Raw genomic sequence first — 72,089 nt, 5'->3', positions numbered from 1 at the left:
AGAATTTCGCAATTAGTCACACACAAGAGCCAATGTGTGTCACCAATGTCAAAGCTGTCATAACGCTTGTTAAGTCGGTAATTAAATGTTTCACAATTTAATGTTGAAATGTACGTGGGTTACTGCGGATGTGAACGCTGATTAAGTAAATGACTGAGTAAATGATAAGAGAATTTTCAAATAATTTAATAAAAAGATTTGGCCATTGTTTAATCATTGGAATCCTCCAAAATAAGTTGAATACTAAACTGCCTGGCCCAAAAAGATTGGCATACTGTAATATTTTGTTGGACTGACTTAAGCTTTGGCGCATTCGTTGTGGTCATTTTTGGCCGAGATCTTGTTTTGATGATGGCAGAGTCAAACCACTCCGTAAAGTCTTCTCCAGCACATCTCAAATACTTTCAATGGGGTTAAGGTCAGGAATCTGTGGTGGTCAATTCATGTGTGAAATTGATTCCTCATGTTTCCTGAACCACTGTTTCACAATTTGAGCCTGATGAATCTTGAGATTGTCATTCTGGAATATGCCCGTGCCGTCAGGGAAGACACAATCCATTGATGGGATAACCTGGTCATTCAGTACATTCAGATTGTCAGCTGACTTCATTTTATTGCTCCATAATGTTGCTGAACCTAGACCTGACCAACTGAAACAACCCCAGATCATAACACTGCCTCCAGAGGCTTGTACAGTGGGCACTATGCATGACGGTGCATCCTATCATGCGCGTCCCTTCTTACCCTGACACGCCTGACAATTGGGTAAATCTGGACTCATCAGACTAAATTACCTTTTTCCATTGCTCCACATCTTTGTGCTCCTTGGCAAATTGAAGTCGTTTTTGGTTTTTAGATTAGCCGCAATAACAAGTGCTCTTACATTCACTATTAAACATAGCCGTGAGTTCTACTGTCGATTTTTTACGATGTGACTTCACCAAGTGTTTTAGTGACAATTTCTGGTGCATCATCCAATCTGCATTGTCCCTCTAAAAATGAGCATTCTGCAGGGGAAAGTGTCATAAACTGCAGCAATCATATCAATGAAAGATCTTTCAATGTATCAATCAAACTCACTCAGAATGATGTCAATTTCTGACACAGTTTTCCACACATAATGTTTTTTTTACATCTATGTATGAGTTTCAGTTAACTGATATAGAACAGGGAAATTGATGACAATATTCACTTCCCCTCTATCTTCCCAACACTCGGCTCCATTATCTCACAAGAGACAGATGACGTGAGCTCCACTGTCTTCTCTCATTGGTATCTCATCAAAGTGTGTTATCGCTCTGTATTTGCATAAAGTTAGACTGTTGTCAACTTTGTCGCATCTCTTCTTTTCGCTGTCGCTTATGTCGCCAGAAGTGGCAGGTGGTCTTTAAAATGAATGGTCTTCTGACCTGTGACAAGATCACTGACCGTGTGAACGGGGGTTTAGTGTGAACGTGGCCGTAGTGGTGCAGGCAAAGAGTCACCCCAGTGATGTTTCCTAATGAGTCTGTGTTGTGCAATCAGTTACTTAACATGAAAGAACCAATGGCGTTTGGCATCAATGACATACTAATGCAATATCAAGGAAACGTACATGAATCTCGATGAAAGCGCAAATGTGATTTCAGAACTTAATGAATAAAAACTTAAATTGTCGTCTGTTCTTCACAAAAAGCTATCATGTGACTTTAGAAGACTTAAAAGGAATATAGGATACAAATCATGTTGATGGTTGTTGATGGTAGTTTCATGAATTTCAACAATTCATGTTGATGGTTTATACTTATAGATAAAGCAGATGCTTTATCTATAAGCGACTCACAAAATAAGGAAGGATACAACATAAGCGATTCACCTTAAGTAGACAGTAACATGAAAAACATTTGCTGCATTACAAAGTTTCAATTGCATTAGAAAAGTGTATTAGCCATGACAAAGATTAGAGTGCAAATCTGGTTGCTGTCCTTTTCTGCATATCGCTGCACCCTTCCACATATCGTGGCGCCATTTAGTGGCTCGTTCTGCATAACGCAGCAGCCCATTTCAGCCTGTTTCGTTTCCGGCCCATCGGGAAAAGTCCAGATTCTCCCGATGACCAGTACGCCCCTGTGCCATGGCAATTACTTTGACCGGCTGTTGGGGAAATCTCCCGATTCTCCCGACGGCCAGTCCGACCCTGGAGTACAACAACATTTTTATTTTTGTGTGTGTATGATCAACTGATCACAAAAAAGTTGACTCTTTATCCAATTTTTGATGACAGAGAGGGAATCTGCATCATGGATGAAGTTGGCAAGGTCGTTCCTCCAACGAGGAATAGTGAAGCCAAAATTGAAAGTGATTTGGTACCTATTTGTGTTGGTTCAACAAGGCGCCAATCATTTGTAGACTGCAAGCTTCTGGTGGGAACGTAGCTCTGCAGGAATGATTTTAGGTAAGCTGATGCAGACTCAGTGACTGTTCTGTATGCCAACATCAGAGCCTTGAACTTGATACGTGCAGCAACAGGGAGCCAGTATACAGAGAGAAGAAGGGGTTATGGGCTCTCTTGTGCTGCTGCATTCTGGATCATTTGCAGAGGCCTAATAGCACATGCAGGAAGGCCGGTTAAGAGAGCATTACAGTAGTCCTGTCTAGAAATGACAAGCAACTGAACAAGGAGTTGTGTGGCATGTTCAGAGAGGAAGGCTCTTATCGTTCTGATGTTGTAGAGTGTAAATCTACATGATCAGGCGCTTTTTGAGATGTTGTTGGTGAAATTGAGTTGGTTGTCGGTGGTTAGATTTCTGACCATTTTGGATAGTGTTACTGTAGATGAACATAGCTGAATGGTAATGTGCTCAATAAAAAAAAAAAAAAGACGAGGAGCTCAGTCTTTGCTAGGTTATCATTTGTTTCCCATTTTGTAGCCTGACAGATGTGAATCGTTAAAAGAATGGTTGAAATTGTTTAAATAATGAATTGTTTTTGTATGAAAAAGAGCAGGACAAAAACTCTTTACGTTTTCTCCTTTTGTTTTTCAGGCACAAAATAGCATCCGTATTCAACTTGTTGGTGAGTAAATAATAACATAATTTTCATTTTGTTGTGAACTAGTCTTTTAAATTAGTTAAAATGACCATTTTCCTAAAGAGTCTGTCATTTTTATTGGCACTAAAGTAGGAAGAGAATTCGGGTTTAGCATGTAAAAGATGTACACGAAGTTCACTTAGCGCCAAACTCACCTTGTGTGAGAAAATTATTAATGTATGGATGGATGCATGAAGCAGGAGAGATCGATGGAGGGGCAGGTACACCAATAGAGGAGAAAACAGACACATCGGCATGGAAAATAGCTATAATCTACTGTTATTATCTACCCCAGTGGTATTACATTAAAGATTGGTTTCTAATGTTATTCAACCATCACAAATGGTTGGCTGTTGCCTCTAGCACAGATCTGTGAAATGTTGTATTGAAGTGCTTGTTCACAGAGGATGTACCCACGTGCTCTGCAGGAGTTGTGCTCCATCCCAGCAGCCCGTCACAGCCAACAGACCTGTTGTAAAATGAAAATACTGGTCTTCTCTGTGGGGGAGCCATGTCCAATTTTACTGTGAATGAGTGTTTGTGTGTGTGATTTATTTTCCGCCACCTCCGTGCACTCTGTCGGAGGGTGAAAGGGGAAACAGATAACTTCAAACCAAATATGAGAAAACACATTCCACAGAGGCAGTTTGAAGAGTTTGTGAAAAGGTCAAGGACAAAGTTCAGGAAATGGACACACTCAAGGGAGAAGGACTGAGAGAGTGAGTTTTGTTTGACTCTTTAATTAATGTTTGTGTGTTTTAGTTGAATATTTGGTCACTATGCGCCTCTCTGCTGTGATAAGCATGTGGGGAAAGCTTTTTTCAATGGTCACATCCTGAGAAAGAAAGAAAAGAAAAAGATTATTATTAGAAATAAATAAAATATACATATATATATATATATATATATATATATATATATATATATATATATTACGTGGCTTGTTGTATCACAGAAGTTTCCAGGTGAAATGAACACTAGAGGTGCTACAACAACAATTACTTTATTCACACAAATCACAAGTAAATCAGCAGATTATTGGTTCATAAACACTTTTCATTGTTTCGATCTTATGACATCTAAAGAAAATGTTATAGTGCATGACTTGTAAGGTACATTTGAATGTTTGCATTACATAACCAACTACATTTACACAAGCTTGTTCAAATGTGATCAAATTTCGTGGTAGTTCAATTGAAAAGCGTTGCTTTTGTGATGTAAAGGAAAGCAAGGTCGGGTAAATTACTCAAAAAAGTAATCTATTACAAACTACTAATACGATCGCTATAATTGTAATCCAAATACTTATTACCTTATTGAAAAAGTAATCACATTAATACATATTTGGATTTTTAAGTTACTTTCTAAAACCCTTCACAGAAAAGTTTGAGTTTTTCTGCTCAGTTAAAACAATGTCTATATTTCCTCCTTGTCATTGTCGCATGCAAGTCATACACTCTTTTCATCCTTACAATGACTTGTTATGCCTCATACACACTACACGGCTTTCAAAGATGTCGGATTGTGGTACCGTTCATATTACACAACTGTCTGTCTTTTCATGGAAGTCGTAGGGTTTTCAAATTACATGAGGATTCGGCCACGGGTGAACACATTACAAAACATTTCACTATTGACGAATCCCCGATGACTCTGCATGGACTCCAAATTACGTTTCACAACAGAGTACACGCGAGAAGTGATATGAGATATGAAAACAAATGCATGATCATATGTGATACATTTCAGAATATGATGTGTACTGTATATCACCTTTACATAATGTGTAAAAGCATCATAGCCTATATTTTATTGGTTACAATATGAAGTACCTCCTACTGAAAAATCGACCTATTTGCTTAACTGACTGTCCATTAGAATTGGCCATTTCTCTCCAACTCTTCTCTTTCTCCACTGGTACAGTTCTGATGAAACATCAAATAGGCGCTGGTGCTCCTGCCAATGTTCCACTAATTTTTCCTCCACTTCTTTGGTCCAATGAGACTTTCTTGATACCGCAGACATTCTAGTTGATGTTCTGTTGCAGGTACATCAGGACTCCTCCCACTGAATCTTCCCGCGCCCCATTTCTTGCTCTCTCATTGGCTGTAGGTCAACGCTGCAGTTGCATTCAGTCAAAACATATTTCACATTGCGCGATTTGGAATCGCAGACAGGTCCAGATATTTAACATGCAAGATATCTCGCTGACATCTGCAACGTGTCTGCACTTCTCTCAGATCGCTTTTTTGATCATTCATACAATGCGTTCATCGCGCACGGGAGCGAGCTCTGATTTGCCTATAATTTCAGGCTTTTGTCTGCGATCTCCGCAATCTGTCGGCGAGTGAAAATTGGGCCTAAAATCGTGTAGTGTAAACTCAGCACGCCCTTCAACAGTCACAGAAATGCAAACAGATGTACATATGAATATTAATTATGTTTTAATTGAATTCTACATAAATAATAATATTTTATAAATATTTATACGCCAGTAATGTACTAAAAAGTAATTAAGGCTACATCCACATTAATCCGAATGCATTTTAAAAAGCCATTTTTAAACGCTCTCCGTCCACACTGCCATTTGGAAGCATTGTCCACCAGTTGCTTGTCCACACAAAAAATTACAAAACGCCAAAATCCCCTTACTGTGCATGTGAAAATTTGCGTTGCATATATGAGCTGAAATGCAATTGTCCTTGTGTTTTGTCGCTGGACAGCAATTCCAAGTAAATCTCCCATGGCCTGTGAAGGAATGCAATGTGAAGGTTGAACAAAGTAACATTTATCTTTAACAATGCTCTCAAAGTGAATAACTGGCACAAAAATGCTGCCACAACATAGGCCGCCATCTTAATTATTTTAAGTTGAATGGATCACATGACTGCGTTACTTGACAGCAAACACCTCCTCATTTTCAGATATCTACATTTTCAAATGTATCCACTTGGGAGCGTTTTCGAAAAGCTCAGTTTTTGCTGTCAAAAATGCTGTCTCACTGTAGACGGAGGGTTAAAACGTAGAGAAAGTGTTTGCAGACTGCTGCGTTTTACACACCGAGTTCCTGTTATCCTCTGCTGCATGCTGTTGGATTCTACAGTGCACAGCAGCGGCTTTCTCCTGTTTGCACGGCTGTGCACTCCCTGCCCCTGAGCGCATCGACAGTTGCAGATAAGAAAGATCTCTCACGAGTTCTTTCATTCATAAAAGAGTGATTTTATTTAAAAGAGTAATTTCCTCTAAAAGAGCAAAAACACAGCGGCCTTGAACGTCCTTTTAAGGACGCGTCTTTATAAAGATGACTTTCCGCCCCTGTGTTGTTCCTGGATGCGGTAGAGTACTCTCCGCTTCCGACGGCCACAGGCGTTGTCTCGTGTGTCTGGGCAGCGATCACACTGAGGCTGCGTTTGTGGATGGTTCATGTTCTCATTGCGAGAACATGACCATGACAACGTTGCGTTCGCGGCTTGCTTACAACCGTAAGCAGGCCACTCCAGCCGCCTCGCCGCTCCTTCTTCCCACGGGATTGAGGACGATGCGGCTGGCGATGGAGGCGATTCGGGGATGGCAGCGGGTGCAGCTCCGCCGGGTACGCCCCCTCGGACCACCCACGCCCCGGCACGCTCGTTGACTCGCCTCACAGCCAGTCTGCCTACCCTCTTGCGATGGAAGCAGATGAGTTCGCCGCGACATCGGAGGGCGTGGGCTCTGATGCTGAGGGCTCCTCTGGGCTGCCGCCTTCGGGCTTGCACGCCCAGGAGGAGGCCGACGCACAGATGGCCGATATGCTTTCCCAGGCAGCCAACAGCGTGGGTCTGGATTGGAACCCTCCATCCTCCCCACAGCCATCACAGCTGGACGATTGGTTCTTGGGCGTTGGGCACCACTCACAGCCTCGCCCCGGTTCCTTTCTTCCCGGAGGTGCATGATGAGCTGACGCCTCGTGGAGAGCACCCCTCTCCACTCGCCGCACCGCCACCTGCTCATCCGCCCTCGCCACCCTCGACGGCGGAGCGCCACGGGTACACGGAGATCCCCAGGTGGATAGAGCTGTTGCGCTCCACTTATGTCCCGAAGCACTACCACCTGGCGGGCCGCCCTGTACTCCCTTCCCGGTCCTGTAGATCAACATCCTAGCTCACCGCGAAGGCCTACAGCGCTACCGGACGCGCCGCTTCCGCCCTGCATGCCATGGCTCTCCTGCAGGTCCACCAAGCAAAGGCACTTCGCAACATGCACGGGGGTGGCCCTGATCCCGACACGCTGCAGGAACTGCTCTCAGCGGCCGACCTCGCCCTGAGAGTGATGAAGGTCACAGCGCAGGCACTCGGGCAGGCGATGGCCACTCTGGTGGTCCAGGAACGTCAGCAATGGCTGGAATTGGTTGAGATGCGTGAAGCTGACAAGACTCGCTTCCTCAACGCCCCTGTCTCCCAGTTCTGCCTCTTCAGCGACACCGTTGAGGACTTTGCCTAGCAGTTCTCCCTGGTGAAGAAGCAGACGGAGGCCATTTCGCACACCATGCCGCGCCGCAAGCTTGCCGCCATGGCCCAGGCCCCACCTGCTCGCCGAGGACGTCCTCCCACGGCCAGAAGACCTTCTGCTCCGCCCCAACCTGGGCCCAGCTCTCAGCCCCGGCGTCTAGCAAACCGCAGGAAGCGTACGCCCCCTGCCTCACGGACCCCTTCGAGGAACCGGAAGGCTCCCAAGCGTCCCTGAGACAGCGGACCCAGAGGAGCGGGCATACGCATACTCAATTACCTCGACGATTGGCTCATTTTGGCCTCCTCGCAGGAATTACTATGCGCACACAGAGACCAGGTGCTCGAACACCTCGGCCGTATAGGGTTTCAGGTCAACTGGGAAAAGAGCAAGCTCACCCCGGTCCAGAGCATCTCTTTTCTCGGTTTGGAGTTAGACTCAGTCTCAATGACAGCACGTCTCTCCAACGAGCATGTTCAGTCAGTGCTGGAATGCCTTGCTTCTTTCGAACCAGGCACCGTGGTCCCTTTGAAACGTTTCCAACGGCTCCTGGGGCATATGGCATTCTCCGCGGCGGCCGCGCCACTGGGGTTGATGCATATGAGACCACTTCAGCATTGGCTCCAGACTCGAGTCCCGAGACGAGCATGGCGCCACGGCACGCACGGCGTGGGAGTTACCCCTGCCTGCCGCCAAACCTTCAAACCATGGACAGACCTCTGCTTTCTACGGGCAGGAGTACCCTTGCAGCAGTTGTCCCGTCGCGTTCTGGTTACAACCGATGCCTCCAAATTGGGTTGGGGCGCCGTGTGCAACGGGCGCGCAGCCGCAGGCCGGTGGAACCGAGGCCCGCTGCGCTGGCACATCAACTGCCTAGAGCTGCTGGCCATTTTTCTTGCCCTGAAGAAATTTCTTCCGCTGATTCGGGGCAAGCACGCCCTAGTCAGGACAGACAGCACCACGGTGGTGGCCTACATAAACTGCCAAGGCGGAGTACGCTCCCTCCACATGTCACAGCTCGCCTGCCGCCTCCTCCTTTGGAGTCAGCAGCGACTGGAGTCACTGCGCGCCACTCACATCCCCGCAACCTCAATGTGATAGCGGACGCGCTGTCAAGACAAAACTTGCCCGGGCGGAGAGTGGAGGCTCCACCCCCAATCGGGTCCAGCTGATTTGGGACAGGTTTGGCAAGGCCCAGGTAGACCTGTTTGCCTCCCAGGAAACCTCCCACTGTCCGCTCTGGTATGCCCTCACAGAGGCTCCCCTTGGGACAGATGCTCTGGCACACAGCTGGCCGCTGGGCTGCGCAAGCACGCTTTTCCCCAGTGAGCCTTCTTGCACAGGTGCTATGCAAGGTCAGGGAGGACAAGGAGCAAGTCACTCTGGTGGCCCCCTACTGGCCCAACCGGACGTGGTATTCGGATCTCACGCTCTTCATGACAGCCCCTCCCTGGCTGAATTCCCCTGAGGAAGGACCTTCTTTCTCAGGGACGGGCACGCTCTGGCATCCGCGATCCAGACCTCTGGAATTTCCACGCCTGGTCCCTGGACGGACGCTGAGGATCTAGCCGCCTACCTTCGGCCGCCATAGACACTATTAACCAAGCCAGAGCCCCTTCGACCAGGCATCTTTACGCCCTGAAGTGGCGCCTGTTCATGGACTGGTGTTCTTCCCGAGCCGAAGACCTGCAGAAGTGTGCAGTTAGGTCAGTGCTCGTGTTTCTTCAGGAGAGGCTGGAGAGGAGGCTGTCCCCTCCACCCTCAAGGTGTATGTTGCCGCTATCGCGCCCACCACCACACGGTAGACGGCAAGTCTCTTGGTAAGCACGGCTTAATCGCCAGGTTCCTAAAAGGTGCCCGGAGGATGACTCCCTCCCGCCTAACCTGTTTCCCTCCTGGGATCTCTCGGTCGCCCTTATGGGACTCCGGAGACCCCCTTCGAGCCGCTTGACTCAGTTGGACTCAGGGCCCTCTCTCTCAAGCCCTGCTGATCGCGCCGCTTCCATCAAGAGGGTCGGGACCTGCATGCGTTCTCTGTTAGTGACGCTTGCCTGGAGTTCGGTCCGGCGGACACTTCGTGATCCTAAGACCGCCGACCGGCTACGTGCCCAAGGTTCCTACCACACCCTTCAGGGATCAGGTGGTGAACCTGCAAGCGCTGCCCCGGGAGGAGGCAGACCCAGCCCTTTCACTGCTGTGTCCAGTACGTGCCTTACGTATTTACCTGGACCACTCACACAGCACCAGACGCTCTGAGCAGCTCTTCGTCTGCTTTGGGGGACAGCAGAAAGGGAATGCTGTCTCCAAGCAGAGACTTGCCCACTGGGTTGTCGACGCCATTTCCCTGGCTTATCACACCAAGGCCGTGCTCCCCCTTTGCGGGTCCGAGCCCACTCCACCAGGAGTGTTAGCGCCCTCGTGGGCACTGGCTAGGGGCACTGCCCTAGCAGACATTTGTAGAGCAGCGGGCTGGGCAACACCTAACACTTTTGCGAGATTCTACAATCTTCGAAGTTGAGTCAGTATCGCCCCGTGTTCTCTCAGGTACCGAGCCCGTGAGAACTCGGGTGGCACGCCCACGATCTGACCGGGTGAATCGCTTGCACCCAGCTCTTCCCCTAACCAGGGGAAACACTGCGCCTTCATTCCCAGGAGATCCCAGGTTTGGGACACTGGTTGACTCCTCCCTTGCTCCTCGTGGGTCGCAGTTCTCGCGGAGGAACTCGCCGATCCAAACCACTTCGGTACCGCAAGCTACCCTGTACTGGTATAGGTGCCCCACAGGTAAGGCCTCCTGTTCGACTCCCCTGTGTGTAAAACCACGGTTCTGTCCCCTCACAAGTTGACTCCGTGTTTCCCTTAGGCAGTTACAGCTGCCTCGGTTGCCGTGCTGTATGCTTCCCCTCTGCGAGGCTGAATCTACCACTCAAGACTACTTTTCCAAGCATAAGACCTAAGTATAGGCCATGCGATGTAATTGCCACTCAAAATTTGCCTCTCCTCCCGGTAGGTGTGGCCTCCGCGAGGGTCTTCTCCGCCCTAATAAGGGCTAAGACCCCCTTCCCTCAATGCGTGTAAGGGCCCCGGCCGTAGTTGCTCTATGCGCTAAACATAGAGAGAAAAGAGGCCCAGCCAGGCTGGCCCGTTCCCATGTTGGCGGCCATCACCTTGTTCCCCCCTCCAGGGTAAAGATAAGGAATCCTGATGGCTTAAACTGGGCATTGGGGAAGGGTACGTGCAGCCTGATACAGTTGGTCGTTCTGCACGTAGGAATACCTGCTCGCTCCTGTATCAGCAGATCACGTACACGGCTCAGCGCATGGCTCTTTTTAAGTGGACCCCTAGTGTCGCTTCTCTGACACAACGTGGAGAGAGCGACAGAAGGGGAACGTCTAGGTTACGTATGTAACCTCCGCTCCCCGATGGAGGAATGAGACGCTGTGTCTCCCCTGCCACGCCGCTGAGCCGAGCCCCTGTTGTGGCCGGACCATTTCCGCTCCTCAGAAAAATCCTGAATGAACTCCCGTATTTGCGCCGCTTAAATACCCGTGATGTCCGGGGCGGACATGCAAATACTGGTTGCCAACTCTCATTGGCCTTTTTTCATAGTTCAGAGGTGAATATCGGCGCTCTAGAGAGACCCCTAGTGTCGCTTCTCTGACACAACGTCTCGTTCCCTCAATCGGGGAACGGAGGTTACATACGTAACCTAGACGTTTTCAAACTAAAATGTCACCAAAGTCATGTTATTTTCATGAGATCACATACATTTTTGGTCATTTTTGGAGCTTGACAGCCCCAATCCCCATTTACTTTTATTAAAAGGATGAGAGCGCTTTGAACATTGTCCAAAACAAAGCGAGATTTGATGGTACTGTCAGATAGCACTCTGAATTGTTGCACTGCGGTGCTCACGTGGTCAACATGGGTTTGAGCCTGGCTTGCCTAATTTACCAGTTCTGATCCACGCTTTTATTTTTCCTTTTTTAAATTTTTTAAATTTCCTTTTTCCTAAATAAAATAATAAAACAGATATACTTCTATTTTTCTGTTTCATCTCATATCCTACACTTTGCTTACAGACCTTAAATGAATGATTACAGACACGTCTTCATCAAAGCAGTGAGCCACAAACACGGCAAGGAGTCTTTCGAGACAGACTTTCATTTCACTCGTCTCTGATGATCCCTCCTCTTATTATACTTCTCCTCATACCTCTCTTCTGCTTCTTCTTGTTTTTACAGCAAATTACATCTGATAATTGAGTCTGTGTTCCCTGTGTAGAATAAGATTGAAATAGAATTGAGAGATTTTTTAAGATACCCAAATCGAGAGATATGGCTATTGAAGTGGAACAGAGGTCGTTTTACACACAAAACCACACACTCACTCAGCCCAGTGTATATGTTATGGCTAGTGTAGACTGCTTCTAACTATAGATTATCTGTCAGATTGAGCTGATAAATGTGTGTACACATCAACCACGAACACACACAGCGGTGCACCACTGGGCGACATATTACTCACTAAAAGCAATTTGAAAACTTCCTCATTGGTCCTCAAATAGTAAAGACAAATGCAAATCATGTCTTGTGAAGTCACAATGAGAACATTTTCTGCTTTGAGATAGAAATGCAACAATAACCCACACGTGTACCTCTGACGGTACATCTGTGTATGTAGGAGACCAAAAATAGACTGTTGTCATGATGTGGTAGCAATTGGGTGAAGACTAACAAACATATAAATATTCTTTTCTTTTTTACCTCATGTTCTGTTTGGGATCACAGAGACCTCACAACTTATTACAGTTTTTCTAATTGTTTATATATATTATATTTTTTCCTCCAAACTATGTCAACAACAATAAATTATCTTTAACAACGCTCTCTCAGTGAATAACTGGCACAAAAACGCTGCCACAACATAGGCCGCCATCTTGATTGTTTTGGGTTGAATGGATCACATGACTGCATCACATGACAGCAAATACCTCCTCATTTTCAGATATAAAATTTTTCAAAAGTATCCACTTGGGAGAGCGTTTTCGAAAAGCTCAGATTTTGCTGTCAAAAATGCTGTCTCACTGTAGATGGAGGGATAAATCGTAGAGGAAAAACATATCTGAAATGCGTGTAGGGCTCTAACGCTGCTGAGTTCTTGCCATGTGCTCGTCTATACATTCAGTCTATTTTGTGTTTCTATGCACCTTTCCCAATGTTTCGTCTAATATCTCGGCCTCTGAGTGGACTAGACTATACTACTAGACTAAACTAGATGATGTTGGAAAGCTGAGATCCTCATAATATTCAAACATTTACCAAGGCAAGTTTAGACAAGAAGAAAATAGCTCATTTTAAAGAGAACAGGCTAAGGTAAGAGCGGATAGTTTTGTAGCTACATGGGGCTTACAGAAGCAGTGATCGGAGCAGACTCGAGACGTTTGTCTTTGTTGTAATACAGAGATCATATTTCACTTTGTGCTTCTTTTGATAATCTTTCCAACTTTATGGCAAAAAAAATAGTTGCATTTCTGAGAATGAGATTTTTCACTTGATATGTGACTTGTCTATTTTAGTGCTATTTACAAACAGAAATTATATCAATGCTATTATTTCTACATCTTTAGCACAGGGTGGAACTCATTTACAAGGTTTTAAGGTCTTATTTTTTTCAAGGTTGCGGGTGGGAAGAGGATGAGGACTCAAAAGCAGAAAGCAATATGGGCTTTATTAACACAAAAATAAACAAAAACAATGAAAACTACTCAGAAGGGGAAAAAACCCCAGTCTCAGGACAGGATGGTAGTCAACTGGCTGGGCTGGAGAGGGAAAACTCAAAGACAGGAACCGGCAGGGAAACAGAAATGAATCTTTGAACAGGAAGCGACAAACAGACTAACTGGAAACACAGACAAACAGGGAGGACACCAAACCAACACTTAAACTGTTTGAACACCCACAACAAACTGGCACATAAGGGATAAAAATACAAGTATGGGTTTATGCGGAACAATAATGGGACTTTTAAAATCTGTGGCCATTTTCAAATCGGAATAAGCATTTTAATTATTCAATGAAAGTAGGGAATCTTAATGGTTTGAAAATGCACACTTGGTAAAAGCCCAGGTTTGTTCTGCAGAGACATGAGTCTCGAAAAATAGGAAAAATGGGAAGGCATGTGAGGCAAATTAACTAATAACAAGGTAACAAGGGGGCAGGGCCTAGACATGAGACTGGCAGAAGCACACATTGCAAACGAACACCATAATAAGACATGTGCTCGAACAAAAAAACAGTACATGAGTGTCAGGATCCGGTCACCACACAATAAACATGACTGACCAAAGTGACAGGATCCTGACACTTTAATGTAACATAAATGAAAAAGTGAAGGTTAAAGCGTTAACACGATCTGCCTTCTAGGATTTGATTAGGACAGAGAAATATATAAAAACAATGAAGTCTCTGGGACCCCAAAGATAAAGACACTAAAGTCAATCTCAACGGGAAAATGAGGGTTAAAAAGGTGCAGTAAAAAATGATTATTGCACTGCAGGGGCTTTTGAGAGTGCTTTTGTAATAATGTCGCTTTGGATAAAAGTGTCTGCCAAATGAATAAATGTAAAATATAATGTAATAAACAGTTCTCAACGCTGATCACATTGGGTTGGTTGACAGATAGACTTGCTGGTTTTACTGCTTAAAACGTGTACATAAGTGTGCTTCTCACTTTCCAACTCCTGAAATCTAAATGTCTATACATGATCAATTTTCCAATTACTGAAAGAAAATTGAGGCCCATTAAATCTAGACACACTCATTTAAGTGTTTCCAGTCAACACTTGTACTAGTGTTTCACAATCCTGTTTCCTGAGGCCCCCAACCCCTCACTTTTATTATGTTTATACTACCGTGCTACTCATAACATTTTTGGTGTGTATGCAGTATTTTCACACTATGCACATATTCTGTATACCATACATGGAATACCCAGATGACCACCTACATTTATCAAAATGTGCAGTATACAGCCACGGTTTGAAACAAGGGGTCAATGTTTGGCTGGTTAGTATGGCACAGTTAGCCCCTGCTGGTAGTTGCTGTAACTACATCATTATGTGGGCAAAATCTTTTTTGAGAAATGGCATTTCTATCTAAAAAAACAATCTACATTATGTTTATTTCTACATTATATTCAGTACTGGCTAGATTACTTAAGGTTTAAGCTACATGGATTACAAATTCCATGACTAAAACTGCATTCAATAACGTAATGTCTTGGATTATATATTTTAGTTAATATAATCAGATTATTTTTGGATAAACTCTTGTTTATTTGACATACATTTAAGTAGGATACTCTATACTATTCTGACATAATCTTGCTTAACTTAATGAATCAAAATATGAGAACTGATATGAGATTTTTTTTGTGTTTTCTTTGTCCAGACTCCCAGAATCAATAATACGTGAATTTCACTAGATATGATGTTGATAAGATGTGTCCCAAATGACGCACTATACACTATACACTATGCACTTACACAACACACTGTGCACTCAGCCATGTAGTGTATGGATTTTTTCAAAATGTTATATCATCCCAAATTGAACACTTAATTTTTTTTCAACAGCATTCGCTGTTGAACAGCTGTTTGAAGTGGCATTTCAAAAACATGCCATATGTTGCTGCTAGCTTTAGCGTGTTAGCCAACTTCAGTTCATTATCTCAATGTACATATTCACACAGTGTGCAACAGGGATGTGTCATCCATATAAGCAAGGTAAGCAGTGCTTACCTAACAGAAGGTTGAAAATATTTTTTTTTTAATATGAAATATTTAAATATAATTGTTAATGTATACTGCTATTTTTAATCAAATACATGTACATTTATTCAAAGTGAATCACGCCCACCACTACTACAAATGGCCAAGGTAAGCATGCTTACCAAAATGAGAGAGACAATCAGAAGGTAGGCTAGATTTGACTTTTGTGTCAACACATTCAAGTTCATGGAACTAATGTGTTATAAGCGCTAAAATGGATATCTGCAGCGTAAGAATCAGCGTAAGCATCAACAACCTATGTGGATTTTGCAAGTTAATTTCAATGGAATCGAGAAAGAAAGGCTATTGAAACTACTAATTATAAACACTCTGTGTTATTGATACAAGGTAATAGATACTTGTAGGTCATTGTTTCTGGTTAGTCTGAGGCTATCCAGTATCAGGCAATCATGTCATTCTTGTGTAATGTCTGTTTTATAGTTCTAACGTTATGGTGCAGTGGGGCAAATAAAAAATACCCATTCAAATCCTAAAACTGTGCATTCAAATACAAAATAGACTGAATGTATAGACGAGCACATGGCAAGAACTCAGCAGCGTTAGAGCGCCACACGCATTTCAGATATGTTTTTCCTCTACGATTTAACCCTCCATCTACAGTGAGACAGCATTTTTGACAGCAAAATCTTAGCTTTTCGAAAACGCTCTCATTTAAACAGAAAGCAGGTGTATCAAGATGCTTTTTAAAGTTATTTTTAATTAGAAAAAGCATCTAAAAAAACTGCATCCCAGCACGAGATGCTGAATAAACATAAACACAGCGAAACAAAGACGTTTGTCTAGCGCACATTTACAAAGAAATACAATGGATAGTTGCAAATGTGTTCGGTGTGAACAGCCCCTTACAGATGGTGGAGGTCTTTGGCTGTTGCGTTTTGCTCTCTTATATGCATTTCTCAGATTAAGCAATGAGGTTTTTAAATGCTTTGTCAGGAAAGATGTTTAACTTGGAAATGTTTGTCTTGATATCCGCGCATTCAGTTCTATTCTGTTGTGTTCTGTCTGATTGAACAACCCCTGGCATGTGCTCATAGACTGAGCCGCTTCACCACCGAGTTCAGCCGAATACCACTGCTATCTGTGAATATTGCTACTATAATTAAAACTGTACTGAATAAAAAACAATGTGGTATTTCGCTGTTATTATAGCATTTGAGAATATGGAACGACTAAAACTTTTTATTTATTTATTTTATGCACATTAACATTTATGCACATTTTGAGTCACTCAAAATAGCCAAACAGGAAGTCGACACGAGTGAAGTAAAGATTTGCGTCATCCAAGTTTGTCTCTGGATAAAGCTTGCAAATGAAAAGCTAGATCATTTTTGACTGATGGGTCATTTAGCTACTGAAAAAATTTAAACAACGATATTAGGGTTGTTGATGCTGATGCAAATGTTCAGAGTGGAAAATAGTGGACTGTGTTTGTGCTTTTACACACTGTGTACAGTTACTTCCAAACCGTCGACAAAGAACTCAGCTTTTGGACCCTTGATCTGATCCACCCTCCTCAGCTTCAGTCACCATTTACATTTACATTTATGCATTTGACAGACGCTTTCATCCAAAGCAACTTACAGTGCACTTATTACAGGGACAATCCCCCTGGAGCAACCTGGAGTTAAGTGCCTTGCTCAAGGACACAATGGCAGTGGCTGTGGGGATCGAACCAACAACGTTCTGCTTTACAGTTTAGTGCTTTATCCCACTACGCCACCACCACTCACTGAGGGTTTGGAGAACACATGCTCCCGACTGCATATTTTCATCAAACCCCGTTCAACAGCACATCCAGGGGGCTCTTGCATGTCATTCAAGCTGAGATGAGCCACCCTCCCCAGCTTCTCTCACCGTGAGTTAGACCCTGGAGCACATGCATCCCCAATGCATTTTTCCACTTCTTTTCGTTCAATTTGCATTGGGAGCAGGTGTGCTCCAGGCTTCACTGATGGTGATCGAAGGGTGAATGGCAGAGCAAAAGCTCTGAAAAAGTGAGACGCTCCAACAAGCCCTTGGACAAGACCTCATAATAAATCTCGGACTGACTGACAAGTTCAATTGCAAAATGGATTGCTGTGAACTGTAGGCCAATGATTGGCTTATGTTCAATAATATGCAAATAAACAATACATTGGATTCTAAAGCCACTTTTTGTATTGATTTTATACCACGGGTCAGTTGAATGCTTGATTCTGATTGGTTGACGGACGTTCTAAGGTGTGCAATTACTTTTCAAGGAAACGCATGGCTATGAAGTAGTTCCAGGTCTTGACCACATAACAGTTCCATATCATTTCGACAAATTATTTCAGTTATTTCAAAAAGCCATACAGGCTACCACAACAAAAGAACCAAATAAAACTAAAACATTGGTTTAGTACATCACATAAGAATGACAAACAATCTCTATAATATCCTAAATTTATTTCAATTTTGATTGAAAAGTGTAATTGTGATTCTTCTCTTTCTTTCTCGTTCACTCTTGTCTCAAAGACCAACCCACCCACGCACCCACATCCACACACACCGCACATGCTACCAAAGCAAAATAACCATTGGTTAAAGTAAATCGGTTAAGAACGTCAAACAATGTCCTACATTTATTTAAATTTTGATTGAAAAGCTCCCTCATCTCCCCCGCACTTACACACACTCACACGCATGCACACACACACACACACACACACACTGAGACTCGTGTTGTGACCAAAAAAATAGAGCCTGCCACTTGATCAATACAACGGTTTCTATTATCTGAAATAACATTTAATATGCGAAAAATTTCAATGTATTTCGCCCTATCAGCCTCACATAGCTTTAATGGAAAGCATCACGCTACCCCTCGCCTTCTCTTAAGGCTTGAGCTGTATCAAAGATAGATACACTTAATCAATACATCAGTTTCTATATTATCTGAAATATCTGTGGGAAACACCCTTGTGCTCCCCCTCTCTTAAGCTCTCTCTCACACACACGTGAACACACAAACATATACACATTACACACACTCTTAATCGAGAGTGAGAAATAGAGCCGTTATGTCAGTCACCGGCATCTCAGTAGGGTTAAAAACAGTTGTTAAGGTTTACTTCGGAAATATGGCGACACTTGCTGCTGCTGAGAAGTGCTTAAACTTACATATTGGTGATTTGAAGCATTGTTACTTTTGACAAGAGCTGCAACAAATAAAGGTAATCCCACGGGCGATCTCTCTTAGTTTCTGAGCTTCTCTCTTTCGATCCCTCAAAAACAAAACTCATACACAAACTCTGTCACGCACGCACGCACACACACACACAAACACACTAACTTATTACTCCAGTAAGAGCTCTAGTAAAGCAGCGCAAGCCTCGCTATCCTCCATTGCTAGTTCTGAAGTGATGTTTTCGAACTAGTAATGAAGGCTTGGACTGTATTAAAGCAAGACACTGAATCCGGAGGAAGAAAGTAGTTACACTCACAAGAGCAATTTAGGGACAAAAACCAGAAAATGTCTTGAGATAAAACCCTGAACGATGTTTTAAGGTGTGGTAACCGGGGTATAAGCATTATAAATTACATATATATAATTATAAATTACATGTAATCCATCACTACCCAGCACTGAATATATTATAACAAATGTTTTACTAGTGCCCGCTATCAAGTTTACAATTTCCTTTTTCCCCGACCATTTCTGGTCTGTTCTGCTGGTTTTAGAGATGTTTTAAGCACATTTCAGCTGGTCAGGCTGGGAGACCGGTTTAAAGCCACTAAAACCAGCAAATTGCCCTAGGCCTTTTTAGCTGTTTTATTCAGCAGTGATGCTATTTAAAAAAAATAGATGTGGTATAAATCAGAGAACCGCTTGATTACATTTTTACAAAGGAACAATGATACATTCTTAACTGATTTTACAACCAGATTATAGCTGTTGCCTCACAGACACCAGTCCAGTTTTTATCAAAGCGGAGACTTCAAAAGATAACAGCCCACCTCATTCTCAACACACTCTCTGTTTAATGGCTGATGCTTACAGCGGGCAGACTGCTGGACTCGGACCCTGAGAGTGAGTGATGGATGAAGGAAGATGATGATGAGAAGGAAGATGATGATGTAAGGAACACAGACACTTAAAAATGAAGAAAGGGGACATTTTGTGCTTTTGCGTGTTCTCGTTTAATCTCTTAAAGGGAGGGATGTCAGTGATAGTGAGAGAAAAAAGAGAGAAAGTGTCTGAGTTGAAGTATATGTACAGCGCAAAAGAGGCAGAGAGGAGGGAAGTGGGAGGATCATTTTGGATTTTGCTGAGAGAAGTGCTGAGATTTCAGTAATAAGAAATGAAAGTATGTGGCTAAATAAAGAACTCCCCTTATGTCATTTGAGGACATCCTAATATGGAAAATATATATATTTATTTGGTGGTCAAAAGTTTGGAATAATGGACAGATTTTGCTCTTATGCAAGAAAAGCAGTTCCTAGATGTGGAAGAGGAAAAGAGTACCAATGCACAACGCACAATCTCAACCTGGTGCTATTCATTCTCAACAGTAAGTGGTGCCATGCGATCGGGTGTTGACTGCTGAAGACCAAAGCTACAGGTAGAGAGAACAGCCGTGTATGTTTTGATAGTTTGTTTTTAAATTTGGCAAAGAAATGAGCAGAAATAAAAAACTAAAATGAGAAAATGTCATTAAAATAATATATTACAATAAAAATAATACATGAATGAATAAAACATTTACTAGGCCTAAATCAATAAACAATAGGCCTGCCTTTGTGCACGAGTTGGTACAAAGTGGCAGCATGATATAGTATTAAATTAAGAAGGAATGATGTCGATGTTATACTGTATTTACGTAAAAATTGTCTATCTTGGTGCTTCTTCCAATACACCTCCTCTTTACAAATTCTCATTTTCCTCTTTGACACCAAAGGGCGCTGTCATGCACACATTGTTATGTATTGATGATCAGTTAAATTTATGCATTTGGCAGACTCTTTTATCCAAAGCAACTTACAGAGCACTTATTACAGGGACAATCCCCCCAGAGCAACCTGGAGTTAAGTGCCTTACTCAAGGGCCCAACAGTGGCATCTTGGTGGTGCTGGGGCTTGAACCCCCGACCTTCTGGTCAGTAACCATGAGCCTCAACCACTGAGCCACACACAATGCGTTTGGGTGCAAAGGGGCAGTTTGGGTGCAAAGGGGCAGTTTGGGTGCAAAGCGCAGATCTCCGCTTAATCAGTTAATGTTTGTACATTTACCCAATGTTAGTGCTTCCACTGACCTATTGTGCACATAAAATTGGCCTGCCAAGACGTAAACCTATTTATACTTTTAATATAGTCTTCACAGCCAGTCTTCATCTGTTTTACCTTATCTGAAGGAGACACTTAAACAATTAAGATGCAGTTGACCACAGGTTTTAAACTGGGCTCACTTTGTTTCTTTAACTGTTGCAGTTCATATAGTAGTTAAATAAAATCAGCAGATAGTCAGTTAAATAATAGAAGTCAGCTGAATCATAATCGGTTGTTACATGAGATAAGCAAATTATAAAATAAAAATGACACTTGTGTCTGTCTTTGATTTGCCTTTGAGAAAACCTGATGCAAATTTTGTGCATTTATTTTTATTTGTTGTTTATAATTTCAAAGAATAATCTTTGGGTGTGGTTTCCCCATGCTACAAAAACTCATTGAAAAGACAACTTTGCTTGACGTCTCAACAACATTGATATTTGGTTGAAAAGTGAAAGGTGAAAAGCTGTCTTTTTCAGGTCATTGAAAAGACGTCTATAAAAAGACGTCCCTCTACATCTAAAAGATGTCTTTTTCAGGCTGTTTCAACGACTTGAATTCAATATAATTTCAAGCATTAATTCATGATTATATTCATTATATTATTATATCATCATATTTTATTCATAATTACTCTCAAAATAAGACAATTGACAAAAAAGTTAAATTATCAATAAAACCTTTATTGACACATGTCAGATCCATCCGCCAGACCGTCCAGGGGCATGTTATTATATGTACAATAAAAATTCAAATTCTATTTGATATATTCTATTCAAAATATTCTCTGAGCATGTCTCGAGTAGTAACAGTCAGGAAATGAACCCAACAGCGATTTAAAATGAGAAGTGGAGTGTCTTCTATCACTTCCATGGCATGATTGGTGAATGGAAAAGTTGGAGCACTCCATTATAGAGCTAGACTGCCCTGTAACACCAAGGGACAGAGGAAAATGCTTAGATTGATAATGTCCATTCAAATGGACCAACTTCACACTACAAACCCAGCTGCCTCAGAAATCTACTTTAACTACAATGTGCTAGCTAGGCTAACATGGATCTAGCTGTGTAAAGGGGTTAATGGAAAGGAGGAGGGGAGAACCGGCTTGACGATATTAATAATAGTTTAATATAAAACATAACCAAAAAGACAAACACACACACAGGTGACGGACAGCTGCCCGTAACTCTCTCTCGGTCGCACTGCAGCTTCCAGTTGGCCTTTATCCTTCTTTGGCCTTTGACCAATCAGCCATTCTGTACTGCTATCACCTAAAATTCATATCCTGTGTGTGAATGCATGTGTGTCACATTTTATATTTCATAACGACACTCCACATGTCATAATACATTTTATATTAAAGAGCAGTAACGTCTTTTCACAAACAGCTATACAGTATAACACACTACATGAAAGCTAATACTTGAAAAATATACATCATTTAGAAAAAAAAACCATAATAGGTGCTCTTTAATATTTAGTCCTTTCAGATGGAAAACATTTATGCATATAAATGATGCAATCCAAAGTACATTTGAACAGCGGTGAAACACTTTCTCACGATGTGTTACATTCATACAAGCAGAAGACGGAGAAGTAAGGTTGGAGCAGAAGAAACAGAAATAAATTGTCAGCTTTACGCTAAGCTAAAATGCTATTTCTAGCCATTTCACATGCACATGTTACCAGACACGATCATATTTTTTTATCAAGAAAATCCATGTTGGATCATAACTTCTTTTTTCTAGTAAGATCTTTGAAATTAGGGTGAAAATCATATTCTTGATAATAATCTTTGTATTGTTTTCCTGTAAACATATCTAAAAATCCTTCAAACAAGATCAATTTGCTTGATCTTGTTTTAGAAACAACACTGCATAAGATATTTAGGTTTTTCAGAGAATCTATTTTTAGCATATGTATTTTGTCTTACTGTACTGGTAGAGTATTTATAGTCAAAACAAGGGGAAAAAAAATCGACCAGTGCTGCAGAAGTAATCCATTTAGAACATGTTACTGACCTTGAATAATCTAACGGAATACGTTATAAATTACATTTTACAGCATGTATTTTATAATCTGTAGTGGAATACATCTCAAAAGTAACCCTCCCAACCATGGCTATATATGGTCAGAAACAGATACCCATCTTGGGATAAATTTGGAACAAATCAGACAAAGCCCAATTTATTACGACTATTTTTAGGCTAATTTAAGGCCATGATGGGCTGACCAGATTATGATACATTTTGCAGTTTAATTTAACCTGGCAGTTCTACTTCCACTAATATGCTCCCAAGCCCTGGCTTTCAGATAATATCGCTTTATGAGATGTTTGAAGGATCATGTAGTTCGGGAATTGTAATAAAACTTTTTTCCATGTTTTCAGCAATCAGAAATGAGCTCATTGTATGATTGGCTGTGAATAATAAACCTTTCAATGACTGCTGCAGCGGCTCAGAAAAAGATAAAATATTTTGACCTCTCGCTGCACCTGTCGCGAAGAGCCGTGCTTGTGAAAGGGGCAGGATATTGAGTGCACGAGCACCATTTGTGCACCGCCTCCGTGCCTCTAGCAAAACTGCCTGTGATTTGCCACTTTCCACGTGCCTCACATTGAAAATGAATAAGATACTCACGTTTGCCGCATCTTGTGTATAACGGCCAAGGCCGTAGCTGGGTATTCTGGAGCCCCTGGCTGTATATTGCATTGGGCCCCTTTCCTTTTAAAAAATACAGTTTATTTTGTTGTGGGTTCCCCCCTGGATCTGTGGGCCCCTAGAATCATTACCACCTTTCACCGCTCTAGCTACAGCCCTGGGTCGCTTCTAGTCTAGTTTAGACAGCCTCAAGCCGTCGCTGTGCATTGCACACCCAGTGTAGAGAAGGAGTGACGCTTCCTTTGGAGACAGCAACATTGATTATGCCAGGCAATCGGCCAGATGTCTGAAAAAAGGACAGGCTCGGGTAAAAGAGGATGCTGTCAGCCAATTACTACTTATGAGTGGCTGTTGTTTGTGTGTTGGATGTTAAGTAGCCTACTTTGATAGAGGCAAAACGTGATCAATTATCTGCTGAGCGGAACAAACCGATTCGGTGAGATGTGTAACACCATTTCAATTCACCAAAACCATATTAATTTTCTTATTTAAAAAAAAGAAATTCTAACTTCATTTTCTAACAGGAATATGATGATTATCATGTGAGCTATTTTGCATTTGACAAAATGCATTTTATTTTATAACCCCTCCCCCCGCACCACTCCCGAATGGTGAAGTGTGCCCCAGCCGTCTTCCATCCCCTGAGAATGATTCGCCTGGCAACCATAACTCCGGCCAGGACCCAACCTTTAAATGGCTTTCGCCAAAATGAATGACCTCCCATCACCCAAAATACAGAGTCTGGGGCAAAATGAAAATTGTGGGTCCAACACGTCACAAATAAATCTTTGAATTCCTGTATCTTAACACATCCCCAAACACATGGGTTGTGTCCCCGTCTTCTGATTGGCATCACCAGCTGGTGGGTCTATACAATCTAGAGGGTGTCAAATATAATTGAAAATTGCATCAGATTGACCCTTGAATCTCTAGGTGCAGACTTGACATTTTTTAGAATCCTAGCCCATACTCCCTACCCCAATACCAAGTTTAAATGTCTCTCCCATAATCTCTTGAGAGAAGTTGATGCTCCAACCCCCAGACTCTGAATTAGTAGGGAGTAGTACACTGATGCCACGTGACCTTTTCTAAAAGCAGTATTCACCACTTCTAGAGTATCTGCCCTTTTAGGGGGGTGTAGTACAGAGTAAGAACCTGAAGAACTGAGATATAGGAATCCTGAAATGTTGGACCAAATTTTCAAACGAGTGTATTAGGTCACTGAGCGCATTTACCCCCCTCACAATCCACTCCGACCAGCAGAAAGAGGACTCACCAATACGCAACTTTGGGTTTAGCCATGTGCTCGAGCCAACATTTAAATAAATGTCTGAATTAAACACTCTGGATGCTTTTGTCCATAGCGCATGCAGATGTGAGATAACGGGGTGCGACTTAACTTCTCCGATTAGTTTCATAGAAAGGCTTTGCAGTGGTTAAATATGGGCAAGGACTTTCTGTTCAATTCAAACCAGGGACAGGCTCTTTCAGGTGGAAGTGACCAATGAGCCCAATGAGACAGATTCTGCATTTTAATAATAACAAAAAATCTTGGGTAGGCCTAGTGCACATTTGTCAACCGGCCTATGTAACTTACTGAAATGTATTCTTGGACACTTACCATTCCAAATGAAGGACTTCACTATGCTATCAAATTGCTTGAAATAAGAGAGGTGGACATCTAGAGGGAGAGATTGTAGTAGGTAGTTGAATTTTGGAATACAATTCATTTTAATAACATTAACCTTCCCAATCATAGATAAATGTAATGAAGCCCACCTACTCACATCACTCGAAAAACTATTTATTAAAGGTTCAAAATTAACTCTAAATAAATCAGACACATTTGCTGGGAATAAAATGCCCAGATACTTAATGCCCTGTTTGGGTCACTGGAAGGCAGTTATTGCCCGTTATTGGGCAGTACGCTGTCAGAGCCAAAGTTTCGGATATAGATTATTTATTTAATTATTCTGTGGAGGCAAGGCATAGATCTAGTGGGGTCAGAGATGAATAACAAAATATCATCTGCGTAAAGCAAAAGCTTATGTGCTATACCTGCCACCATCACACCTGGAAATTCATCCTCCTTTCTTATTGTGGCTGCTAATGGTTCCAGGGCAAGACAGAACAATAATGGGGAAATAGAGCAACCCTGCCAAGTGCCCCTATTCAGAGTTAAATAATCTGAAATTAATCCATTTGTTTGTAACGCTGCTACAGCGTGTATATAAAGTAACTTAATCCAACCAATAAATGTACTCCCAAACCCATGCATTTATAAAATCTTAAAAAGATAATCCCATTCTACCACTCTATGCCTTTTCAGGCGTTAGCCAAACTTTTTGACTTTGAATTGAAATCTAGCTGAATCTAGGAAATTGGACGGTAACTTTTACACGCTTGGATCTTTGTCCATTTTAAGAATCAGACTGATCTGGGCTTGAGTAATGGTTGGGGGAAGCTTTCCATTTTTTAATGATTACGTATAAACTTCTGTAGCATAAGATCTAAAAAATTCAGTTGCAAAAACCATCTAGCACCGGAGCCTTGTCTGTAGGTAAGGCCTTAATTACCTCTTCAAGCTCCTCCAAGGTTATCTCAGAATCAAGATAATTTTTTTGCTCAGTCATCAATTTAAGGAGTTCTAATTGTTCCACAAATGTACTAATATCTTCATCAGTAGATGAAGATGAGGAACTGTAGAGATCAAGATAGAACTCTTTAAAGGCATTATTAATATCAGTGGCTGAGGTATAAATTTCACCGCCAGCCGATTTCACTGAGGGAATGGTAGAAAATGACATTCTGCACTTCAGCTCTTCTTCCTCTTCTAATATTCTCTTCCAACTCCACGAGTTCTTGCCTTTGGATTTTTTGGTTAATGAGGCTGTGACAGGGCGGAGGGTGGGGCCGAGTCATGATGCGACACACCTGTCCCCTAATCAGGCTAATCAAGCCTCAGAGAGGGATATAGTCCGACTGGAGACTGCAGTGGGACAGAAAGAGACATTTTTGGGCAGCTGCCCGACACCTTGTGTGTTTATCTTTTTGTTTAAGTTCCTTGTTAAAATATGATTTATATTGTCAAGCCGGTTCTCGCCTCCTCCTTTCCATTTATACCTTTACAGAGGCATGTTGTATGATCCGACCCCTAAGAACCACCTTACATGCCTCCCAAACAACACCCACAGAAGAAACTGAGGACCAGTTGATCTCCATATAAACATTGATTTCAGTCTTAACATTTGTTGGAAATAAGGGATTTGCAAAAGGGATACATTAAAGCGGCAACTATATGATTTCTTTTTCTCTGTATGTGGCAACTCACAGGGCGTGATCTGAGACTAAAATATTTCTAATTGAGCAATCTGCAACAAATGAAATGAAATGAGGGACTTAGGATTATGGACCGATAAAAAGAATGTATAGTCCCCGGGTTAAAATGTCAGCAAATATCCACATGATCTAGATTTTTACACATCATGTGAAGTATCAATGTTGCTCTAGGGAGCTTACGCACTTTTGCTTCACTATGATCAAGGACTGAATCCATCAATAGATTAAAGCCTCCCAATATAATATCATGAGGGGTGCCAGCAGCTTGCAACATCCCTTCAAGATCTATAAAAAAAAGCTTTGATCATCAGCGTTAGGTGCGTAAATATTAGCCAAAATCAACCTATGCCCCTTGATTTCTGCTAAAACAATAATGACTCAATTTATCTTTAATCTGTTTGAGATATTTGAATTGTAGATGTTTATTTAAACAATATAATGACTCCCCTGCTTTTACTTGAGCCAGCGCTAAAGAAAACATGTCTATTCCATATCTTCCCAAATTTTTCAGCTTCCTGCGGGGAAAGATGTGTTTCTTGAAGAAACATAATATCATATTTCTTATGCTTAAGAAAATAAATAACCTTCCTTCTTTTTATGGGGTGCCCCAACCCATTCACATTCCATTTGGAGAGAGATAATCCACTCATATTAATATTTGACATTTTGACGTATTAGAAAAACTTATTTGTGTGTCAAATGCAAGATTATACAGACCCCCATTAGTGCAACAATCAAACCCTGAATTTCACCCTGAACCAAACAAACAGAAAAAATAAAAATGTGCCCATTAACCCCATGCACAACAGCGCCAACTGGTGTCAATCCCTCTAAACTCAAAAGGTCCATGTATGCCTACGAGAACCCCCGTGACAAATTTGCCATCGGATTGCTCAATTTTGCCTCACAAATTAGTGAGGCAAAATTACATAACAGAAAATACTTTGTAAAACAAACCCAGCAAATAGGAAGAATTAACACACAGCACATGTAGGTTAATTCCCAAAACTGTCTCGAAGGTGTGATCCTCCACTAAACAAATTCCAGCCAATATAAAGCTGTTCAGTTTCCTTGGACAGACAAACAAGTCTTTAGTGAGCCGGCTGTCCATGAGCACAGCAGATGAGGTAATCATTCCAATGTCCTGCAAAAATACTCCACAAATCAAACTCCAGCCAACAGGAGGCATAAGCACAAGGAACAATTCATCCACAACTGTCTTGAAGCAGTGTATTCCACTAAAGAAACTCCAGCTGCTAGGCAGAACCAACACAAAAAGAAACAAAACAGGCGTCCTGTTCCTCGGAGGCCGCATAAAAATAAATTAAAAAAAAATATATAAAAATACACCATGACTTAGTCCGTCCACTTTAAAAAAGACATCCTTTGTGTGGGCATGTATATATTTTGCGGTCATCCATAGTGTCTATTCTCAATCTTGCCGGGAACATCAGTGTAAATGTGATCTTCCGTCAATGCAAACATTTCTTCAAGGAAAAATGTTATTCCACAAATCAAACTCTAGCCGCTAGGCAGAGTCAACGCAAGAAGAAACAAAAATGGCACCCGGCTTCCTCCAACAATAGAGTCAATGTTCAGTGTGTCAATCCACTTACATGAGAAACACCCAATGGCTTACTCACCCATTGTTTGTATAAAAGACAGTGCTTGTTTGGGACATGTAAATACTTTGCGACCATCCTTCGCATCTATTCTCAGTCTGATCGGAAACATCAGTGCAAAAGCGATCTTCAGTTGATGCTAGATTTTGCATTCCTTGAACCGATCGAGTTTCTATCTTATTGATCGGGGCTCCCTCAGCTGGGACTCTGTGAGCTCACTTGATTTCCAGCTTATGCGGAGACCACCTCTCACCATCACAATGTAAAGAGGTTGCAAAATAATTTCTCTGACATGTTCTCGCCTTTCCCCGGGCGCACAAATCTCATAAAACACTGCATCGAGACAACCCCAGGAGTAGTGGTACGTAGTCGTCCCTACTGATTACCTGAAAACAAGAAACAAGTAGTACAGGAATAATAAAAGGCCATGCTCGATATGGGCGTAATGTGTTCTTGGAACACAGTTTTCCTGTAACGAACCCCGCTTCTTCGGTTCGCCCCGCTCCCTCAAGCGCACTCGCTCGTTCCGATTCCTTGAACTCTCATGCCCGTTCTCAATCTCCTCCCTCGGGCTCACATGCCCGCTCCCAATCGCCAGAGTATTGAATACACCTGCACTCGCCTCAATCACCACACTCATTGTATACACCTGCACCCGCCTCTATACATACCACAGCACATTCGTTTCACTGGTGTTGGTTATTGTTTAGTTACCCCTTCACTTTGCCAGCTCTAGTGTTCCCCTAGCTCCCCTGTTTATTCTACTCGTTAGATTCCCTCGTTGTTCTGATTCTGATTACCCCGGCTCTGACCCCTTCGCTTTCCTCGACCACTCTTTTTGTAGATTTGCCCTTTTTGCCCTATCCTGATTCCCCGGCCTCGACCTTACGCTTCCTCGATGATTCTCCCTCTGGATTTTCCCTACTGTACCTTCGCCTGCTCTTTAAATAAAAGCAGTGTTTGTTCACATTGTGACTGTCTCGTCTTGTGTGTGTGTGTGTGGGTTACATTTCCCATGGCACACCCAAAACCTTGTTTCTGGCTATGGCATTCCAATGATCCAAATATATCAATACAAGTTATTAAACGTTCCTTATTCTCTGATAAACTGTGAAAATGAGAGAAAGATACTGTCACGTTCCTCTGTTGTCTACCCTGTGTTCTGTGTTTCACTATTCACATTCTTGTCATGTTTCCTTGTCTGCTCCATGTTTTCCTTTTCACCCATCACCGCTCACGCTCCATGTCACGTTTTCCGTGTTTCACTGTCCTTGTCTAAAACTACATTTCCCACTATCCACCTGCCATCAGCACTGCCCTTTTGGTTCATTGTTCTCACCTGTGTCTAATCCAGTCATCACTCCCTGTGTATTTAAGCCCTGCTTTTTGTTCACTCCCTGTCGATTGTTGAATGTTCATGTCAGGTTTCTTGTTGTGCTTTTGCCCTTGTTTCCTGCCCTCCGTGTTCATCCTTCTAGCTGTGTGTTCGTTTGTGTTAAGTTACGTTTTTCCCATCGTGGTTTGTTCTTTTGTTCTTATGTTTATTTATTGTTGCTAGTTTTGTTAATAAACCTGCTTTTGGATCTGCTACCCCTGTCTGCCTTCTCCTGCTTCCCGCATTCATTACAGAACAATCGACCACCTATGGATCCAGCAGTTATACGGGCTAGATGCCGCCTGCTCAATTTAAGGCAAGAGGACCGCCCTATCGAAGACCACATTCGGGACTTTCTCCGTCTGGCGGCGCCGCCTTTCCGGACTCAGCCTTGGTGGTCTTCTTTAGGGACAACTTGGACCCGTCGCTGAAGGAGCGGCTGCCACAGACAACGCATGGCTGGATACTCCGCGACTTCCTGGTGGTGACCCTGCTGGTGTGCGACTCACCGCTCTCTGTGGGCGTTGCTGAGAAGGACCCTACCTCACCATCCACAGGGGAGTCTCTTCAGCCACCCCCGGCGGCCCCAGTAACACCAGCTCCACCTGTCAGCGAACCGACCCTCACGCCAGTTGCCTTCCACGAGCCAGCGTGGTCCACTTCGTCCGCCCGGAGGAGGGAGAGAAGACACACGCCTGCCCGGGTCTGCGAGCCAGAGCCCATGCCTGTCACCGTGAGCAAGCCAGAGCCCACGCCTGTCATGGTCAGCGAGCCCGAGCCCGAGCCAGCCACAGTCAACCAGCCAGAGCCACTAGCCTCCGATGTCAGTGAGCCAGCGCCTGTAGCCTCCGATGTCAGTGAGCCAGCGCCTGTAGCCTCCGATGTCAGTGAGCCAGCGCCTGTAGCCTCCGATGTCAGTGAGCCAGCGCCTGTAGCCTCCGACAGCAGTGAGCCAGCACCAGTAGCCATGCCCGTCCAAGAGTCAGTGCCTCCCGAGCCTCCCAGGGCTCCGTCTCTCAAGTCCCTCGAGTCTTCCAGAGCTCCGCCTCCCGAGCTTTCCAGAGCTCCGCCTCCCGAGCTTTCCAGAGCTCCGCCTTCCGAGCCTCCCAAGCTTTCCAGAGCTCCGCCTTCCGAGCCTCCTGAGCTTTCCTGAGCTCCACCTTCCAAGCTTTCCAGAGCTCCGCCATCCGAGCTTTCCAGAGCTCCGCCTTCCGAGCCTCCCGAGCTTTCCAGAGCTCTGCCTTCCGAGCTTTCCAGAGCTTCACCTTCCGAGCTTCCCAGGGCTCTGCCTCTCAAGCTTCTCGAGCTGCCCAGGGCTCCGCCCCTCAAGCCTCTCGAGCCTCCCAGGGCTTCGCCTCTCGAGTCTCTCGAGCCTCTCAGGGCTCCGCCTCTCAGGCTTCTCGAGCCGCCTAGGGCTCCGCCTCTCAAGCCTCTCGAGCCCTCCAGAGCTCCGCCTCTCAAGTCTCTCGAGCCTTCCAAGGCTCCGCCTCTCAAGTCTCCCGAGCCTCCCAGGGCTCCTCTCGAGCCTCCCAGGGCTCCGCCCCCTGAGTCTCTCGAGCCTTCCAAGGCTCCGCCTCTCAAGTCTCCCGAGCCTCCCAGGGCTCCTCTCGAGCCTCCCAGGTCTCAGCTCCCTGAGTCTCTCGAGCCTTTCAGAGCTCCGCCCCTCAGGCCTCTCGAGCCTCCCAGGGCTCCATCTCTCAAGCTTCTCGAGCCGTCCAAGGCTCTGCCTCTCAAGTCTCCCGAGCCTCCCAGGGCTCCTCTCGAGCCTCCCGGGGCTCCGCCCCCAAGCCTTTCGAGCCTACAAGGGATCCGCCCCCGAGCCTCCTACGGCTCCGCCTCTCGAGCCTCCTATGGCTTTGCCTCCCGAGCCTCCTACGGCTCTGCTCCCAGAGACTCCAGAGCCTCCTAAGGCTCCGCCTCTCGAGCCTCCTACAGCTCCACCTCCCGAGCCTCCTACAGCTCCACCTCCCGAGCCTCCTACGGCTCTGCTCCCAGAGACTCCAGAGCCTCCTACGGCTCCGCCTCCAGAGCCACCTACGGCTCTGCTCCCAGAGACTCCAGACCCTCCTACGGCTCCGCCTCTCGAGCCTCTTACGGCTCCACCTCCCGAGCCTCCTACGGCTCTGCTCCCAGAGACTCCAGAGCCTCCTACGGCTTTGCTCCCAGAGATTCCAGACCCTCCTACGGCTCTGCCTCTCGAGCCTCTTACGGCTCCACCTCCCGAGCCTCCTATGGCTCTGCTCCCAGAGACTCCACAGCCTCCTACGGCTCCAACGCCGGAGCCTCCTACGGCTCTGCTCCCAGAGACTCCAGAGCCTTCTACGGCTCCGCCCCTCATGCCTTCTACGGCTCCGCCTCTCGAGCCTCCTTCGGCTCCACCCCCAGAGCCTCCTACGGCTCCGCCCCAGGTCCTCCTATGGCTCCGCCTCCTGAGCCTTCCTCGGCTCCGCCTCCTGGGCCTGCCTCGGCCCGGCCTCCGGGGCCTCCCTCGGCTTCGTCTCCCGAGCCTCTCTTGGCTCCACCTCCTGAACCTCCCTCAACTCCGCCTCCTGAGCCATCCTCGGCTCCGCCTCCCGAACCTCCCCCGGCTTCACCTCCCGAGCCTCCCGCGGCTCTGTCTCAGCGGTCCTCCTTGGCTAAAACGGCCTCTGCCCTGTGGCCGCCTCCCAGGTCCCCTGAACCGGCCCTTGGCCCACGGCCCTCTCCCAGGCCACCAAAACCGGCCTCTGCCCTGTGGCCGCCTCCCAGGTCCCCTGAACCGGCCCTTGGCCCATGGCCATCTCCCAGGCCCCCTGAACCGGCCCTTGCCTTAGGGCCAGCCCCCGGGCCATCTGAACCTGTCCCTGCCCGGTCAACACCTCCCAGACCACCTAAACCTGTCCCTGCCCGGTCAATACCTCCCTGGCCTCCTAAACCTGTCCCTTTGTGCCCCCGTGGACTGTCTCATTTCCCCTTGTGCCCCCGTGGTCTGTCTCATTTCCCTTTGTGTCCCCATGGACTGCCTAATTGCCCCTTGTGCCCCTGTGGACTGCCTAATTGCCCCTTGTGCCCCCGTGGACTGCCTAATTGCCCCTTTTACCCCCATGGACAGCCCAATTGTCCCTTGTGCCTCCTTGGATGGTCTCTGTGTCCCTTGTGCTCCCTTTCATCTGTCTGTTTTCTCCCCTGGTCTACCCCCTCACTCCCTGGTAAATTTTGGTTTTTGGTTTTTCTGTCTTGGTTTTTGTTAGGACCGTCTGGAATCCGGTCCTTTTGAGGGGGGGTTATGTCACGTTCCTCTGTTGTCTACCCTGTGTTCTGTGTTTCACTATTCACATTCTTGTCATGTTTCCTTGTCTGCTCCATGTTTTCCTTTTCACCCGTCACCGCTCACGCTCCATGTCACGTTTTCCGTGTTTCACTGTCCTTGTCTAAAACTACATTTCCCACTATCCACCTGCCATCAGCACTGCCCTTTTTTACCCCTGTCTGCCTTCTCCTGCTTCCCGCATTCGTTACAGATACATTTAAGTTGCACTTATGACTTTAAAGCGGTTCAAAGCCCTTGTTAATTTACAAAGATATTACTTTACTACTTTGTAGCTTTTTGGGAAACAAGTCATAGATATTAAGAACTAGTTTAGTGATACTAACGCTCTACTTAATGTCACAGGAAACCATGGACAAATAAGTGAAACAAGAAAAAAACAATCCAATTCGGGACTGGTCACCCTACTACATTATACGTAATGCCTACCTACACAGCAATCAGCGTTTCAAACATCTGAGTTATGTAATAACCTGGACAATGTATCGGCAATCTTTTTATAAACATTTTTAAAAGCCAAAGCATTCCACATACTGGTCTGCGCTTCACTACAACGTTAATACATCTACTCGCGTGGTCCAATGGGTTGGGCTGTGTGCGGCTTCGCCACACCTTCTGATAGAGATTTTGATGGCTGACAGCTAAACGAAACAGACGGTGTGTCTAAGAAGTAGGCTAATATATTTGGGAGGGATATCAATAGGCTATTTCTAAAACAGACAACTAATATTTCTCTGGCACTCGTAGGTTTCAGAACCCATGCCTACACAGAAGAATGTTAGCACGAAGCTCTGTCTATAGACCCTTCCCTAACTAGTACTGTTTGTGTCACAGGCATTCCTTAGTACAGTTGCTTAATAAGAGAGAGATAATATGTAGTTGCAATAAAAGTTGAGTAGTGGTGGATAATTATTCTGTTGCATGGCATTGAGGAACTAATGATGACACCGGTTGACCAATAAGTAGAAAGGTGCGTGTCATGCCCACCCACATGTGCACATTTTTTAGAAAACTTTTAGCTGAATTTGACAAAATGAGAGATTCATGACACTGAATCCTTGAAAGATATTTAACAGTTTTGTTAGATTTTTGAATCAGTGTTGATTCTGCTTTTCCTTCAAGATTATATACCATTTTTATTTACCCACCCTCTAAAATGTCACGTAAAAAGTGAACAGTGGTTGGTCACTTTACATGTCAATCAGACGGTCTCTATCTGTCTAAGTATGCAGTTCTTGTCCAGAATAAGCTGCAGTGTGTCCCAGACTTAATGATGATAGTCAAAAGTCTGGCTATGCTATACTACATTTTATCTCTCTATCTCAGGGGACCTGCAAAACTCCCATTGTGTGTGTGAGGTTTAATTGACAGTTATTAAAGAATGGATTGTTGCTGCTTAGTTGTGACCTAGAAAACATCCCAGTAGAGGAAGAGAGGAGGAAATGAGGGATACAAAGAATGTAGTGGAATGTTCTAAAAGAATAGAGAGAGGAACAGAGGAGTGATCCTTGTGCATACACTATCATTTACTTTTCCAGCCACCCCGGTAGGCTGTCATCTTTCCATGATTAAGATATTAAATCATGAACTATAGCTGAAATATACATTACAGTAAAAGAACAAAGCCTGCACTACCTCTGTATTTATTTCACACACATAATTGCAATGCAAACATCACAGTTGGCACATAAAATATGATGTGCTATAAAACTGAGGAGAGTTCAGCTAACCCCCCTGCAGGCACTGTCAACTTCAGCTTTAAAAACCATCAACCATAAATTGAGATCTGTTTTCAATAACTGTATTTATAACAGTCTCCACAAGGTCTGGCTTAGTTTCCATTTCCTGCTTCAAAACTCATCTTAAACCAGTTTCTGACTGGTCTAAGATGGTTATTTATGGTCATTAGCTGGTCCAAGGAAAACATCCTAAAATTGTCCAATTGAAATTTCTTATATGATTTTAAACAAGTCACTAATGGTGTTAGGAATGTACATTTTCTTATGGAACTCCAACAACCACAAACCTAGATCTTTTACAACACAGTTCCCAAGAGGAAAATTATGATTCCCAATAACATAAAATGTCCCAGTTGGACATCAAAAGTAACTTGAAGTAAATATTTTTTATATATATTAAAAACTGCAACAACTCTCCTGATTTACTTTAACTGACAAAAGCAAGACATTATTTTAAAATAATAAAAGTAGAGTTACAAAGGTAACACAATATCCAATAGGACTGTAAGAATCAAATCAGAATCAACACATTGTGTAGGATATTTTTGTTCATCCAGTAGGATCTTATATGATTCTTAGAGGATTCTTATTTAATCCCTTTAGTATTGATTCCACATTATGTTATAAATTCGAATTAGTTGATTAAGACTGGGACTACCACTCTTGATCATGATGGTTTAAACTGGTAAACCCCATTGAACCAGCTTCCATGTTCCAAAAAACAGCCTTACCACCTTAAGCTGGTATGACATGGTTTTTCCCACATTTAGGGATTAACTTCTCCATGAAGGATACATGTGATTATGCCTAAGAATTTGGCCAAAGAAAGTATCTTAGACAGTAGCATAATTATGCTACCTTCCATTTGGGTTAGTCTACCCTGTGAGTCTTAACTGGTTCCAATTATTCCAATAAATCATTACAGAGGTTTCATTTCAGCAAGGCAGCTCACTAGGATTTGGAATTTCATTCAACACTAAAAATATGAATTAAATGGTTAAATGTAATTCTACAGTAAATGTAATGTTTCCAATATTTGTGTGTGCAGTGTATTTCTGATGCTTGTAGAGCAAAGTCCCTTTCAAGGCAAGTCAGAAGGCTACACTTGGCGGCCATCTTGTGAATGCTTGTGGCAGCTCTTTTCTATGGATACAAGTGGCATAAAAGTACAGCTCCTATCTACAAGAATGGCGAAAGACCGAAACCTTCCAATCAGTTGATCAAGATTACAATCAAAGAACATTATTGGGTGTTAGAACTACAGTATATTGGGTGTTCCAATTTCGCCCATTCCTTTTAATACAAGTGGTCAGTGGCATCTCAAGCTCGTTATTTCTGGTGGGGCACAAACATCATGATTGTTGATCAGCTGCATTGAACTTCATAACATTTCCAGCTTATGTAAACCTAGGGTAGATCGTGTATTGTAGATGTTTTATTTACCCAACATAAATCTCAAGGATTGCGCTAACCGAAAAATGATCCGTCATTGGATAATTTTTGGAACATTAATGGATCATTCCAAAAGTACATAAGTTTTGACTTCACTTTCTCTTTCGCACACACTCCCGTTGTCTATGTGTGTTTGTGCCTTGTTTATTGCCTGGTATTAAGATGCATAATAACAGCCGCCATTGCCAATTACACCTTGTAATATGTGTATCTTTTGATCAATTGTGTTTGAATTTCGAGGAGAGGGTCTCTGATTTCATGACTGCATAATCAATCATTACTTCAGTGTGTTACTGCATGAAAATAAAGTGCCAAAATCTAAAATAACAAAAAGAAAGTGGTGCATTGTTTCTGCCAATTATACTTGAATCTAATTGGAAACATTTAGGCATTAAGAGCAGAATTGCCAGTTATTTACCTGTATTAATGGAGCTTTATATATGTGTGGGCTTCTCATCTGTGACACTTGATTTCAGGCACAATGAAAAAGTTATGTCTATCTAAAAGTCTATAATATACAGTAGGCCTGTCCACTGTAATGTATATGACACACCCCTGAATGTAGCCCTAGTAGTTATAAAATGAAAACAAGTGTGATGGATAAAAATAGATCATGACAAGAATTTTACAACTCAGTCTGTCAGAGTGACGGATAAAGATTTTGTCTAGCGCAATCTCTGAACATGATTCTATGCCCAAGCATTAATAATCATTTAATCTCAGGATGTACATCCACATCAAAAAGCTTGAGTGACTGTAACAGCATAACAAAACTAATCAAATAATAAAAACAATATTTAGCAGTTATTGTTATCTAATACAAAACAATGCATCAACAACACCTCATGCAGGCATACACTTCATTGAACTGGTGAGTGGTGCGCTTTAACTAAGCCAACCAGCAACACATTACAACAAAATTAGCTTTTAAAACTTACCAATGAAGTTTAATACACAGGTCTGCACTCAAGAGCGGCAACTTCCAAGGAAGCTTCCAAGCTTAACAGACATATGATCAAAGCTTATGATTGGCTAAGGGGCATATGCATAATGTTCTCAAAATCTCCCTTAATTAAGATTGAAGATGACGGGCTAGTCCCACGCAAAGCAAATGAGAACAATAAAATAGCTTTTATGCAACATACCATAACAATTATAGAATTTCTCAATTGAAATACTCTTGTCTTATATAATAGACATAAAACAAGTTTAAGATGCAAACATTTTATTATTTCTTAACCCTCCTATTGTCTTAGGGTCATTATTGACCCCAGACAGGTCAAGAATATGTTATAAATAACGCATAGGTTTCGGTATTGTGACTTTTTCAAGACCATCAAAATAAAAATAAAAATGTTGTGTGTGTGTATTGTATATTTGTTTAAGAGAAATAAGAGAAAACAATTTAAAACACATTGTTCCTTCCATTGTGTTAAAGGGTCACTTTTGACCCGAATGGGAAGAACCAGTTGTGACCTTTCAACTTCAGACTTTCTGGATGTTACACAGCTTTAAATTCAATTTTATATAGTTTCTATACATCTATGAATAAAATCTGACCTAAAAATATTTTTAAAATGTTTTCAAATTTAGCCCCTAGCCCCAAACTTTTCAATAGCTTTCTCACCTGCTCCACTAGTTACTGTAACTTTCCTCTCAAACAGGGTTTGTGCACACGTCTCTCTCTATAGACATAATGATTTTTATACTGTACAAATGATAGATTATATCCCCTAACCCTACCCTTAAACCAAACCCTCACAAAAGACTTTCTGCATTTTTACAATTAAAAAAACAAACATGGTTTAATACGCAATAGGACACTAGACATGTCCTCATAAACCACATTTATAGCAAAAACACTTGTAGTTACAAGTTTGTAACCTAAAAATATGTCCTCGTAAACCACCCAAACCCGCCCACACACACATGCACATGTACACACACACACATTTATTTTTTACAGTTTTGTACAGGTAGTATGTTAGTAAATGAGGTAACTAATGATTTTATATGATAGGGTACAATAGGCCTAAAGGCCACTCAATGGAAAAAGACCTACTGAATCCAATTTTCTCCTAAAATATTAGATGGCAGAAAAAGCTATTATAGCACCTTCCTAAACACTTGTAACACTGCCACAAATTGTTTGTCATTAGTGGGAAAGAATGGATTTTTACCAATGGACATGCAAAGTGGGCCCATTTTGACTGCTGGAAATGGCAACAGAGATTAATTTGTGAAATAGGCACATACTAAAATTGTAACTCTAAATTGTACACTGTTGATTTTCTACAAGCAAAATAAATAGACATTGTTGAAATATAGTTAAGATATTATAAATGACAAAAGTGACTGAAATAAATGTATATTGAGACATCGCTGGCCAATGTTTTCCAGGTTTTTAAACGTAGAATTTTCTTTTTTACTTCTTTAATAATTATGTTACTCTAATAATATTATATTCCGTATCATTATACACACTGGAATCACAATAAAACAGGGGAAACTTTAGTGCCATTTTACACTAATCAAGAATGAATGTGTTTGAATGGTTTTCAGTATGAGTCAAAAATTATCTGAAAGACAAAAGGTGGGTGCAGTTTCTTCAGACAATAGGAGGGTTAAAATAAATGTATGATTATGCCATGATTTTTGCACAACAGTGCCACATCTGGTGGTGTCTCGGCCCCACCCCTAAAGTTGTGACACCACTGCAAATGATCTGTCAATGACTAACCAGCCTCTGTTAGAGTATGGTGTTGTTAGCATAGCAACATGCTAAATTCACACCTCATAAGGAAGATTGCTAGGTTTTTTAATTTCATTCAATGCTTAAAAGTATGTATTATTAGGTTAACTAAATTATAAAAGGACTAATTTCTAATATGTGTGTGTCTAGTGTATTTCTGGTGCTTGTAGAGTATTGTGTTGTTAGTTTAGCAGCATGCTAACTTCACACTTAACTAGAATTGGATCTAATTATTTCCATAAATAATTTATGAGGTTTCGTTTCAGTTAAAATGCTGCCTTAGAAGGTAGCTTTGCCTATGTAGGAAGTAGAGGCAGCCATCTAGGTTTTGGAAACTGTCTTTCTCCATTAGTGTCTCAATAATAAACAGATGTTTATATAAACTAAAACCCATTCCATACACAGACGTACTGTACACACATGTTCTAGATTGACATTTCTTAACAAAAATCTCTTGCTCACAGACACCTTATTGAAAACATATGGAGTTTGAGAAGCTACCGGCATGAAACATACATTTTAAAGGCTTATATGGTGTACAAAAGTGTTGCTAACGATATACAGTATCACTGTTCATTTCTGTCTGTTGTGTGTTCAGTAGAGTCTTTGTAATTAGTTAGCTAAAGTATTTGGTGTATAATTCAAACCATAAACTTAGAGTTTATCATGGCTAGGTGGTAGGTCAAAACAGCTTTCTGAATACGCACCCCTTCTGGCAATTGATCGAACAAACAGATACACCACTCCCATTTTCTTCAGAAAATGTAAAAATCTAGTCTTACATATAATTATAGTTTGAAGCCCAATTGCCTCTGTTACTTTTAGCATCTATCTAATTTAGCTTTGCTATAGTTTGTTTATTCACACATTCTTAAAAATGGCTGCCATCATTTCTGTTGGATTTGACTTAAGACCACAATCCTTAGAGAGCGAGAGCTGGAGAAACTAGCGCAGAGGAACAATTTATTATCTTCAGCTCAGAACCCAAGAGATATTCTGTGTGTGTGTGTGTGTGTGTGTGTGTGTGTGTGTGTGAGAGAGAGTGTGAGAGAGAGAGAGAGAGAGAGAGAGAGAGAGAGAGAGAGAGAGAGAATGTAAGAACAAGTTGCCACCTAGTGTTAAAATGAAGGCAGTGTCATGAAATCATGGGTGCATAATCAATTTTGGTGGAGATTTTGCTATCCATGCAGACTCAGAGGAACAAATCATTGCTCTGAGGTTACACTTTCATAATTTAGAAGATTAGATTAAACTCTGTAAGTTAAGTTTTATTGAAGTAGCAACTATAGCATGCTATAAAATGATTGTACAGCATAGAGAGCTCAGATCATTTGGTATGCATTTGGCAGATGCTTTCATCTAAAGTAAATGGTAAATGGTCTGCACTTATATAGCGCCTTTTTAACCTTAACGGTATTCAAAGTACTTTACACTGTGACTCATTCACCCATTCACACACACATTCATACACCAATGGTGGCAGAGCTGCCATGCAAGGTGCTAGCCTGCCATTGGGAGCAACTTTTGGTTCAGTATCTTGCCCAAGGACACTTCGGCATGTGGAGTCGTGTGGGCCGGGATGCGAACCACCAACCCTGCAATTAGTGGCGGTCCCGCTCTACCAACTGAGCCACAGCCGCCCCAAAGTGACTTACAGTGCACTTATTACAGGGACAATCCCCCCGGAGCAACCTGGAGTTCATTACGAACTGACCCAAATGGACCCAGCAGAGTTTTGTTTTTATGGGTTCTCCAGCTCACCTGCATACAAAGCATGTGAAGAGGCTGTACGCGTTATGGCAGGAGAACAAGTCCATGTTGAGGTATGACCTAGAGTTTTGTGTTTGTTCTCGGGTCTGGGATACAATCAGACCTGCCTAATTCATCTTTTTTTGGCAGGTCTGAATGAGCCCATTAGATCTGTTGAGGATGGGGAGTTTCTCGAGGCAGTCAGGCTTGCATGTAAATAGGAGGAGCACTTCACAGCCTGTGCCTTGGGAGACTTTCAAACCTCATCCCAACCCAAGGATGTCGGCAAGCCCCACATGGAAGTGGATGCCTTGGCCACTCTAAAGAGGAGGCAGAGGAGAAAGAAGTCCAGCCCATCGGCCGAGCACACTGCTGCTGACCGCCAGGAGCCAGAGGATCCGGCAGCTGACTACCAGGAGGTGGTGAACATTACAGCAGCAGTACATCTCACCATCCGAAAGATGGAGGAGGATAAGGGCACCTACTCCTCAGGCGCTGCCAGTGTCCACTTGCCACGGAGACTGTTCCCCTGCCATTACCAGTGTCCACGGCCATGGAGGCCATCCCCCTGCCGCTCCCAGTTCTCACGGCCATGGAGGCCATTCCCCAGTTCCTGCCAGTGCTCACGGCCACGCAGGCTGTTCCTCTGTCACTGCCGGTGCCCATGACCACGGAGGTCATTCCCCTGTCACTGCCAATGCTCACGACCACGGAGATCGTTCCTTTGTCACTACCGGTGCCCATGACTATGGAGGTCGTACCCCTGTCACTGCCTGTGATCATGGCCACAGCAGCCATTCCCCCTTCCCTGTCAGCACCCACACCTGCTGCGATCAACGAGCCAGCGTCCAAGCCTTCCACGTCTTCACCCTCTGAGCCTTCCTAAGCTCTGGCCTCTGAGCATTCCATGGCTCCACCCCTGAGCCTTTCTCTCCTGACCCCTGTCCAGCGACCACCACCCAGTCCGCTACCCCTGTAAAGCAGTCGCCACCCAGTACTCTGCTGACCACTGTCCAGTGGCTTTGTCAGCTTGGGTTTTTGTGTGACAGGACCGTGACATCATTGTCCAATGTCTGTCTTGTGTTTTGTTTTCTGTCTCTGTCTCTGTGTGAATGCATGGGTTCGGTTGTTATTTCCCTGCCATGCGCTCCTCTGTTGGTCTCATGTTTCATGTTCGGAGCATGGTGTCTGGATCCTGATTTTGTCTGTTATTGATGTGAGTGCACTGTGCTTATGTCATCTTGGCAGCATGCTCTCGTGTCAATAATTCATGTTTGTCTCTCACGAATACAGGTGTGCATCGCGTTGCACCTTTGTTGTCTTGTTTCCAGTCAAGTCGGTCCTGTTATTTGCACCGTTTTCCTGCCCAGACAATTTTGTTTCCTGCCCAGTTCCTGTTTTTTTCCACTTCGAGGAAGTTTGAGTTTCTGCCTTTATTTTTTAATTAATTTCACTTTGTTTTTTAACTATGCATTTGGGTCCTGAGCCTCTACTTATTCTCTGCTAAACCGTGAGAAAAAGACATTGTAGAGATCTCTTCTGAAACTCTAGAGACATGTGAGATTTTTGTGAAACTGTCGGCTCCAGAGAATGGGAGGATATACAGGACTAGAGAGTGCTGGTAGGAGAAACTGAATGACAAATGAATAACAATCCAACAACTTCTGGAAATAAGATAGAAGTTTGGCATTAGTTTCGCATCTTTTGACCTGCCAGCTCCAGTTTCAGTTCACTTAATGTGGATTATACATGCTGGTGTAAATGTAAGTTTAAGTTACGTACTCTTATAGTGCAATTTCCCAAGTTATTATCACGAAACCCGATCTTGATCTGATTTTCTGCCTTATCGAACGCACCTGAGCCAAACTCGTTAGAGATCGCTCTTATTTGGCAAGAATTCATAATAAAATATTTTTTTGTCTGTGTATCTGTCAGGTTTTCATTTCTGAATCAACATACAGTACACACTTATGTTATTTAGAATTAGGTATTTTTTCCACTGTCTTTATTTTAACATTTTGCACTGTGCAATGCAGAAACAAGGCAACATTTCAACCTAATAATAGATACAGATTAATAACATTGGTACTGTTGGGTTCAGGTGCAGGAACACAAAGCAAACACGCTACTAACCAGGAGAGAGACCACAGCTGCAGCGTTGATCCTTCTGCTTCTCTTGCAAATGGAATGCAAGAGAAGCACTAAATAGTTTACAGAGAAGATAACAAACACAATGTCTTCTTTATGAACACCATTTATCAATCAAATACTCAATGGTGCAGTGCACCAATAACAAGCGAGAGCCACACATGTGCTCAATAAGGGAGAATTGAGCTTAATATTAGCAACAGCATTATCTAATAAGAGGCTCACACCAAGCGCGCTCAATGATTTCATTTCATTTGGACTCTTGTTGAAGGCCTGGGTAGCTCAGCGAGTATTGACGCTGGCTACCACCCCTGGAGTCACGAGATTGAATCCAGGGTGTGCTGAGTGACTCCATCCAGGTCTCCTAAGCATCCAAATTGTCACAAGGGGTAACCTCCTCATGATTGCGTTTAGTGCTTCTCGCTCTCAATGGGGCGTGTGGTAAGTTGTGCGTGGATCGCAGAGAAAAGCATGAGCCTCCACATGCAGAGTCTCTGCGGTGTCATGCACAAAGAGCCACTTGATAAGATGCGTGGACTGACTATCTCAGAACGGAGGCAACTAAGACTTGTCCTTATTGAGGTGAGTAACCGCACCACCACGAGGACCTAGTAAGCTGTGGGAGTTGGGCATGACAAATTGGGGAGAAAAGGGGAGAACATTTAAAAAATAAAATAAAAAATGTGGACTGTTGAGTATAGTAATGAAAGACTAAGAACATTTTTAAAAACATATGAATTGTGAATATGTGGATTTTAAAAACTGTTGGATATACACTCAATGAGAATTTTATTAGGAACACCTGTACACCTAATTCATACGATTATCGAATCAGCCAATCATGTGGCAGCAGTGCAGTGCATAAAATCATGCAGATACGGGTCAGGAGGTTCAGTTAATGTCAGAATGGGAAAAAAAATTGATCTCAATGATTTAGACCAATTTAGACTGATTTAGACCGATATTTGGTGTCAGACAGGCTGGTTTGTGTATTTCTGTAACTGTTGACCACCTGGGGCATTCACTCAGAATGCATACTCAAAATGGTGCCAAAAATAAAAAAAACATCCAGTGAGCAGCAGGTCTGCGGACAGAAACGCCTTGTTGATGAGAGCAGTCAACAGAGAATGGCCAGACTGGTTTGAGCTGACAAAAAGGATACGGTAACTCAGATAACCACTCTGTACAAATAGCAGATGCAGAATAGCATCTCTGAATGCGCAAAACTTTATTAAGACAATAGTGTTCCTAATAAAGTGCTAATTGAGTGTATAAATATATATATATTTATACCCCACAGACACAAGTGCATCACTGAGGTTCGGCACTGATGTTGGGTGATTGGGCCTGGCTTTCAGTTGGCATTTCAGTTCACCCCAAAGTTGTTCATTGGGGATCAGGTCTGGGCTTTGTGCAGGCCAGTCAATTTCTTCCACATCAGACACTAAAGTATACAAACAAACAGTAAAAATAAATTATTTACTTTGCTTTGTGGTAGACTTGCACAGGGGTATTTTCATGCTGAAATAGAAAAGAGCTCTCCCCAAACCGAATGCCCAAGGATGCCATTTGTTTGGAGTAGAATTATGATTTATATTCACTGGTATTAACGGAGTAACCAAACTCTTTAATTTGAAGGGGGTGTCCACATATTTTTGGCCATATAGTGTATGTGTATATATATATATATATATATATATATATATATAGATATATATATATATCTATATATATATATATATATATAGATATATATATATAGTATATATATATATATATACTATTTAGCCGGAAAGCTGTTTTACAAGTTCTAAGGCCTTATTAAATGTGTGCCTCAGCCTGTTTAAGTAAAAGAAGCTGTGATACCTCATTTCAAATTTTGAGATTTTGTATAGGTTTGTTCTGGTAAGCTTTAAATTTGATTTTAAAACTGTGCAGCAACCCTGGATTATATTCACCTTTGCCATCTGATGCCAAAACAGCATCACATGTATAGTAACTGGACCGGACCATGAGGTGCCATGTTTGAATTCTGGTTGTGAACATGAATTATCTGCAAGCTTTGGGAAAGGGTGGGATTATCAGTGAATAAGGACTCAAATTTTGATATGTTTCTCTAACAAAGCTATCATATGGCTTCTGAAGCCTAGTAATATTGTATACAAGTCATATGTTCTACTTTTCTGATACGTTTATGATGCTGTTTCTGTGTTTAGTTTTTTGTTTTTCCTTTTTGGAGCTTCTTGCATCACTTTGTTACTGTACAGAAATGAGCAGCAAAATGATTCTTAAAACGTTTCTACTTTTGGGTTCCAATGAAAAAATAAAACCATAACGTTTTGGGACAACGTGGAGATAATAAAATAATGACCGAATTTTATTTCGGGGTGAACTATTCTGTTAAGCAAAATATGCTTTTGCTCTCTATATTAGCCATTTTGCTGTCTAGGAGAAGCATTTACTATATTAAAGAGCGTTCTGTGGAAAAAAGCCATGGGAAAACAAAAGCCCTCAGGTGATAGAGTCCAAGAGAGGAAGTATCTCTGTGTTAGCAGATTGATGAATAACTCTGTGTGCATTTACTGCCACATTCACCTCTCCCCCTCTTTTTCTCCATTGTGTGCTTTTCTGCTGAGTGGTGGAACTGGAAAAATATCTGTGACACTTCGCTCTGTGGGAAACGTAGCAAGGCCATGAACATTTATCAACACATCCCTCTACTGTGTGCCGTCGGATGTGTGTGTGTGTGTGTGTGTGTGTGTGTGTGTGTGTGTGTGTGTGTGTGTGTGTGTGTGTGTGTGTGTGTGTGTAAATGCTCCATCTGGGTCACTGTATACTTAGTGTACTTGATTATGGTGAGAAATTGAGAAAACATATAAATAAACAGCACTCACACACACCTGGATGTTTGCAGGCAGGTGCATCATACGCAGTCAATATTGTGAAAGAATGCAGGCTTAGCTTGTCTTATATGTATTTAATAAGTGTTTTTGTCATGCAACCTTGCTTGAAGGACTTATTCTGTTATTAAATAAATGTATAGAATTAAAGGAATTTTCCAGGTTCAATTCAATTTAAGTTTAATCAACAGCATTTGTGGCATAATATTGATTACCACACACACACAAAATATATTTTTACTCGCCCTCGTTTTATCACAAAAAGCAAAAATAGCAGTCAATAAACATTCAAATAAACACCATTTTAAAAGTATAGCCACAAGACGTAAATATTATACATATTAACATGGTTATAGTGTGATAAAATCACTTTCTAACATTTCTGTGTACATGTACAGTGCATCCCGAAAGTATTCACAGCACTTTTTCCACATTTTGTTATGTTACAGCCTTATTCCAAAATGGATTAAATTCATTATTTTCCTCAAAATTATACAAACAATACCCCATAATGACAATGTGAAAGAATTTTGTTTGAAATCTTTGCAAATTTATAAAAAATAAAGCCTTTGTTCAATACTTTGTTGAAGCACCTTTGGCACCAATTACAGCCTCAAGTCTTTTTGTGTATGATGCTACAAGCTTGGCACACCTATTTTTGGGCAGTTTCTCCCATTCTTCTTTGCAGGAACTCTCAAGCTCCATCAGGTTGGATGGGGAGCGTCAGTGCACAGCCATTTTCAGATCTCTCCAGAGATGTTCAATCGGGTTCAAGTCTGGGCTCTGGCTGGGCCACTCAAGGACATTCACAGAGCTGTCCCATAGCCAATCCTTTGTTATCTTGGCTGTGTGCTTAGCGTAATTGTCCTGTTGGAAAATGAACCTTTGCCCCAGTCTGAGGTCCAGAGTGCTCTGGAGCAGGTTTTCATCAAGGATGTCTCTGTACATTGCTGCATTCATCTGTCCCTCGATCCTGACTAGTCTCCAAGTTCCTGCCGCTGAAAAACATCCCCACAGCATGATGCTGCCACCACCATGCTTCACTGTAGGGATTGTATTGGCCAGGTGGTGAGCGGTGCCTGGTTTCCTCCAGACATGATGCTTGCCATTCAGGCCAAAGAGTTCTTCAGATCAGAGAATTTTGTTTCTCATGGTCTGAGAATCCTTCAGGTGCCTTTTGGCAAACTCCAGGTGGGCTTTCATGTGTCTTTTACTGAGGAGTGGCTTCCATCTGGCCATTCTACCATACAGGCCTGATTGGTGGAGTGCTGCAGAGATGGTTGTTCTTCTGGAAGTTTCTCCTCTCTCCACAGAGAAACACTGGAGCTCTGTCAGAGTGACCATCAGGTTCTTGGTCACCTCCCTGACAAAGGCCCTTCTCCCCCGATCGCTCAGTTTGGCCGGGCGGCCAGCTCTAGAAAGAGTCCTGGTGGTTCCAAACTTCTTCCATTTACAGATGATGGAGGCCACTGTGCTCATTGGGACCTTCAATGCTGCAGACATTTTTCTGTACCCTTTCCCAGATCTGTGCCTCGATACAATCCTGTCTCGGAGGTGTACAGACAATTCCTTGGACATCATGGCCTGGTTTGTGCTCTGACATGCACTGTTAACTGTGGGACCTTATATAGACAGGTGTGTGCCTTTCCAAATCATGTCCAATCAACTGAATTTACCACAGGTGGACTCCAATCAAGTTGTAGAAACATCTCAAGGATGATCAGTGGAAACAGGATGCTCCTGAGCTCAATTTTGAGTGTCATGGCAAAAGCTGTGAATACTTGTGTACATGTGATTTTTTTCGTTTTTTATTTTTAATAAATTTGCAAAGATTTCAAATAAACATCTTTCACATTGTCATTATGGGGTATTGTTTGTAGAATTTTAAGGAAAATTATGAATGAATACATTTTGGAATAAGGCTGTAACATAACAAAATGTGGAAAAAGTGAAGTGCTGTGAATACTTTCTGGATGCACTGTATATACAATATTACAACTTTGTTGTCATGATAACGTTGTCATACTAAAATCACGTTAACAGTTTCATGTTTACGTATTGTTGCTGTCATTTTAAAAACTGTGTATTTTAACGTTTGTTGAATGTCCCAATTCACTTCCTGTTTAAATGCTTACTGTAACAACAATTTTCATTTTTCAAATAAATGATGGGTTTATTTAAGGGTTTAGTCAAATACATTTGTGTGGTAAGCAACATTATGCCATAAATGCTGTCGATCGAGCTTTACTTGTATTAAACCTAGAACATTCCTTTAACAAACAAGAAAGTATTGTAGTGGTACCATAGTACAGTGATAGTGTAAAAAAAAAAAAAAAAAAACATTGTACTTGGATATACTATATCCAAAATAAATCAATAAATAAATTGTGGTAGTACCATGGTTCAATGTGCAAAAAGCCGTGTATATTACAATGGAACATGACCAAAAAAAAACAAAACATGTTTTCACTACAGTACCACATCCCAAAAAATGGCAGCACCGTGGTAATTTTGTTTTGAATAGACTTGCTACTGAATGTTCCAGTACTCGGACATCTGCCCCTTTCTTCCGAGTTACTGACAAGCACCATCACTTTCCGGAAACACTTTACAATAAGGTTCAATTTGTTAACATTAGTTAATGCATTAGGTATCATGAACTAACAATCAACAATATATTTTTTACAGCATTAATTTATCTTTTTAATTTTAGCTGCTAAAATGTAACTTTATTTTAAAGTGTTACCGTTTTTTATTTTCCTGTGTCGCAACCAATATCACAGTGCGTGAGCAGTGTGGGAGACCTTCGTTCTCGTCCCTAGTAGAAACCAGGAAGTAATCATAGGGCTAGCTGATAAAAAGATATCGATATTTATAGAGAAAAAAATACTCAATATCAAAGATTATCTTTTGAGTAATTTTCGATATTTAGCCTATGTTCTACATAGACGAACGATCAGGTGCAAGTCGCTAAAAACCAGGCAGTTCGGCAAAAATATACATATAACTACCTAACCGCATAACAGTTATTAAATCAGTCGTTAGGAAATATTAGCTGGCTAGCGGCTAATAGCCCTCAGTATAATAGTAGGCTTATATGATTATGTTCCAGTTTTTCAAGATTTTGTTCAAAATTTCGCTTTAAGTTCACAAATGTTTGGACACAGGCAAGAAAGTATTTCTTCTTGTGATATTTATTGCCGTTTGGCAATCCAGTTTATGCTGCATTACCGCCACCTACTGAGCTGGAGTGTGGAGTGTCACAAGTCTTTCAGTTGTGTCAGACGTCAGCTGAAGATGATGAAATGGCTGAAATTTCATTTAAAAGAGGTCACACACCTTATGTAGGATTAAATCCTTAACTGAGTACACTTTCTTGAAATTAAAAGGTATAGCTTACCCTGCGGAGTTTACTTATAAACAAATGTTATGTTTACATTTATTCTTGAATACGTCTAACAAATATGTGGGATGCATTTCCTTCTCATAAACGGAATGAAATGTATATATCATGATAAATATCGATATCAAACGATATGAAAATAAATATTGTGATAATATTTATGACCAAATCGTCCTGTCCTAGTAATCGAATTTGAGCGCGAATCACTGTCGAGTGCAATTCGGATGTTGCATTTTCACTCTAAGATTACATTTACTCCATTGATGGTTAGGTTTAGGGATGGGGTTTGAGTTCTGTGCTACATACCGTAATTTACCTCAAAAAAACAATTTTGGCGCCACTCTGTGGACATTTTACCTGGAAACTGGAGCTCACAAATACCCTTACGTTAAAAAACACTTCCTGCTTTAGCCACTGGGGGCAGTGCTTCAAATGTCGGTTAGTACAGAGTTCAGCTCAAGAAATGTCAACCTACTGTTAGTCTGTAGATTTATTATATCCTTTCTGCAAAGCAAGCATGCATTGAAAATTCAAGACCAAGAAGAACACGTTAAAGTTATTGCAATTATTAAATAAGCTTACAGAAGTGTGGCCATTTACAGTCCCTGTTCAGCTGTAACATAAACATCCTCACTTAACTGGAATGGTGTTCTTCATCTGTCCCAGTGCTTACTTTTAAACTTATGACAAACACAGTCATCCTGTCCAGAGCTAGAAAGCAACGGGTAGGGTGTATGCATGAGTGTGTGCTTGTTATTACATTAGTAACCACAAATCTGACCCTGTTAGACAATAAAGGTTACCCAGAGTGCCAAAGCCCAAAATGGGAGGAAAAGGCAGCATTCTTTTTTATTTTGTCCGTTCTCTTATTTTATTCCTCTGAGTGGAGGCTTTCCTGAACAAGCGGTAAGGAAGTCTAAGCTACTGTTTGAGCACTCAAACACATTCAAAAGAGTATTACTGATGACATACAGCTTCCTGCTTTTCACCACTATCACATTTATATTTTTATATATGGATATTTTTGTCTTATGTTTACCCACAGCCCCATTAGTAGGCCCAAAGTACCCTGTATTTTGACCAAAGTAGACATGTCTTCCTTTATTTTACTTGATATCACATAGTATTATTATAATATTGTTATAGTGGGCATTATTACAATGATTCTAAAATGACTATTGAAATTAAATCTGCTATTTAATATCTACACTCACTTAACAATTTATTAGGAACACTATGGTCTCTCTGTCCCCTTTTAATCCCTCTCCACTCTCACTGCAAACACAAAACAGATGTTTGAGTTGATTTCCCACAGGTGTCAATCCTTACCGTTCTGTCTCTCCTGGCCTCGCTCTCTGCAAACATCACTCGGCCACGCCCCCATCATCACAATCTGTAATATTTTCAAATGTATTTATTTATGTTTTTGGGTATTTTTAATGGCGGTCCCTCATGTGTTTGTGAAATTAACATATCCATTTTTTTCCTTAAACCAATAACATTATAAAAAAATAGGGCCCGTGTTTTCAAAACACTACACACAATTAGCACAACCACACACCCAATTAGCAAAACACTACAGATCCTTTGCATAATTAAACACTCTTGTAAAAACTATACACTTCTGTTTAAAAACCACACTTTGTTACCATATGAAACACACACGTTTCACATTACTATACTCGGTTTGCACGAGTTACACTCTGCTGTGATAAACCTAAAACACTTTTAGCACTTCTACTTCCCTATGATTAGAGTAGGCTACCATCAACAAAGTACAAATATAATGTAAATTCACCAAACACTACACAAGACCAATGTTGCAGACTGAAGAAACTCATTTATTTCTCAACACGCCCAAAATGTTGACATGGAGATTCATAATACTGTAACAAAATGTCACTTTACGTATTGTACTGTAAGTTTATTGTAAAAAAAAAAAACCTAGACATTGTCTCTTCGCCTAGCTGGATCTGGCCAGAGAATTTCATCATCATCGCAGGCAATGTTGTCATTAGCAAGACACCTTGGAAAGAAACGTCTTGAATGACGAATCCATCCTTGCATTGCTGCTACCTCCATCTGGTCACAGGCCTCCTCCATGGCTTGGATGAGGGGTACCTCAGCCTGGAGACGGAGATCATATACCTTCCACCGCCATACTGAGAAAAACTCTTCTATAGGGTTGAGGAATGGAGAGTATGGTGGAAGATATAGAACGGTGAAATGTGGATGTTGCTGAAACCAGTTCTGAACCAGAGCAGAGCGGTGGAAAGACACATTGTCCCAGACAACAATGTATTGCATATGATCGATTTGATTTGCTGCTGTTATGTTGTGCAATTGGTCCAAGAATGTAAGTATGAGTGCTGTGTTGTAAGGGCCCATATGGGCATGGCGGTGGAGGACCCCATTCTGTGTAATGGCTGCACAGAGTGTTATATTACCCCCACGTTGCCCTGGGACATTGACTATAGCCCTGTGGCCAATGATGTTTCTTCCCCTCCTTCGTGTTCTTGTCAGGTTGAACCCAGCCTAAATTAACTCATGCTGGATCTCCTCTCCATCCATTCGTAAAACTCTCTGAAGAACAGTGTCAGGCAAAATTGTGTAGTTCAGTGTAGATCTAGTATACATATTACAGTACAGTAAAAGATTATGAGACAGTATGCAAGATCACACTGCTAAAGTGAATACATACCTCTGCATAATCATGCCGCAGTCGTTTCACCCTTTCGGAATTGCGCTCGAAAGGCACTCGATAAATTTGCTTCATTTGAATACGTTTTTTTTTTAGGATGCGTGCCAGTGTTGATGTTGAGACCTGATGGATATCGTTGAAACTGGCATGGTTATTGACAATGTTAGTTTGGAGCTGATTGAGTGTTATAGCATTGTTGGCCAAAACCATGTTTACTATCTCCCTCTCTTGCTGTTCTGTGAACATAGGAGGCCTTCCCCCTTGTCGTTCCTGACCCTCAATCCTCTGTAGAAAAAAAAAAACAGTATACAATAGTACAGTAATTTCACAGGAAAAGGGAACAGAAGTGCTGATAGTGCATAGAATACAGTACTGTAAGCAGTTACTGAAACCGTGCAGATGTTTTTGATATGATGATATTTTTACAATACCTATTTTCCAGTCAAAATGTTCTTATCACACTTGCCACTGTGTATCGGCTTAGATTTGGCTGTACTCGCAGTCCAGCCTCCCTCAGCGTCAGGCCGTGGTTGACAACGTGGTCAACCAGTGTTGCGCGGATCTCATTTCTCAGATTCGGTCCTCTTTGAGCACCTTCTTGTCTTCCTCTTCCTCTACCTCTACCTCTTCCTCTTCCTCTACCTCTACCTCTACCTCTTCCTCTACCTCTACCTCTTCCTCTTCCTCTACCTCTTCCTCTTCCTCTACCTCCAGCATGGCCTCCATCTCTTCCTCTTCCTCTGTTGATTCCTCTTCCTCCCCTTCCTCCTCCTCCTCCTTGTCCTCCTCCTCGTTCTCCTCCTCGTCTTACTCTTTCTCTGACTCTTTCCATTGTGCTTGAAGAACGATGAACTCACCTGCTGCTTTTTATAGTGCTTATACACCTGATTGGTGTGTCTACAATTAAGCAAACAAGTGTTTGCACACCTGATGACTGTGTTGAACCAATTGGTTGGACGGTGCGGTAATTTGACAGTCAGTGCTTTGGTATTGCAAGGAAGTGACTTCATGATAGATTTTTGTGTGTAATGTATGTTAAGTGTGTTTAGTGTTTTGCAAATCACTGTGTGTAGAGTTTTGCAACAAGTGTGAGGTTGACAATGTGCCTATAGTTGTGCAAATATGGGCTGATGTTTTGCTTCTTGAGTGTAAGGTTTTGCTAAAAGTGTACTACTTTTAATTTTAGTGTGTAAGCAATCCAAAAAAACTGTAAAACACTTACTGAAATACCCATAATTAGAAAATATTCCATGTCTGTTTTATGTCTTGTGTCTGGATTCAGCCACTTCGGTTGGTTTGGTTTATTTACTCTGTGGACACTTGTGTTTTGTCTCGAGTTTTGTGAATGCACTTGGTTTTGTATTTTCTCATTTCCTTGTGTATCTGTCTGTCTTGCCTTCAATGTTAACACTGTCCTCTTGTTTGCCTTGTTACCTGTTTGATTATTAGTTTATTAGTTTCACCTTCCTTCCTCGTTTCCCTCCTGATTTCTCTCCCTTTGTAATCTCCCTTTGTGCTCTGTCTGGATTTTTCCCTGTGAGGTGTCTGTCAGTCAGTTCCTGTCCTCTCAGTTTGATTCCAACTCTGCTCCAGTCCAGCCCGTCATCTGGTTTGTCGCCCTGGACTGTGTTTGTTTTTTCCCTTTGGGGTAGTTTTGTTTGTTTTCATAAAATGTTTTGTTTTAATAAAAGCCCATTGAATTGCCTCCTGCATTTCAGTCCTTTCCTCTACATAGACAGCAATGTTATTGCACTCCTTCAGAAGACTTGGAATATGATGCACGAGTCACATGGACTACTTTTATTACACTTTTGGGAGCTTATTTAAACTTTAAAATGTGTCACTATCAATTGCTATTGTGTGGAAATCAGCAATTGCATTTTTTTATTATTATTATTATCTCCTTTTGTGTTCCAAGGAAGAAATAGTCAAATAGATTTGGAAAGACACAAGGATGAGTTGATCAATCAATAAATCAATCAATCAAATTTTATTTGTAGAGCATCTAACAACAGCCAAAAGGTGCACAAGGTGCTTTCCAGTAAAAACATCAATAGACAACAGTATATAAAAATAAATAAAAAATGTATTAAAAAAACATAAGTGTACATAAAAATAGCAATCGAGTCAAGTCGGAGGCTACGTGTTAAAAGCTTGTCTAAATAGATGTGTTTTCAACTGCGATTTAAAAACACTCAACATGGTGATACTTCGTAAGTGTGGTTGAAGTGCGTTCCACAGTTTTGGGCCTTGGACGGCAAATGACCGACCTCCAAACTTTATATATTTAAACTTTGGAATCACCAGAGAGGTGTGTTCAGAGGAGCGCAAGGTTTTGGCTGGTTGGTGGACCATTAGTAATTCTGTGAGATAGGCCGGGGCCAAACCATTAATGGCCTTGAACACGAACAGCAGGACCTTATACTCCACCCTAAACCGCACCGGGAGCCAGTGGAGCGAGCGGAGGATCGGGGTGATATGTGAGCGTTTGGTGGCATTGCAGAGGAGACGTGCTGCTGCGTTTTGTACCAGTTGAAGCCTATTGAGAAGTGATTGATTAAATCCAGTGTAGAGGGATTGCAGTAGTCTATCCTCGAACTGATGAAGGCATGAATGGCTTCTTCAAGGTTAGCTCTGGACAGAAATGGTTTAACCTTACTCAGGAGCCTTAACTGGTAAAAGCTCGCCTTCACAACTGCACTAATCTGTTTATCGTACTGCATAACTTTGTCAAAAATAACACCCAGGTTACGCACATTGGGTGCAAACTGAGTTGTTAGAGGACCAAAACTGAGAGACCTATTGGATGAGTCTGGATTGAACAGAATGTACTCAGTCTTTCCTTGATGGTTACAATTAACATATTTCGGTGAACTAGCCATTTATGTAGGTTGATATGCTATAAGAATAAGAGTGAGGCATTTCTATCCCCAGGTATTTGTGAACTGTGCCCAGTCTGGTCAATTCAAGTCAAAATTCGAGCTGTTGGTGGCGCTATAGAGTTTGAGTGACACACTCCAAACTTGGTCTCTGGAAATGTAATCTTAGAAGGAAAAATGGAACCTCCCAATTGCTATAAAAAGCAATAATAAAAAGTAAAACTCTGTTGAACAGATGCAAAAATGTCACTTGTTAGTAACTCGGCAGAATGGGGTGGATGTCAGAGTACTGGAACATTCAGTAGCAACATGCTAACTTCCCGTGTGACCATTTCAGCATAACCACAGCTAGGTTACGTCTACATTAATCCGGATTCATTTGAAAATGGCGTTTTCGTTTCAAAATGCTCTCCGTACACACTAACATTTTCAAGCATTTTCCAAAAGTTGCTTGTCCACACTGAAACGTATGAAAATGCTTAAATCGTGTCACTGCGCATGCAGAAAATCCCCGCTGCATGTACGGTCTGAAACGCAATTCTCCTCATGTTCCATCACACCAATTCCGAGTAAACTTCCCTTTGTCTTTGAAGGAATGCAATGTGAAGGTTGTACAAAGTAACATTTAAATTGTTAATGGGTTTTCGAGTGGGGGGGTTGCCAAACTGGATTGCGCAACCTTAAAGCCCAGGTAGACCCCTGGTAGTCAAGGGCCCCTGGACACTGGCCCCATTGGCTCGGTCGGTAGTCCATCCTGTTAGTTATTCATATTGACTATGGTCAACCAAAAAGTGTCCAAATCCTTTTATGTCTTCATTTGGAAAGAAATGCCACTTTGTTTTTATATTTTATGTACTGCAAAGACAGTGACCAGATACCACTGTATCTATGTAAATGTAATGAGAGTCAACTGTTTATTGTATAATCAGAAATTGCCATGGTCCTTCAAAAAAAACATGAGTAATTAATGAGAAAGGACCATATTTAAATGTATTTTGTTGGTGCACAATGTTTCCAGGTTCACCAGTACACATTTAATCTTAATGATTAATGAACAATTGTCAGAAAATGCCTATGACAGAATACATGCATTTTTTATCAGGTCGGGGAGGTTATGTAGACAGCGATGGGAAAAGGTCAAAGGGCATTACACCATTATATTCCCATCACACCAGGGAATATAACAGCATGAGAGACAAAATGTTCAGGTTATCTCAGATGTACTTCCTGTTACGTTTTCTTGGGCTCAGATTACTACATAAACACAAGCAATACATTAAATTATTCATTAAATAAACTATATGAATAAAAAAAGGTATGTATAAATCATAACTTGGCCCGTCACAGCCTTATTTATTTTTAGAGGTTTCAGTGTGTTAAATGTTGATTTGATTTTTGATATTTTGTTTTGACAGTATATGTAGAGAAGAAAAGATTAGAAAGAAATGAACACATTGAAATAGATACAAATACATCTTTATAATTGTTGAAATAATTGTTCACCAAATGTGTTATGAAACATTGTTGCTTTTACAAACTACAACATTTTTCAAATGACAGTTGCTTTTATAGCCCGTAGTCTTTTTTCCCCAAAATAAAGATGTTATAAATGATCATGTGAGATATTGATCTGTGACATTGGGTGTATTTCTACAGTCGATGGCAGAAAGCATGAATGCAACTGATCATAAATTATTTTTATTTTTTGCTTTTAACTTGTAACCTCTTTAAAGGGATTCCCTAATCAGTTACTCACCCATAAGCCATCTAAGATGTGTATAACTTTCTTCTGCTGAACACAAACAAATATTTTTAGAACAATGTCTCAGCTCGGTAGGTGCGTACAATGCAAGTGAATGATGATCAGGCCTTTGAAGGTCCAAAAAGCATAAACATAATTCAGAAGACTCCAGTGGTTTAGTCATTGTCTTCTGAAGCAATCCAGTTGGTTTTGGGCCAACACAGACCAAAAAATATATTTTCGCTGTACATCTTGACAGCAGTCTCCTTGGTGATTTCAAGCTCGATTACACTTCCTATAGCGCCATCATGTGCTCTGCACATGTGTCAAACACTAGAAACTGGATTGTGGCTTGAATTCATGATCGTGACTTGAGACTGCAATGGCAAGATGAACTGTGAAAAGGGAATTATATTTTGGTCTGTTCTCACCCAAGACATTGATTAAACCACTGGAGTCCAACACAGCACTGTTGTTTGTCATCTGTTACCTAAACTTAACACTCACCTAAGTGACATGCATATACAGTAGTATTTTATTAAACCTTGAAACACATTTCTAAAGTACCGCACCATTTCTAAAGTCCACTAGATGTCCCTAATGTACCACTTAAAAGCACTGGGCATGGTATTTGCAATTGTTTGAGTTTGTGTGTGTCTTTCAGATGTTAAAGATGCCCATGAAGGTAGCGTGTGCAGTGAGGATGATCTCTGCAGATTTGCGGGGAACAGAGAGCTGAAGTGTTGATCCAGACTCCAGGAAGTGAACACCTAAACAACAAACACACATTCACCGGCACCTCTCATATATATCTGTTTAGTTACAATTTCTTTAAAATCTATAGTCTATTGTAAGCATCTGATAAAAAGTATTTGACTTTTTAACAACATTAAAGGAATATTCCAAACTTCAGCTCTATTGTGCATGTTTACATGCATGTAAAAGTGCACAATAGAGCTGAAGAAATGCGTAATAAGCCTACAACGTATAAGGTCATGTAAACGCATTAAACGGACAAAATATCTAACAGACATGCGCTGCTTCAAGTATGGTGTGCTGATCCATCTGCACAGCGGTGAATGAAGTCAAACACACCTATTTTGTACCATTATCCTGATAACTCACCAGCAGTGTAGCAAGTGTTAAGTGGCTGGCTGATGTTTCTGGGCATGCTCTTTAGACACTTCATCAGCTTAGTCTCTGCCCCCCTGAGGCTTTTTGTGATCACATGACCCATGACCCAGGTGGTATCTTTATACAGCACCTGTGGCAAGTAACAGAATAGGTTACTCCCTGAAGTCTGTATTTTGATAATGCAGTAAAACCAGTGCCAAACACTACCAACCTGACTGTAAATAAAGTAAGTACCCTCTGTCACCACTGTTACAGTGTCACCTGATAGTTGAAGCCCCTCGCCTCTGCTCTGCCCAAGGGCCCAAGAGAGAACAGTGGTGTCATGATTGTCTGAGAAAAACAGATAAAGATAACAATGTCATACAATAACAAGTCTTTCCTCTTGTGGAGTACTGAAGTTAACTAAGAGATAGTATGGACTACTTTATATTTAAAGACTCCATGAAATCAAAAGTTTGGTGGCTTTCAGTCCACATCTGTTAGTTCTGCGGTTATCTACATAGCTCTCTATATGATAGTGTCCTCTTGAAACTTGACAAAATTTACATTTAGCATATACTGTATATGCATTAAAATGATCAGAAAATTATTCACAAATATATATTTCATGACATAATTTCTTACTCAAGGGCATTTACATTTTTTATCCAATCAAATAACTAATATTTTTGGCTGAGCTTTGATATTTTCTAGCACAGCTTCATGTTTTAATAGGAACATCAACACAGGAAAGAAAACTGCATTTGTCAAACCATTTCATAGGGTTTTTATGGTAGTCTGACCTCCTGAATACTCCCCATCCATATTTTCTTCCAACATACTCTACCATTGTCCCTTTCAAGAAGGTCACTTTGACGCTATGGAAAAGCCTGTCAGGGTGAGGGACTTTGAAACCCTATACCATCATGGCAATTTGATTGGCTGGTAAATCTTAGCGCCCAGCTTCACATCGATAGAATTGTCCTTATTCAGGGCAGCATAGATATACTGTATCTTGTGCTACTGGAACCAATGTTTAGCTGAGCCTCTTGCAAATGGGTCAGAAGGAAAAATCTCTACATCAAGCACTTCCGTGTTGCAGTGTGTTTACACTGCATTTCAGAAAGAGCTAATTTGAAGAAAATTATAACAGTGAAAGTGGAAGCCGATCCCTCTCCCTCCAGCTTTGCTGCACCTGTGTCTCCTCAGGGACCAAACGAAGGCAGGGCATGAGGAAGGGATTCAGAGTATGGAGATTTTGGGGAGAATTTGTCTCCGGCTCAAGCCTTGCACACCTCCAATGCTCCGTATATGGCATATTCTCCCTTATGGTTCGCCTGTGATGACTTGTGCCCTGAAATTGATGTGCATGGTTCAATCATGGTTGGTGGTGCGAATGAGAAGGGTGATGTTATAATCGCTGTAGGCCACGGATGCTGAGACTTGGTCAAGTTCAGTCGACAAGCAGGGTGCTTGTATTTCAAGTGGTGGAAAACAGACAGATGTCTGCTTCTGAAATGGAGCTGAACAAGGTACTCGGCTGGGCAGTTGAGAAGCTTCAGCTTCAATGGCCCATCCTTGTTGTGCCAGAGCGCTCTCAACTGGATGAACGTTTTTTTAACAAGTCCGGGGATGTTTTTTTCCCGAACTGCATGAGCAGTTGGTCAAGACGAAGCATTCACCATACTCGTCGAGGACCTACTGTACATCACAGGTGCACTTGCCTTCACATCTTTGAAATGCACCAAGCTTAGACGATATTCCCATCTTCCTCCAATGAAAGAAGCAGTAGCAGCACAATTACGCCCTTCATCTTCTAAGCCGGTTCATCCATCCAAGTTTTTTATAGGTTTTCATCCATGCTGCTGGGTAAGTCCTACACTTCAGCGGGTCAGGCTGGTGCAGCTTGGCACACCATGGCAATGTTGCAGGCCTATCAGGCAGATCTGCTGAAGGACTTGGATGAAAGTGGTCCAGACCCCAAGTCCCTTCAAGAGCTGCGTCGCACCACGTATTTGGTGCTCTGGGCCACCAAGACAACTTCCCAGGCTCTTTGCAGATCTATGGTTAGCCTAGTGTCCGCTGAATGCTCCATCTGGCTCAACTTGTCAGCGACTGGGACAAAGTGGTCCTGCTTGAAGCACGGCCTCTATGGGGATGCTCTTGATGCTTTCACTGAGAGGTTCCAGTCTGTTTAAAGATATCGCCTACAGACACATCCAGCCAAGGCATGGTAGTTATGTAATCCATGCTTCTGGACAGTGTACAGCCAGCAAATTGTTACCATCATTTACCCTGTTTCTTCCTTGATAATGGAGCCAGTGCTGCTGGCGAGTAAACAAGCCCAGCAGCCTCCACCAAGGTGAAAGGTGCTGCATAATGGACATCATCCCAGTGGTAAAGTTCTTTCTGGGGGCCCAAGCATTCCTGCTTCCTGAAGTGGGGTTGTTCATACATTGACCAGTCTGCTCCAGCTTCACCGTGTCCCTACAGTATTTTTCTCTCTCTCTCCCTGAGGTTCCAAGCCAGTATTTGGCTCTGTGCCCAATGTGTCACAAACCAAACAGAGTTTGCAAACCTTTTTGCAGTTGCTCAAGGCACAAACAACTTCACCAAAAAACTGACCAACTCACATATTCTGAACGACCACCCCCGAGGCCAGGTGGTATTCAGATTTGAATGGTCACAGTCCAACCTCTGTGTCCCCTGACTCACTATCTGGAGGCATGGTTAAGTCTTCCGGGGATTTCCAGCTGGGTACTGTACACAATCCAAACTGCATGGCCTATACAAGAGATATTACCTGATCACCAAAATGGCCTATGCTGGACTTAAGGCCCTTGAATTGGACACTCAGCAAGACTCAGTTCAAGATGGTGACTCAGAGACAGATCTTGAATCATGTCCACCCTCTGAACTGGTTTGTATCCATTGACCTGAAAGATACCTACTATCATGTGCAAATTATCATGCCCCTTGTCACAGGCCATTCTTGAGATTCGCCCAACACATACCAGTTCAAGTTCTACCCTCCAGGTTGTCCCTGGCTCCCCGCACATTCATGAAATGCGTTGATGCGGCACTGGCTCTGCTGAAGCTGTCAGCCATATGCATATTGAATTACCTTGACAATTGGATTTTACTACCTCAATTAGAGATTTCTCATGCACCTGGAGCTTTTTGCTAATTGGTGTTCCTCACGAGGTGAGAACCCAAAGCAGGTCTTACTCTATCCATGCTAAAAGTATATGTCGCTTCTGTAGCAGCTAATTGTCCAATTGTCAAGGTAATTCAATATGCATATGGCTGACAGCTTCAGCAGAGCCAGTGCCGCATCAACGCATTTCATGAATGAGACCTTCTCGCCCCTCTACTGTCTTGGTCTGGGATTTAACGCTGGTTTTAAATGCGTTTGAAGGTCCCCTGTTTGAGTCACTAAAGGCAATAAGCTTATTCATAGGATGTTACCTTTCCACCATTCTCCCTTTGTGTTGGACAAGGCTAAGAGTCTACATATGCTTTGCCTTGTGAGGGCATTACACATGTACATTGACCAAAAGTGTAAATTCAGGGTATCAGAACAACTATATGTTTGCTTTGAAGGTAACACAAGCGGTTTGGTTTTACACTATGGTCTCCCTATTTACACTGTGGTGAATGAGAGCATGTGTACAATGTTTCACTACCCTTTTAGCTAGGGTCACTGTGCCAAAGCCAGTGTTTCTCTACCCTGTCGGCTAGTGTCATTGTGCCAATTCCCCTGGCCAGGCGATCGCTCTGTTTCCCTCCTTCCCTCTAAGCGGGAAAACGTGTTGAGACATTGCTCCACTACCCAGCATGGCCAGTGTCTCTGTCTTGGCATCAAGCCATTGGTTTATTGTTTCCACCTCCCTTCCAATTTTATCAATATGACAGTGTGGCAACAGCAATGCTTTTGACTCCCCCTATAATGGCTAGAAGTCATTGCACATCAGTGCTATAGCATTATGGTATATGACTCCCATAGCGTAAGCTTCTGATGCAGTGTCGAAGCGACCCTCTTGAAAGGGAACATCTCGTTTACTTTACCTAACCTTGGACTGAAATGACGGAATTGTGCCGTAGGGATGAGAGATCGGCTCTCCTTAACTGCAGTCGGAAAATCCTGACGATGTGAAGCTATATGCTTATATGCTTATATGCTTATATGCTCACAATGACGCCAGCATAGATGGAGCGCTAAACTTCACCCACCAATCAAATTGGCGTGATGGTATAGGGTTTCAAAGTCCTGCCCCCTGATGGGTTCTCCCATAGCATCAGCTTCTGACACAGCTTCTCATTCCCTCCTTTCAGGGAGCCAAAGTTACCCTAAGTAACCAAGACATAATTTTTTCTGCTGTGAAACCACCACTGATATAAAAAAAAAAAAAAAAAAAATGACAGCAGTAACAATAACTGTAATAACTAGGTGTGGGGTGGAGGGGGGTGGGGCCGGGCGGCTGGTGACGACGGTTCGAGAGAGAGAGAAAATTACGGCCGGCTGCCCTGTATGTGTTTATGTTTGTGTGTTTTGGTTTAAGTTTTCATTAAATAATAATTAAGTTGGCTTGTGAGAGCCAACTTACTGAAATCCTACTTAAACTTATTATTATACCGATTCTTCTTCTTATTCTTCTTAGCGGTGAAATTTCGGTATCTAACTCCTCCTAGAGCTTTTAAGCTACAGGCACCAAACTCGGCACAGACCTTCAGACTAATCCCGAATAGTGTGCTATATCTTTTCTAACTGATCGGACTTACGGTTTTCCTAAAAATGACGATCAAACTCAGAAAAAACTCCCATTGACTTAAAGTCCCCATGAATTCAAAATTGACCATTCTTACTTTGTTTGCCTAAATTGATCGTTTTGTGGTGAACAATTCATCCATGCAAGTCAATCCACACAAAAAAAAATTTGGCTTCCTAATCTTTAATCAAAATCTGAAAATTCCCGCCCCTCTGCATTGGAGGACCTTGCCTGATGACGTAGGTTTGACCGGTTTAGGTGTCTCCTTAACATCCGTAACCACGCCCTCCAACTGACAGTAGACAGGCTGCCTGTGTGTTTCGCGAGCATTGACAGCGTGTGAAAGGAGAGATGGCGAGGAGGTGCATTTTTGGTTGTGACACTCACGGAACACTTTTACCATTCGAACCCTCCGCATGTAACGGCTCAAACATGTAAGGTCTGATTCCCCCGTGACGAAATTATCCTCCGTGTGTTCCTGTTCTTCTTCATCTTCCTCCTCCTGCTGCAGGAAGGGGACTGCTGGCGGTGTTTCAGGCGCGAGTAATCCTCAACAACCGATTGTAAACTTGCGTTAAGATCTGCCTCCATTTCTGAATGAAACACCTACTTTTTTAGATCCAATCAGGTGCTAGTTGGAAAAAAAAGCCACGCCCACTATTTTGCCTCATTTAGTATTCCGTTTCTCTCGGAAATACGTCACAACAATGGAGAAAAGTCGTTTGCAACTTCCGGTTCACGGGGACTTTAACATTGCGGAATGTTCAGAAATTTAAATCCCAACTGACATTTTCACACACACAGACAAAAAGGGCCTGCCAGCTCTGCATCTCTCCCTCTCTCTCTCTCCCTCAGAGGATTTATTTTATCAAGCAGCCAAAAAGTAATGACCTAAAATCTTCATAGCCACACGCTAAAACATGCTAAAAATGTGCTAGCATCTATCTGAGGGTCAATATCTATCTATCTATCTATCTATCTATCTATCTATCTATCTATCTATCTGAGGGTAAATATCTCTCTCTCTCTCTCTCTCTCTCTCTATCTATCTATATCTATCTCTCTATATATCTAAGGGTAAATATCTATCTATCTATCTATCTAGCAACTAAGTTAAACTTTTTTAACACTACACTGTAGAACTGGCTCATTAGAGTCATTAATTTGGGAATCAGACTACACTGGTCACACTGTATGTTTCACATTGTAGATTCAAAAGAACTGGCTCATTAGAGTCATTAATTTGGGAATCAGACTACACTGGTCACACTGTATGTTTCACATTGTAGATTCAAAAGAACTGGCTCAATAGAGTCATTAATTTGGGAATCAGACTACACTGGTCACACTGTATGTTTCACACTGTAGATTCAAAAGAACTGGCTCATTAGAGTCATTCATTTGGGAATCAGACTACACTGGTCACACTGTATGTTTCACATTGTAGATTCAAAAGAACTGGCTCATTAGAGTCATTCATTTGGGAATCAGACTAAACTGGTCACACTGTATGTTTCACATTGTAGATTCAAAAGAACTGGCTCATTAGAGTCATTAATTTGGGAATCAGACTACACTGGTCACACTGTATGTTTCACACTGTAGATTCAAAAGAACTGGCTCATTAGAGTCATTAATTTGGGAATCAGACTACACTGGTCACACTGTATGTTTCACACTGTAGAGTCAAAAGAACCGGCTCATTAGAGTCATTTGTTTGGGAATCAGTCTACACTGGTCACACTGTATGTTTCACACTGTGGATTCAAAAGAACTGGCTCATTAGAGTCATTAATGTTGTAATCAGACTACACTGGTCACACTGTATGTTTCATACTGTAGATTGAAAAGAACCGGCTCATTAGAGTCATTTGTTTGGGAATCAGTCTACACTGGTAACACATGCTAGCATCGCCTAGCGAAGTGCTAAAACATGCTAAAAAAGTGCTAGCATCATACTAACACATGCTAGCATCGCCTAGCGAAGTGCTAAAACATGCTAAAAACGTATTAGCATCATGCTAACACATGCTAGCATCGCCTAGCAAAGTGCTAAAACATGCTAAAAACGTGCTAGCATCATGCTAACACATGCTAGCATCGCCTAGCGAAGTCTAAAACATGCTAAAAACGTGCTAGCATCATGCTAACACATGCTAGCATCGCCTAGCGAGTGCTAAAAATGCTAAAACGTGCTAGCATCATGCTAACACATGCTAGCATCGCCTAGCGAGCGCTAAAACATGCTAAAAACGTCTATAGCATCATGCTAACACATGCTAGCATCGCCTTCAGCGGCGCTAAAAATGCTAAAAACATGCTAAGCATCATGCTTTCACATGCTAGCATCGCCTAGCGAAGTGCTAAAACATGCTAAAAACGTGCTAGCATCATGCTAACACATGCTAGCATCGCCTAGCGAAGTGCTAAAAAATGCTAAAAACGTGCTAGCATCATGCTAACACATGCTAGCATCGCCTAGCGAAGTGTTAAAACATGCTAAAAACGTGCTAGCATCATGCTAACACATGCTAGCATTGCCAAGTGAAGTGCTAAAAGATGCTAAAAACGTGCTAGCATCATGCTAACACATGCTAGCATCACCTAGCGAAGTACTAAAAAATGCTAAAAACGTGCTAGCATCTATCTGTCTGTCTATTTATCTATCTATCTATCTGAGGGTCAATATCTATCTATCTATCTATCTATCTATCTATTTGAGGGTCAATATCTATCTATCTATCTATCTATCTACTTGAGGGTCAATATCTATCTATCTATCTATCATCGGTAAATATCTATCTATATCTATCTATCTATCTGAGGGTAAATATCTATCTATCTATCTATCTATCTATCTATCTATCTGAGTGTCTATCTATCTATCTATCTATCTATCTATCTAGCAACTAAGTTAAACTTTTAACTACTTTAAACTACAAACTACTTTAAACTTTAAACTAATTTAAACTATAAACTACTTTAAACTTTAAACTAATTTAAACTATCAAACTACTTTAAACTTCAAACTACTTTAAACTTCAAACTACTTTAAACTTCAAACTACTTTAAACTTCAAACTTTCTGGTCCAAACTTTCACAAGCCAACTTAAAGTTTGTCTCGACGAACTTTTCTAGTTTATATTGACAAGCCGGTTCTCGCCTCCTCCTTGACCATCTTAACCACCTTACACTAGGGCTGTCGATTTAACGTGTTAATAACGCACGATTAATTTAACAAAAAATACGTGTTAAAAATATTTACGCAATTAATCCCAATGCTTTCCTGAGAAATGCAAGTTTGTAGTACCAACTGTTTACTTCAGAGGGCAGTAAGTGAAATTTCAGCTGTGTGTGCAACACAGAGTTTATTACAGTGAACAAAACATTAACAACCCTTCAGCGGACACACAACACAAACATGCGTTATGTTCTTGCGTTCAAAACAATTCGCAAATGCGAAATAAGAGATCTGAAGATGTGTTTAAAGATTGAGTATTAAACTATATTTAACGTGACACAGTGACCTAAACATTTTATTTTTATGTCGCAACACACTCGAGGCGTGACACAAGCATGTCTGACGCAGGTCGTAAGGTCTTTACCTCACAAATATTTAATTATTAACAAGGTTAAGGAGGTGTCCTTTAAACTGTTACACCGTTTTTACCCAGTCAATCTTTATTTAAGAAACATGCTCCCTGAAATAGATCCACTTTGCTCCTTCTATAGATGAATCTGCCCCTCACCTGTTTTGGGAATATGTCCACGCTGTAGTATTTTGGAGAAAATGTTGTTTCTTTGTTCGTACCTCTATTTTAACTAGTTTTTCTTTGCTTTATAAAGACGTTTTATTTGGTTTTCACAGTTTTGATAACTTAAGTTAATATTTTCTGATTAATCTTTTTATTTTTCTTGCCAAGTTTTTTTTATACATAAGTGTAAATTTATGTCTATAAAGCCCATATTTGCACATTTATGTAAAGACCTGAAATATTATTTAAATACTCTTTGTGCCTCCAACAACTCCAAAGCATTGAAAACCATTGCACTATGTAATGAATATAATGTCTTGGCATTATTGTAAAATATATCTGTTGTATTGTGTACTATGTATACCCCTGGCTTGTTTCTAAAAAAAAAAAAAAACATAGACGGGTCCTTAAACAAGCCCTCATAATAAATCTCCAACTGATTGAAAATATTATATATATATATATATATATATATATATATATATATATATATCATTATATCATCATTATATATTGAGTTATTGTTATGTGAGGGTCTTTCTCAGCAAATATTTGTATATGCGATTAATCGCGATTTAATTAATCGGGACACCATGTAATTAGTTCGATTAAAAATGTTAATCGATTGACAGCCCTAGTAATAACTAATCACAAAAAATCCTAAATCATAGTTTCTCATGTTTACTATGCTACAGTTTTGGAAATGTACCTCCTGACTGAGAAATACACAAGTGTCTCTACCGAAACAGCTATTTTACTGAATTTTAAAACAAGAAATGATATGTCTTTGAGTGGATATTTGTTTAATGTGTATTTATATACATTTTTGGATTTGCTCAAGAGTCATAAAAGGCAGCCTGATGAAAATTATATGACTATGGCAAATTGTTTGCTAAATGATATTGCATGGTTCATTACACTTATTGTGGCAGTACTGAGGTGAAATGTCTACTGTGTGTGCGGCAAAAGCAAGTTAAATTTTCTCACAAATAAATGAGGTTCTTAAGGTTAATGATCTGTCAATTTTTAAATCAACAAAACCCACCTACCTTCACTTAACCTTAAACCTAAACAATAGTGTCATAAAACACAAAGAACCCCGTACTTGATTGGACAAATCATTAGTATTCATCTTGAAAGCGCTACCTGATTGGTTGGAGGAATTATAACCCAACTCTAACACTACCCCTAAACCTAGACTTAAACAGCCAGGTTGTACCTTCCTGAGAAATATGAGGCCAATTACACACTAATAAATTTTCTCCACGTTTTGGCCTTCCATCCACACTTTTCAAAAAGGCCTTCTCAAGTGGATACATTTGAAAATGCTAACAGGGAAAAAAGATCATGTATTTTTTGTCATGTGACACAGTCATGTGATCCATTATAGCCACAAAAATCAAGATGGTGGCCCATGTTGTAGTGACGTTGTTGTTCCTGCTATTCACTTTGTTAGCATTGTTAAAGATAAATATTATTTTGTACAACTTTCATATTGCATTCCTTCAAATGCAGCAAGAAATGTACTCAGAATTGCTGTCCGGCGATGGAACATGAGGACAAAAGACCGTACATGGAACAGCGATTGTTCACATGCGCAGTAAGGGGATTTAAGAGTTTCCATACGTTTCGGTGTGAACCTTTGGAAAGCGTTTGAAAACGGCAGTGTTGAGTGTTTTGAAAACTGGATTAATGTGGACATAGCTTGAGTCTTCCACTGCCATTCTACATTTCGGAAATCCACACACAGCACCCATAGATGCCTTAGTTTACATGCCAGAGACTAAATCTTTTATGAAAACGATGGCACTTAATGCATTATATTAATATATACTCATACAAATATGTGTTTAATAATCACAATCCAGCACAGCCGTTTATACCTTATTGCTCAAATAAATTGAGGTCAAAGAGAAATGCTCTCCATAAACACTGAACTGTTAGATACTGTGGGTGTAATACTCACTATACGACTGAGAGGACACAGGAACAAGATGAAGAAATGTGTGCTGCTCTGCTAAAAGAAAGGAGAAATTGCATATGATCACAGAGAATGCAAATGTGTTTGCCAGATAATTAAAAAAAAGAAAAAGAAAGTGTGACTGTAAAAGACAGAAATGAGGAAACAAGTGACTCACTTTGTCGTCTATGTCTCCGTTTCTTCTGATCTTGCACATCTCTTGTGTCTCTGTCGTGTCCACGTGCCTGTCTGACAGGAAATCTGTGATATCCGCTAACCTTACAGCAAGATGCATGGAAAATGAGATATCATCACAGATTATTGAAATTCTACAGACAAGCTGAACCTCCAGATCATTGTTGATTGTTTGATCCAAGAGGCATCTTCAAAAAATGTATTAAGTCAGTTCCCCTTAGGTTTACACAGGTGTCCTAGCAGAGTAACCGCAGGTATAATTCATCATATTAACTATGGAGATTTTTCAATAACTACGACAACTAGAAATGTCCTTCAATTGAACACACACACACATACATATATATATATATATATATATATATATATATATATATATATATATATATATATATATATATATATATATATATATATATATACACACACGCACACACTGGCGGTGCAGGTCTTATGGGAAGAATTGCAAAGAAAATGCCACTTTTGAAACAGAAAAACAAAAGGTTAGAGTGGGCAAAGAAACACAGACATTGGACAACAGATAATTGGAAAAGAGTGTTATGGATCTGAACCCCATTGATAATTTGTGGGATCAGCTAGACTGTAAGGTGTGTGTGAAGTGCCCGACAAGACAACCACATCTATGGCAAGTGCTACAGGAAGTGTGGGGTGAAATGTCACCTGAGTATCTGGACAAACTGACAGCTAGAATGCCAAAGATCTGCAAAGCTGTCATTGATGCATGTGGATGATTTTTTGATGAGAACTATTTGAAGTAGTTTAAGAATTTCTTAAAAATATATATATATATATATTGTTTTCAAATTGTAATAGTAATTTGTCATGTTTTTAATGTCCTGACTATTCATTGTAATCAGTTGAATGCCACTTTAGTGAATAAAAGTACAATTTTCTTTCCATAAGATCAAAATCTGTACATTATTTCAAACTTTTGGCCGCCAGAATATATATATACTCTTTATGAAATGTTTGCTTGAAAAGTGTGCTTGTTCTACCTCTCTTAAAAAATAAATGCCATTTAATTTGATATTTTGTCATCTAATGCAATGACATTTATCCATTTTTAATTGTGGCTCAAGCGGCCAAACACTCCTTTGGGCCACTGCACGATGCTTCACAGAATTAGCCCATGGTAAAAACAACTGAATCAAAGGTGATTTTTGATGAAAGGCTAGCAAAACAATATACTTTAAAATTCCTACCAATCTACTTAAAAAGAAAAAAAGAAAATATTTTAAAGCAAGTTATGAGAGTATACTTTTTTGCTTTTGGTGGTCTGGTTTCCTAATTTCACTTTTTAAAATAAGTGAATATTGTCTTTTCTGAGTGGATGTTTAATACTGATTAAAAAGATTTGCATGCATTGTGGGCAGAAGGCAGGCAGCTGAACTGTGTAATTGGATGCAGATTGAGGTGAGGAGAATCTTGTTTCCTGTCACTACACGCTAGCAATTTTACCATAATACTCATCTCACATATATGTAGACGTATGCTGCAGCATAAATAACTCAACCTGGACTCCAGTCTCTCCAGATCTCTTTCAGTAGAGACTCTCCAGAACAAAAGAATTCAGAAGCTTTTATACATTATCGCATATGCAACTCCAATAACACTTGTTTCATTCATTCTGACTGGATTTAAAGTTAGTTTGGATTAGTTAATCATCTTGGCAAGAGATCAACGTTATGAAATATAGTTATAAAGAATATGATGAAAGTTCCAATCATCGTGAGTTGCATGTTCCAGTTCACAGTTAAACAATATCATGTTCCCGTTTTTAGTTCCCCTCAAACAATTGCACACTGACCCATCTATGTGCAACTTCTTAACTATCTCTAATACTTAAGAAGCTTGTCACGTTCTGAATCGTATCATCAACAAGCACTGCTAAAGCTAGCGCCCCTATTGAAAAAAAGGTGGCTCCTTTTCAATAGGTCCTTTTTGACCTAGGCTCTGAAACACCACGTCAGGTCAATTTAGCAAAGTATCCAGTGACATTATTTTAGGGACAGAAGGTCATTTTCTAGCAGCTCAGTTGAAGGGAGAAATTGGCTCGAATTTTAGAAATTTGAATTTTGGCACTGGAAAAATAATGCTATGGGAATACATAAAATAACTCTTAATTTCCAAATGTACTCTCCCAATCCAGTCTCATGCAAAGGATGCTGGGAACTGGAAATCCCCTTTCTGGTTTAATGGATTGTACACAATGAAAGATGCTGAAGAATTGTACTGCATTAGCTCATTTTAATTAAGTAAATTGAGCAAGCAGTAAAAATCTTGTTGAGTGAACACCATCTGTTAGATGTTTGAATCCATTTCAACATTTTATAGCAATGTGATCATGTCACTTTTTGATGACCATGTTGATTTTTACTAGGACTTTACTCGATAGAATTTAGTTTCTTTCCAAATGTATAAAGTTGATTATAAATATGTTTATTATTTTCAATAGAGCAGCTTTCCCTTTTTTTTTTCCAGTGTACTTGTCCAAAAACAAGGGAAGCCATAGTCTTACAAGTCTTACAGGGTTGGGAGGGTTACTTTTTAAATGTATTCCACTACAGATAACAGAATACATGCTGTAAAATGTAATTTGTAACGTATTCTATTAGATTACTCAAGGTCAGTAACGTATTCTAAATACTTTGGATTACATAAAAACTCTGCCAGTACTGTTAGACAAAATACACGTTAAAAATACATGCTCTGAAAAACCTAAATATCTTATGCAGTGTTGCTTCTAAAATAAGAAAAATCAAACTGATCTTGTTTTAAGGATATATATATATATATATATATATATATATATATATATATATATATATATATATATTATAACAGTAAAAACAATAAACAAATTATTATCAAGAATATGATTTTTGCCCTAATATCAAAGGTCTCACTAGAAAAAAGAAATTATGATCCAACGTGAATTTCCTTGATTAAAAAAAATCTCGTTGAATTAATATACAATGATATTTATGTGATACTTTAAAGAATACTAGAATAAAAATACCATTTGTCCAAAACAACTTTGAAACTACAAACAAAACAAAAAAAAAAAATGTACGTCATTAAAGACAGAACAACATCCTTCGTCACAGCTTAATTTGTAGCTGTAATTACTGAATTAAAACCACTCACCTACCCCGCAGCAGGCGGCGGCATCGCAGCATATCCCGCTTCCCTTCGCCGCTGTTTCCAGAGGCCTGAACCGCTGCGATATCTCAGCCATTTCAGCTTTGAGCATCCATATGTGAGTCCACTGGATGTACATCACACCCACACAGGTGCTGGCAACAGTATACAGAAGAAACGACTTCAACACTTCCACTTTCACCTTCCTAACAGAAGCAGGAGGTGGATTTTGGGGAATGCTCATCACGGGCGTTGATGTGAAGAAATAACGGAAGAGTTTACAGTAGCGCCAATATTCAATGGATGTTCTGTTAACTTTCGCTTTCGCAACTTTTATCAGAAATGAGAAAGCAGTGGGAGTGGAAAAAACATTCGCTCAACACGTGGTTGGCCAATTCCCTCGTCCAAAAATATTAACATTGAAATGTGTAAATCTTAAAAATAGCCTTATATATATTTTAATGTAAATACATAAATAAATAATGGGAATATAGATTTAAACCTTTTAACTAACAAATGTAATGAAATACCATATAAAAAACGTAATATAAAATTACATTTGGACTAGAATAATAAGAGTTAATGTTAGGGAAACATCATCAATTCATCCATATTAAAATGTGTGTGCTGGTGTAATAATAATTAAGAAAAGAAAGTGGATCTAATGTTAATTCTA

At 41.3% G+C, this 72,089-nt stretch overlaps 1 protein-coding gene across 2 annotated transcripts; it reads right to left on the bottom strand.

The window, feature by feature from the left end:
• Positions 1-56,196: 56,196 nt before the first annotated feature.
• Positions 56,197-71,689, bottom strand: tnfsf13 (TNF superfamily member 13). 2 transcript variants are annotated; one of them, XM_052108523.1, is made up of 6 exons: positions 71,424-71,689; positions 68,235-68,334; positions 68,063-68,113; positions 57,805-57,923; positions 57,585-57,723; positions 56,197-57,229 (listed from the first exon to the last, which is right to left on the bottom strand). In XM_052108523.1, exons 1-6 carry the CDS (start codon positions 71,655-71,657, stop codon positions 57,120-57,122), a joined length of 753 nt encoding a protein of 250 aa, XP_051964483.1. In that variant the 5' UTR covers positions 71,658-71,689; the 3' UTR covers positions 56,197-57,119. The 2 variants fall into 2 exon arrangements, with proteins under 2 accessions (XP_051964483.1, XP_051964492.1); XM_052108532.1 differs by having other exon boundaries at positions 68,063-68,110.
• Between the last annotated feature and the right edge of the window lie 400 nt (positions 71,690-72,089).

Source organism: Xyrauchen texanus, chromosome 3 (genome assembly GCF_025860055.1).
Source record: "Xyrauchen texanus isolate HMW12.3.18 chromosome 3, RBS_HiC_50CHRs, whole genome shotgun sequence".
In the NCBI taxonomy this organism is placed as follows: domain Eukaryota; kingdom Metazoa; phylum Chordata; class Actinopteri; order Cypriniformes; family Catostomidae; genus Xyrauchen; species Xyrauchen texanus.
The sequence above is the reverse complement of the archived record's forward strand: the minus strand, read 5'-3'. Positions and strand labels throughout refer to the sequence as shown.

What these genes read in the sequence shown, in the direction of transcription:
- tnfsf13 (XM_052108523.1), bottom strand. Translation starts at nt 71,657, where the DNA reads ATGAGCATTCCCCAAAATCCACCTCCTGCTTCTGTTAGGAAGGTGAAA. An exon ending in CTTACTTTATTTACAGTCAG is followed by an intron (nt 57,724 to 57,804) that starts GTTGGTAGTGTT and finishes TACTTGCCACAG; the next exon opens with GTGCTGTATAAAGATACCAC. An exon ending in TAACACTTGCTACACTGCTG is followed by an intron (nt 57,230 to 57,584) that starts GTGAGTTATCAG and finishes TTTGTTGTTTAG; the next exon opens with GTGTTCACTTCCTGGAGTCT.